General features: G+C 36.2%; 1 long non-coding RNA gene and 1 pseudogene across 1 annotated transcript; one reads left to right on the forward strand and one right to left on the reverse strand.

The window, feature by feature from the left end:
* Positions 1-6,941: 6,941 nt before the first annotated feature.
* Positions 6,942-8,899, reverse strand: Esd-ps4 (esterase D, pseudogene 4; annotated as a pseudogene).
* Positions 8,900-13,048: 4,149 nt separating this feature from the next.
* On the forward strand, positions 13,049-57,800 carry LOC134481752 (uncharacterized). The gene is made up of 3 exons (XR_010057520.1): positions 13,049-13,235; positions 45,023-45,112; positions 57,707-57,800. It is a non-coding gene; the product is annotated as an uncharacterized LOC134481752 (long non-coding RNA).
* The last annotated feature ends 14,289 nt before the right edge of the window (positions 57,801-72,089 follow it).

Genomic DNA, 72,089 nt, shown 5'->3' on the forward strand with positions numbered 1-72,089 from the left:
TATTGGTACAGAGACAGACAGATAGACCAATGGAATAGAATTGAAGACCCAGAAATGAACCCACACACCTATGGTCACTTGATTTTTGACAAAGGAGCCAAAACCATCAAATGGAAAAAAGATAGCATTTTCTGCAAATGGTGCTGGTTCAACTGGAGGGCAACATGTAGAAGAATGCAGATCGATCCATGCTTATCACCCTGTGCAAAGCTTAAGTCCAAGTGGATCAAGGACCTCCACATCAAACCAGACACACTCAAACTAATAGAAGAAAAACTAGGGAAGCATCTGGAACACATGGGCACTGGAAAAAATTTCCTGAACAAAACACCAATGGCTTATGCTCTAAGATCAAGAATCGACAAATGGGATCTCATAAAACTGCAAAGCTTCTGTAAGGCAAAGGACACTGTGGTTAGGACAAAACGGCAACCAACAGATTGGGAAAAGATCTTTACCAATCCTACAACAGATAGAGGCCTTATATCCAAAATATACAAAGAACTCAAGAAGTTAGACCGCAGGGAAACAAATAACCCTATTAAAAAATGGGGTTCAGAGCTAAACAAAGAATTCACAGCTGAGGAATGCCGAATGGCTGAGAAACACCTAAAGAAATGTTCAACATCTTTAGTCATAAGGGAAATGCAAATCAAAACAACCCTGAGATTTCACCTCACACCAGTGCGATTGGCTAAGATCAAAATCTCAGGTGACAGCAGATGCTGGCGAGGATGTGGAGAAAGAGGAACACTCCTCCATTGTTGGTGGGATTGCAGACTGGTAAAACCATTCTGGAAATCAGTCTGGAGGTTCCTCAGAAAATTGGACATTGAACTGCCTGAGGATCCAGCTATACCTCTCTTGGGCATATACCCAAAAGATGCCTCAACATATAAAAGAGACACGTGCTCCACTATGTTCATCGCAGCCTTATTTATAATAGCCAGAAAATGGAAAGAACCCAGATACCCTTCAACAGAGGAATGGATACAGAAAATGTGGTACATCTACACAATGGAATATTACTCAGCTATCAAAAACAACGAGTTTATGAAATTCGTAGGCAAATGGTTGGAACTGGAAAATATCATCCTGAGTGAGCTAACCCAATCACAGAAAGACATACATGGTATGCACTCATTGATAAGTGGCTATTAGCCCAAATGCTTGAATTACCCTAGATCCCTAGAACAAACGAAACGCAAGACGAATGATCAAAATGTGAATGCTTCACTCCTTCTTTAAATGAGGAAAAAGAATACCCTTGGCAGGGAAGGGAGAGGCAAAGATTAAAACAGAGACTGAAGGAACACCCATTCAGAGCCTGCCCCACATGTGGCCCATACATATACAGCCACCCAATTAGACAAGATGGATGAAGCAAAGAAGTGCAGACCGACAGGAGCCGGATGTAGATCGCTCCTGAGAGACACAGCCAGAATACCGTAAATATAGAGGCGAATGCCAGCAGCAAACCACTGAACTGAGAATAGGTCCCCTATTGAAGGAATCAGAGAAAGAACTGGAAGAGCTTGAAGGGGCTCGAGACCCCAAAAGTACAACAATGCCAAGCAACCAGAGCTTCCAGGGACTAAGCCACTACCTAAAGACTATACATGGACTGACCCTGGACTCTGACCCCATAGGTAGCAATGAATATCCTAGTAAGAGCACCAGTGGAAGGGGAAGCCCTGGGTCCTGCTAAGACTGAACCCCCAGTGAACTAGTCTATGGGGGGAGGGCGGCAATGGGGGGAGGGTTGGGAGGGGAACACCCATAAGGAAGGGGAGGGGGGAGGGGGATGTTTGTCTGGAAACCGGGAAAGGGAATAACACTCGAAATGTATATAAGAAATACTCAAGTTAATAAAAAAAATAAATAAATAATTCCATCAAATATTTATTTTTACTGTATGCATATAAGTGTTTTGCATGCATGTACATAATTGTCCTATTTGTATGCCTCATATCCACAGAAACCAGAAGAGGTCATTAATTTCCTTGCACTTGGACTAAAGGCAGATTATAAACATCTACGTGGGTGCTGGGAACTGAACGTGGGTTCTCTGCAAGAGCTAAAATTTCATTTTGCCTTACTTTTGTTGGCTCAAATTATATCCCTGCTCAGTCTATCAAGAAACTAAAAGAGAAGGTATTTGACACTGAGCATGATTTTATAGCTTATTCTATAAAAATAATATTGCAATTGTGGCAAAGATACTCAGTATCATGAGGCAAGAGGGACTGATGAATAGAGCCTCTTATTGTACATCCTATTGAGATGGCAAAGAATTCAGGAAAACAGCAGAAGCACAAAAAAGATGTATAAGGAAAGAAGAATACATCTTATCCCATGGTGTATTTGAGTACTATTGTGGAACATATTAATTCTTAAAATAGAATGACCAGGAGAAGAGCAAGAAAGGAGTTCAGGAGATTAAAGTTTCTGTGCACAGTAAATATGTCCATGTTGTCTTCTTGTACCTAGTTACCCTAATCAATGCTTTCAGCACGTCTATGAGGCATTTAAATGCCTTTACATTGTACAGGACAGTTAACAACATTGTTAGGAACAGACTGTCTGTAGGCAAGTGAGAAGAAGGCACATGATGAGATATTCTAGGCAAGTGGATTTGGTGACTTGGAAAAGAGGAGTAGATAAAACTATACAACTTTATTACATTTCAGAACCAACATTTTTTTAACATCTAGTTATACAAAATGACAGAGTACATGAAGACATATAGTTCTCACAATGTACAAAAACTTTTCTACCTCAATTAATATTGAGTGACCATAGTATATCAGACAAGAGAATCATAAAATAAAGAAACACACAAGTAGATTTAACAAAGGAGATTCATTTCAGAGGGTTCACAGTAAAGGAAGCATTACAAAACAAAATTTCCCTTTCATTTCCATATTGAAGGTATGAAAATGTGCTTGCTGCATTTAGAATAACTGCTGATATGGCTATATGAGTCAATACCTCCATATGGATTTCACAGGACAATTTGTATAATTTGACAGTGTAGGCTTTCTCAATACTGAAAATCTGGAACGAGTAGCAAGAAAGCATCAATCTTAGTGAGGTATGCCAATTCATTTCATATCTGTTTATATAAGGCTATTAGAAAAAGTAAAAAGCCATGCAGATGATATATTTCATATTTGCACTTGCTCTTTCATGATGAGTCCTTCTGATTTGAGGAAATGTTATGTCTAATATTTACATTTTCTGATGTAAGTAAAATTTAATTTTACCTTATTCTTTATATAGAATGCAACAATTAATGAACAATAAAAGGAATGAATACTAAAGGTAATTGTAACAATTTGATTTGGTGCAAAAAATTAAACTAAGCTTATTTAAATTCACCAACTCCCTTGCTAAATAAATGCTATATAAATTAAAGAACATCTACCAACAACAACCTGTGATGATATATATATATATATATATATGGATGTCATATTTTATGAAATATATTTTACAGTGTTTAGCAATGAATCAATTCAGTATAGAGGTAATAACAGTTCTTTAAGATTTGTCAAATGTTTTATTGTACAAATACATACTATAATCTAGTTCTATATCTCTATCTTCTAGCTATGTATTTATTAATCTTCACTAAATTATGAATAGATGAATGATAATCCCATTGTTAAAGATATTATTTACATGAAATTAGTATTTTTTAAAGTGTTTGACTTATAATTTTGCTTTGTTGTCACAGGTGAATATATTACAGAAAATCTGAAACACATAACCTTGGTTAAAAAATACATTATGACAGGATACTGGTGAAGACTATTTCTACAGACTGTGAACTGTGAGATTTTGATATTTATTTTAAAAAACTGTTTCTGATTGTGGAGTGACTCAGCTCATAAGACACATCTTTAGTCCCTCTTGCTGGAATACAAACAGGTTACACACCTTTAATCCCAAACATGAAGGTAAAGTTAGTTGGCAGAAAGAAGCATGCATGTTTAAAAGTGATGTCTAATTGACTGGCAGATTAAGTAATGAGGAGAGAAAATTTTGACAGAATATGATATACCTCACTTTCACTAGAAGAGAGAAGAAAGGGAAACTACTTAAGAGGCCAGTGAAAGAGAGGAGGAAAGAGGCAGTTTTAGCAGAACAGTTGTACAGAAACAGGATACAGAAAGAGAAAGAGAGCCAAACTCAGGGGACTACAGAACAAGACAAAGAATGAGAATGAGATAGAAAATTAGAAAATATCGCCAACAGTAACATTAGACCATGCAGAGCAATGCCAACAGTAGCATTAGTCCACACACAGCAATTCAGTCAGATGCCAAAAGAGAAGCAATATTGAACCAGTCAGCTTGGAAAGTTTTTGCCAGAGCAGCTGAGTCGATTGTACAGACAGAGTTCAGAAAGAGTTAGAAAGGTGAAGGGAGATTATTCACCACTAAGTCTCAGAAGATGAAAACATGCTATGCCTAGATTAGAGTGTATGCAGGCTAGAAGCTTCTAGGACTAGGCCAAAGTTAGCTGTCTAAGGCAGTAAGCCTCCAAGGCAACAGTTACATCAGACAGATAAAAATTACTTTTACAGGAAACAAAAGCTTCATATAGGTAAAATAAGTTTTAAGCTATCTTGATGATTTAAAACTAATTCATGAAAGTAGAATATAACAAAATTTAGTGCATGAAAATTGTATATGTGATTTAAAAAAATTATTGCAGTATAAAAAACTTTATATATAAAAGCTATCATTTCATAAAATGTAATACTAAGGAAATAGTAAATGTGTTGCCAATGTTCCTTTTGTATGGATAACTTAAGATTTCAACAGTTACATATCTATTTTATAAGTATTATCACATAGCATTTTTGCATAACAGCACTGCTGGTCTATCTTTATAGAACTCTGCATAGCATCCTCTGTACATCTATGTTTAGAGACCTTATGTTACCTGTATAGCATGCCTGACTGTGGGAAGAGATATTTTTATAATCTGCATCTTCTAACTTATGAATCTATGGCTTAGGCAGCATAAATAATTTCATTCATAAACTCTTCAAATGATGAAGATTTGAAGAAATATTTGATTCTATGGAAAGCAGTATTATTTTGTTTCTTATTCCTTTTCCACCTCTTCCTCTGAATCCTAATCCACTAAATTTTTAAACATTTTAAAAATTTTTAAAGCAGGGCTGGTACTTATATATCAAGCAAAAGAGTTTTGGTCTTGGACAAGAATGTACAAATATTGGAGGAGAAAAGTTATTCTCAACTGTAATTTACTAATATCATGAAATTTAAAAAAATCTCATGCATTACTTAAATCCAATAAATTGTTCCTAAGTCATGATTCTTTGTCCTTTACTAAGTGATCATGAAGTCTATAGATTTTGATCTTGTGTGTAAAAGTTAGTAGGTGTTTGCATTATGCAATCTTTGTGTGAAATAATGACAGAGCATGCTTGAATTCCTTCAGAAAATTGTATTATAATTTATAATCGACATCAAGACTTTTATGGTTGATAATATAATGCCAACAGTTTATGACTCAATTTCAAAGCTTGTGTCAGAGTATTGTTGAAGAAAAGGGAAATTATGTGAATCTCATTTTTACTAAAATTTTCAGTGATTTCATGTAAACAAAACAAAGGAGGGAATTTCTCCTTTCGATCCCCTTTTCCTTTTCTTTTAAAATGGGGGCATTTGTCTCCTACCACTTGAAAGTGTCCAGAACCTCAAAATATCCCACCATGACCAGTTCAGCTTGACAGCAGTCTATTCCAAAATTCTTTCTCCACTTCTCTCTTAATGCTGTGGACCAATGGCCTTTATTTTGCTTTGATTTGGGGGCAATTCTTAGGACAAACTTACAAAGAATTACTTTTTATTTGCTTAAGGTATAAACTTCCAAAGCACCTGTGTGTTTGTAGTAGAGGTAATCTTCTTCTAATGGAAAAAGAAAATTGAAAGTGGTCTTGCAATATACTAGTGCTGGAGAAGGGTAAATATTTTGTATAACCTACACCTTTAGTTTCTGATGCTCTTTGTTGGGTGGCACTCTTTCTCTTGTGGAAATCCAAATTATACTGCTAACACAAAGCAGTTTGTGTGGATTTGATCTTACCATCCTGTTAAATGGTCTGCCAGCTCTTTAGCAGAATGAAGTATAAACATACTTATAATTCTTTTGCTTTTCCTGTCTCCTAGTGCTGCAATAGCTAATGGTGTTATGTAAAAAAAAAAAAAAAAACAAAAGAACAAAACAAAGCAAAAAAAACCTTGCATACTTATTCCCACAGAAATAGAAATAATTAAAAAAACTTGTTCAAATGCCTTACAAAAAGAAAAAAAAAACTTCCCCTAAAATAATAGAAAATTCACCTAAATAAAAGTATAGTGAGCAAGGAAAGGGTTTTAGTGATTGTGCAATCTATTCAGGTAAACAACTGTTGTAAAACATAACTTGTAATTTGCTATGAGTGAGATAGTGAAGACTGAATTCCAAATGATTTTTAGGGGGAAAATTTTCCAGATACCGAAAATAATAAAATTTGTGAAAATCACTTGTAAACTATTCACACATTCATCTTGAAGGACATCACCAGTAAATTGCACTGGTCATGAAATGTGGTACCCACATTTCCTTTTCTACAGTGAACCCAAGTTTCTCTCCTGTGAGAGGTTGGACTGCTTTGCATGCTGTTTCTTAATATGTACCTCCAAAGAGGAAAGTGCAAGACACACAGATGCGTTCCTCAGTGAACACCTTTAAGGATTCCATGCATTACAATTACATCACATAATTGTCAAAAGCATTACAAAATATTTCCCACTGGTGGGAACAGTATCTAGGAAGTCTGTGAGATGTAATGGAATATCAACCATTACACATTCTAAAGCATTCGAAATATAGAGAACATAGAGATTATTTGCTTTTCATCCTTTTTTATTGGATGGGTTCAAAGAAAAAGTTGTCTTTTTTCCCTCCATCTTTATTAACTTGAGTACTTCTTGTTTGCATTTTTTTAAACCAGAAAGTTTGATATATTTATTCAGAAAAGTGATTCAACTGCAGGAGCATGATCTTTTCAAAGGAAATCGAATTCTTTTAGTCAGCAATCCTGTTGATTCCAACTTTTATCATCCTGATGAGATTCTCTTGTCTGAAGCTCTTCATGCATTCAGGTACTTGCTATGATGCCTGATGTGGTCGGTGATGAAGGTTGCGATGAAGTAGTAGCTATGATCATAAGCCTCTTGTAGCCTAAAAACAACAGGGATTTTCTTTTCTGTGCAGGCAGCTATGAAGCTGTCAGAGAGTAACTGCCCATCTGAGAGGAACTCGTCATCTTTCCCTTGGACCCGAGTAGGACTTCCCTAGACAGGTCGCATCATATGCCTTCCTTTTACTTTGATCTGGTCCCAAATATCGATTAAAAGCTTTTTTTGCCCCAAGGACAGAGCACAGGGTTGCAAATTGGAGCAAATGCGGACACAGATCTGTATTTTCCAGGAGTTTTCAAAGTGCAAATCAGAGCTCTGTGTCCTTCCATGGAGTGACCAAAAATAGACATCCTCTGTGGGTCCACTGGGAAATTGGCATTTATGAGTTGTGGAAGCTCCTTTGTTACGTAAGATTACATTCTGTAGTTAGTGTTCCAAGGATCCTCAGTGGTGTTCACGTAAACCCCGCATCAGTGCAGAAGTCCAAGCTGTCATCTTCTCCTTTAATGTTGCAGACACGGGGGCTGGTATCAGGAACAATGACCACAAGGCCATGCTCTGAGGCAGCTTGTTGATAGCCAGACTTTTATATGAAATTTTGTTCTGTGCAAGTTAAACCAGACAGCCAATAAAGTGCAGGGTACATTCCACTCTCAGCCTGGGGTGGTAGGTAGATAGAAAATTTCATTTTACAGTTCAGCTCAACACTGCTATGCTCGAAAACTTTCTGGAGCCCGCCAAAGCACCTGTTGCTGGAAATCTGTTTTAGCGCCATTCTTTTCCTTGGTGAGGTTCTGAACTCATTAGATCTTATTTGCATTTCAATTGTTATTCCCTTTCCTGGTTTCTGGGAGCCCAGGGTCAGTCTCTAAATGGGTGTTCCTTAAGGCTCTGTCCTAAACTTTTCCTCCCTAGTCCCTCCCGAGGGTACTCTTGTTCCCCTTTTAAAGAAGGAGTGAAGGTCATCCTTCTTGAGTTTCATGTGTTCTGTGCATCTAGGGTAATTCGAGCATTTGGGCTAATATCCACTTATCAATGAGTGCATACCATGCGTGTTTTTCTGTGATTGGGTTACCTCACTCAGGATGATATTTTCCAGTTCCATCCATTTGCCTATGAATGACATTTGTGTATGAATGATGAATGAAGAAGGTATGTTTAAGTGTGTATATGTGTATGAAATATAATAATTTAGATAAAAATAAAACATAAAGTTGTTTGGTTGGTGACTTAGTCCCTGGAAGCTCTGGGGGTTCTGGTTGATTGACATTGTTCTTCTTCCTAATAGGTTGCAAACCCTACAGCTACCTCAGTCCTTTCTCCTTAGTTCTTCATTAGGGACACTTACTCAGAACAATGGTTGGTATCCATCTCTGTATTTGTCAGGCTCTGGCAGAGGCTCTCAGGAAACAGCTATATCAGGCTCCTGTCAGCATGCATGTCTTGGCATTTCCAAAAGTGACTGGATTTGGATGTGACAGTTCTTGGATTGCTTGTCCTTTAGTCTCTGCTTTACATATTCTCTCCATATTTCCTCCTGTGAATATTTTGTTCTCTCTTCTAAGTACTGAAGCATCTACCCTTTGGACTTTCTTCTTCTTGAACTTCACTTGGTCTGTAAATTGTATCTTGGTTATTCTGAGCTTTGTGCCTAATATCCACTTATCAGTGAGTTCATACCATGTGTGTTCTTTTGTGACTTCACTTATGATGATACTTTCTAATTCCATCCTTTTGCCTAAGAAGTCTATTTTTAATAGCTGAGTAGTTTTCCATTGTGTAAATGAACCACATTTTCTGTATCTATTCTTCTGTTTAAGGACATCTGGGTTTTTTCCAGCTTGTGGCTATTATAAATAAGGCTATGAACATAGTGGAACGTGTGTCCTGGTTATATTTTGGAGAATCTTTTGGGTATATGTGCAGGAGTGATATAGCTGGGTCCTCAGGTAGTACAATGTACAGTTTTCTGAGGAACTGCCAGACTGATTTCCAGAGTGGTTGTACCAGCTTGATATCCTATCAACAATGGAGGAATGTTCCTCTTTCTCCACATCCTCACCAACACCTGTTGTCAACTGAGGTTTTTATCTTAACTATTCTGACTGGTGTGAGATGGAATCTCAGGATTGTTTTGATTTGCATTACTCTGATAATTAAGGATATTGAACATTTCTTTAGGTGCTTCACTGCCATTCGATATTCCTCAGAGACCCATGGCTCCAGCTGCATATGTAGCAGAGGATAGTTTTGTGAGGCATCAGTTGCACTATAGGGCCTTGGACCTCTGAAGGCTTGATGCCCCAGTGTAGGGGAATGCTATGGTTGGGAAGCTGGAGAGAGGGAGTGACTGGGTAGTGGAGCACCCTTATGGAGACCTTGTGTTGTAGGGATGGGTAGGGAGTTTCTGGAAGGGAAATCTGGAAGGGGCATAAAATTTGAAATGAAGATAAAGAAAATATCCAATAAATATGGGGAAAATTAAATCTAATTGTAATTTCTTATGTGAGAGACAGCTAATAAAATTCATACTGATTTTTTGATTCAAAAAGATAAAAATTTCTAGCCAAACTAAAAGTAAGTTATTGTTGAGAGACATTCAATTCTGGTTTCTCTGCTAACACCAACAGTAGCAATAGTGATAAGCACAGTGCTGAGGGTGTCTCTGTAATGCAAATTCATCTAGAGGAAGAGGAGTAGAGTCATCATTAGTTTGTTTCATAGTTCAGCTCCTTTTAATATCAAAGAAGTGTAATGAGAGCAACTGTACTGTTTCAGGACTTCACAATGAGATTGATTGATCTTCAATTGCCCCGTTCTTTGTTGCCTAAAATCCCAGATCTATGCAGAAATATGCATTTTTTCATGATCTAAATGGCCAGATGACTGTGCTGCCCTTTAGTTTATATTTTAAAAATTATAGAAATTCTGTTAGTTTTTATCTGCTTATTTCAGGTGAAAGTGTAATCCATGTTATAATAATCTATTGTTCTTATAACACAATAATCAATTATTTCATCCACTAAGGGAATTGATCTGTGAAATACATCCCTTTATACCCTGCAAAGTCTACTTTTAAATTTTCTGTTCAAGCTAAGTGGTTATCATATTATATCAAATATGCTGATAGTTATTTTCATCAAGTACCTAGTAGTTCCTTTGAGATATGGGATATTTTAGAGGCTAAAAGTTTCCCTGAGTTGTGCACAAATTCACATAGTTTACTCTTTTTATTCTATTTGTTTCATAAGTGGACAAACTCTATCTTCGGACTGAGGTCCTGAAACATAACGTGGGGAATTGTAACAGACGTGGCAGAAACAAAATATTCTAAAAACAAATTGGCATTTCACAATCTATCAGTCTTTGGAAAAACAGACTCTCAAATAAATGGGAATTTCCCCAAGTATCTCATACTGAGAGATACTGATGCCAGAGAGGAATATTCTCCCCCAAAAGAGATCTTATAGATCTAAAAACTTGCCAGACTCACTTGCAGGATGATACTGAAGTCCAGACAAGAATGGATGAGTGGTGGGGGAGGCAAATCTCTTAGGGATGCTTCTGAGGTTAATTAGACGATTGTGACTCTTGTTCATTTATTTTTTATTTTATTTTATTTATTTATTTGGTTTAGGTTGATTTTTTTTTTCTTTTTTCTTTTTGGAGCTGGGGACCGAACCCAGGGTCTTGCGCTTGCTAGGCAAGCGGTCTACCACTGAGCTAAATCCCCAACCCCAGTTTAGGTTGATTTTTAAAGAATTATCTTTTTCATAAAACTTAATATTTTATTGATTATGTATTTATTATTTCACATAATGTATTCCGATCACACTTATTTCCAGTCTTCTCTGATACACTCAAACCATTGTGACCCACTTCCTGGAGAAAAGAATCAATTTCCATATTTAGAGTTTGCTTGGATATATGACAAAAACGTTTTTTCTGATTTACACAGACACACACACACACACACACACACACACACACAGAGAGAGAGAGAGAGAGAGAGAGAGAGAGAGAGAGAGAGAGAGAGAAGAAAACGAGAATAAGAAAAATAAGAAAAAAATCACCTTTGCTTTATCTCGTTACTGGAAAATAAGCTGAAATAATTTCCATGATTACAGTTCAGCATTTTCCTTTATGCTTTTTTCATATTGCTCCTAGCATTACAAAAGTATATCACTCATCCAAGCATGTTTGCATCATATCTTATAAATAAATGCAGACAATTCTGAACCACTAATGATATCATTTCATTTTTATTTTAAATTTTATTTTCCTTGGATATTTTATGTATTTACATTTCAAATGTTATCCCCTTGCCCCCTTTCCCATAGCCCCTCTCTCCTCTCCCTGCTTCTATGAGAATGCTCCCACTCCCACACACCTACAACTACTTCAATGCCCTGGTATCCCCCTACTTTGGGAAAATGAGCCTTCACAGGACAAAGGGCTTTTTCTCCTATTGATGCTGCACAATGCCATCCTCTGCTACAAATGTGGCTGGACTCATGGGTCCCTCCAGGTGTACTCATTGGTTGGTAGCTTAGTCCCTGGGAGCTCTAGTGGGGTCTTGTTGGTTGATATTGTTCTTCCTATGGTGTTGCAAACCCTGTCAGTGAAGAACTGAAGAAAAGGTCACCCAGAGACTGCCCCACCAGGGAATCCATCCTACATGCAGCCACCAAACCCAGTCACTATCTCTGATGCCAAGAAGTGCATGCTGACAGGAGCCTCATATGTAAGTCTTCTGAGAGACTCTGCCAGAGCCCTACTGATACAGATGAGGATGTTTGCAGCTAACCATTGGACTGAACAAGGGGACTCCAGTGGAGGAATTAGAGAAAATCCGTTTCTTAAAGACACAACCTATTGAAATATTTCCATGGCCATTATTTAGTTCTTATTAATTTGTAAGTTTTTATTTAATTCTTATAAATATTGTCTTGCATTATTTTCAGGTTAATAAATATTTTTAAAAGTTCACATTTTTTCAAACATTCATTAAAATCACCTGTTTTTAAATGTTTTAAACAAGTAAATAACGGTATAGACCTTTTCCAAATGCCATAGACATACTATTGAATAACTCGGTAGGCCAAAATTCTGCATCATATATTCCAACAATATTGATGTAATCACATCAGAAATAGCCATTTTAATTCCACTGCATATAGTGAATGAAACTATCACATATTCTAATGGCAGTTCACTATGGCAAACAAAAGATGGATTTTTTCTATGCCTTCCCTACACATAACCAAGAGGTACACATATAAACATACAGATAACTAAATAAAGAAAAATGCTTATGACTATGCAATAACAAAAAATCAATTAATAAAAATTATGAATTAATTAATTAATAACAGTATTAAACCATTAATTTAAAAAACAATTGAATGTGGTTTACTTGATGTGATTTCAAGTCGAATTTTCAAAATTATCTAAATACTGTGATTATCACATTAGAATTGCAGCATACAATATACTATACATTGCAAACTTGATCACAGGCTCCAAATCCATTGGTAAAACTCTCTTATTTGTTTTTTTTCCTAACAGCGTTTCATCTGCCATACTTCAGTGAAAGGTTATTGTCAAAATTCTACAAGAGTTTCTGTTTTAGTTTAAACTTTCACTCCTCCAGCTCCCCTTTGCACAAGCAAACTCCTCTCCTCCTTCTTCCCTATCCATCTCTTTGTTCTCACTGGCTTGCCCACTTTTAAATTGCATTGTTTTGTCACTTGCTTCTGTGACAATGGGTCTTTGGTAAATATTCTATTTTTAGAAACAAGACTGTACTGTCAGGGTTCCTAGTGACAAAGGGAAAGCAAATGAGCCTAAGCAAGTTTAGGCTCGATTAGATCCACAGGGAAAAATCAATGGCATGGAAAAGAACAAAGTTACCCAGGAAGGAAGTTGTATCAGCCAACTTACATACAAAGGAGAACAAAAGGACAAATCTGTGGGTTAGAAGTCTGCCTTAATGTCAACAGAGGAAAGGTAAAGAGCAAAATAAGAGCAATTAGCTGGATAATTGAAGCAAAACCAAACAAGTTTGAACCAATTAAATAGTTACTTCACTTGGAAATAATTAACTCGATTTGTCTGATAAATTTTTTGTTTTGTTAATGCCTTGTAAAGATGAGAGAGTAGTAACTTTATCTTCTTTAGGGCACGAAAACATTTTCTGTACTTCAGATATGAGTAAGGATCATTGGGAATTTTTCTCAACTTATGACACTCTCTTTGTATGGCCACCTTTTCCTTGGCTTGATTATCTCTCATATCTGGCTGTCTCCTATATTTTACTTATTTTTCTCTATCTTCTCTTGTATTAAAGCAAGTTAGGACCTGTAAGTTCTGAGATTATCAACATACATCTGCAAAACTGTGTTCAAGCTTATTATTAAATTGCTTCCTCTTCCGCACTTCATGCTGTGCCCAGTATTAGAGAAAACAGTAGTTTATTGTTTCTCAGAATTGCGTGCAATGAGCAGAACTCAAATTGGTATAGTAATATAACACTACTGGTCATTACTCTAAGTTTTCATTAGAATAAGGAAAACCTCCAATAATTCAAATAACTTATCTTAGGTCAAATGATTACACAGAAATTTAAATTGGAATTTATGTGTTGATGAGTCTGGACTCTACAAATCTGTCATAATTTGCTTACATTATTTGGTGAAGATTTTATATTTAATCTGCAACATGATTAAAAATAGTACTTTATTTGGTATCAGATAATGAAAATACATTTATTTCTTGTCACCACCAGGTTTTTAAACATCTTTAATATTCTTAATATTCAAATGTTTCTATTTATAAGATGAAAATATATCCTCTAATGCATTTTAGTTTTTCTCAGGAATAATCAATTCTAAAAGACAAATTTTCTAATGAAATTACCTCCCTGCTCAAAACTTCCTAAGGTCTCACTGTGGTTTATATTCACATTGCTAAAATGCTCGAAATAATGTTCACTTTTCTCTGTGAACAGATTTTAATTATCTACATTATTTTTATCAATTTCTAAGGTTAAACTGTATACTCATATGACTTCTGAGTTTATAAAATTCTACATGGAGCAGTTCATTCTCATAGTGGGTCTTGCCTTTTTCTTTCATCTTTGGATATAAAACCTACTTTATAATTGTATTGTAGTTGCTGCTTAGTGAACAATTATTTAGGGGTTACTGTGTGTGTGTCTCTGTGTGTGTGTGTGTGTGTGTGTGTGTGTGTGCATCTGTTTGTCTGTCTGTGTGCTTGAGTACATGTATGTGTTATATAGGTGAAGTATATCTGCATATATGTACGGTAGAGTGGTTCAGTACATGACCATGCACTTGAAGAGACCAGAGGAAATCACCTGTCTAGCCCTATAATTTTCTGTACCTTGCTCTTCTGAAATAGGATTTGTTACTCTATTGCAATCTAGACTAACTGTGAGTAAGGCCTATCAGTCCTCTTGTCTTTTCCCTTACTCCCACAGACATGGTGTTATAGATGATAAACTCACTTTTCTACATGGCTTCTGGAGATGTGAACATTTATCTTCATTACTTCAGAGCAAGAGCTTGTATCTACTGACTTATCTCCCCAATCTCTTATATTCTTCTCTTGCAGGGAAATACTACCTAAACTGATACACTTGATTACTGTAAGCTTATTTCTCACATAGTTATGTAAAAATAGCAGAAATTACAATGTTATATTTTGCTTCATATTACATTACCTTATTTACTTCCTCATGAGAAGAAAAGCTTAAAAATATAAAATCAAGTCTTTAAAATATAGTAAACAAATATTCATTTTTAGAAGACTTACTAAAATCTTGTATACCATTTAAATTAGGAAGATTAATACTAGAGGCAGCGTGTGAAATTTAATTATTGCTTTTCATCGTGTAAAAGAAATATAGAAAATTTGACTTTACTATAGCTGGGCATAGTTTATAAATCATAGACTCAAAAGAGATGCATTTACTCAGCCATTTCAATGCTGAGGTCAACACAGAGACTGCCCTTTCAGTTAATGTCAGATGGAGGATAACGAATAGATGTTCGTCCACCCCAAGTTACATAACATCAAAGTAAAGTCAGCCAGGAACAGCAGAAGCCTACAAGCTAATTAAAGTACTACTTTCTAAAAATGGAAGTCAGTACAGAGGGCAAAATTGTCAAGAGCATAACTATGAAGGATATCTTTGCAGCTGGGAACCAGAGAGCAAGGAAAAGAAACCTCTCTCACATGCTGTTACAAGATACTGCATACCTAGACAATCTTGTCAAATATGAGGCCCAGGTTCATGAAGTTAGGAAGTGTTCGCTCTCAAGTAAGCATTCAAGTTCATGATAAAGTGCACCTATTCACTGAAGTTGCTCGTGTCCCTATGGTGTGCTAATACTTCTAGAAATACAGTCAGACTGTATAAACAATTTACGATGTCAGCAATCCTCTACAGTGTGTTCTGAATATGTGTTCACATTTTAATTTCCTACACTAAATAGCTTGTCATTCTATGATTGCATAAATCTTCCAATATTGCAAGGTTACATAAAATAATAGCATTAATTTTTGGATGTAAGGTATATATATATATAATTTCATACACAGTAGAAGAACATTAATTAAATGAGAATTAATGTTTACTCCATATTCAATAAGTACAGTCTCTATATTGTATTTAGGAAGAAGGAGATGTAATAAAGTCTCTCCTTCTTCTTAGGATATAAACCAGATAACTTAGTGTCTAAATAAATCTCTCCCACTAATTGCCCACAGATGTAGAATCAGTGCAGGAGATTTCACTCATGTATATTTAATGGTCCATAATACAGTAAATTTTATATATCTATATGACTTGTTCATGATGCCTAAATATTTAGTCAAATATTACTTGTGATGAATGATTGACAGACATTTTGGTTGGGATTAATATTTAAATTGCTGAACTCTTAGTAAAGGATAATTAGTGAATAAGCTTCATTGATTTGAAGGAATTATAACAGGAACTTAACACTTTATCCCTGGGCTCTACTCTCTCTTTTTCCTCAGTCTGCAGATTTTCTAATAAAATTCTCCAAATTGCTTCTGAAACAGAACCCTAACATATTTTTTAACATCCCTCCTGACTACCTCTCTATTTATTAGATCATCATAACAGCTAAGGTTTTAAGCTAGGAAATACTCTTGAAACTCATGGAAGGCTGAGGCAGGAGGATTATTGTGAGACATAAAGGTTAGCATGAAGTAATTACTGAGTAGCAGAATAACAGGTGAAAAAGTAAAACAGTGCAGAGGGAGAGTCTACCACAATGACATAACTGTTAGTCTGTGGGAATTAGTGCTTTCCAACAAAGATATTTAAATATTGGCAATATTTAAAATACAGAAGAGTATCCTTTCTGATTATGCAGAAGGAAAGGTTAAGTATGAAAGGATAAGTAGTAGAGAATACAGGAATCCACTGACTAACAGATAGAAACCAAACAGACTCCAAAGAACCAAATAACACTATTTAAAATGGGGTGCAGAGCTAAACAAAGAATTCTCAACTGAGGAATATCAAATTGCCAAGAACACCTAAAGAAAATTTCAACATCCTTAGTCATTAGGGAAATGAAAATCAAAAGGACACTGAGGTTCTACCTCACACCAGTCAGAATGGCTAAGAACAAAAACTCAGATGACAGCAGATGTTGGCGAGAATATGGAAAAAAAGGAACACCTCCCCATTGTTAGTGGGATTGCAAACTGGTACATCCACTCTGGAAATTAGTCTGAAGGTTCCTCCGAAAATTTGACATAGGGTTATCTAAGGGAATATACCCAAAACATGTTCCAACATATTACAAGGACATATGCTCTACTACGTTCATACCATCCTTATTTATAATAGCCAGAATCTGGAAAGAACTCTGATGTCCTTCAACATAGGAATGGATACAAAAAACCTAGTACATTTAAACAATGGAGTACTACTCAGCTATCAAAAGCAATGAGTTCATGAAATTCTTTTATAAATGAATGGAACTAGAAAATATCCTGAGTGAAGTAACCTAGTCACAAAAGACCACTCAAGATATGCACTCACTTATAAATGTATATTAGCCCAAAATCTCAGAATACCCAAGATACAATTCACAGACGATATGAAGCTCAAGTAGAAGGAAGACCAAAATGTGGATGCTTCAGTCCTTCTTAGGAAGGGAACAAAATAGTCATAGGAGGTAGAAGGTGAGAGGGACTTGGGAGGAAGAACAGAGGGGGAGGGGAAATGGGGGCAGGACCATATATGGGAGGAGACTGGGATGATATAGAGAGGGTGAGGAAAATTAACAGACATGTGTAGCAATGGGGAATGGGGAACTGGGGGTAGACACTAGAATGTACCAGATGTCCGGAAAGCAAGAGGCTCTCAGGACACATTGGGATTGACATTAGCTTAAGTGCCCAACAAAGGGGAGTGAGAACCTGTACAGACCATATCCAGAGATTAGGCAAGGCCCTCATTGGGGGATAGGGTCACTCATTCTTCTCCAAAATTTTAACTCAGAATTGCTCATGTTTAAAGGAAATACAAAGATAAGGTCTGGAGCAAAGACCAAAGGAAAGGTCATCCAGAGAGTGCCCCAGTTGGGGATCCATCTCACATACAGACAACAAACCCAAAGACTATTGCTGAGGCCAAGAAGTGAGTCCAATATAGCTGTCTCCTGAGAGGCTCTGTCAGAGCCTAACAAATACATAGGCAGATGCTCACAGCTAATCATTGGACTGAGAACGGGAAACTTAATGTAGGAAATTAGGTGAAGGACTGAAGGAGCTGAAGGGACTTGCAACCCCACAGGAAGAACAATAATATCAACCAACCAGAGCTCCCAGGGAATAAACCACCAATGAAAGGGTACACATGAATGGCTCCAGATGCATGAATGCATCCATCAGAAGATGGCCTTATCTGAAATTAATAGGAGGAGAGGCTCTGGTCCTTTGAAGGCTCAATGCCAGAGTATTGGGAAATGCCAGCATGATGAGGTGGCAGTAGGTGGGTAGGAGAGCATCCTCATAGAAGCAGGAGGAGGGGGGATTGAATAGAGGGTTTGAGGAAAAGAAACCAGGAATGGGGACATTTGAAATGTAAATAAATAAATGAAATATCCAATAAAATAAGTAAATAAGTAAACAAATTAAATTAAAATTTAAAAAGATCTTAATTGATATTTGTTTTAATAAAGATTTGAAACTATATCGTTTGGAATGAATTTTTCTTTACATGAATCTGAGGAAACTCATGCAAGTATAGTTGGTAATTAAGTTTGGTAGTCTTTCCTGAGTTACCTTCTGTAACTGTATAAGCTGTAAGCAAGTACAACAGGATCTTCATGAAGGAAAAATAAATGAATTAACCACTGGGACCAGACCTACTGAAAAATATAAATCATATCACCTGCTAACCTTCCCAAATACCAGAGAGAGTCCCAATTACAGAACAAATTCATGAAGCTCCATTCAAACCCTGTATGTACATATATTATCTTGGGTAATGGGAAAATATAAGAAAGTACAACACCAAATATTTTTACATAGAGGGATTAAAGAGAAAATAAAAGGACTAACCATATGATAAAATTGCCCTAAAATTGACTGCTGGAATTACAGTGTTATTTTTCTATATGTTGTATGTATCCTAGGCAGATAAAAAAAAGTCTACTCACCTCATAAGAGGAACAAAGACCACCTGAAAATATAATGCTACTTAAGTCTAGCTTGCTGAAAAACTGTGTCCAATTAAAGTTATTTACAGAAACTTAGACAACTTATAAACAACTATAGCAAAACTTAAACACTTGCACATTTTTCGAGTGGGTGGAGGCTCATGAGATTTTAAGAGTTAGCAACTGTTAGCTGACTATAAATCCCTGGAATGATCAAGCCTGATGATATTCTACACGTTTCACAAAACAATATTAGCATTCCTAGTCTTACGTAGGTCTTTTGAAGATATACACAGATGTCAACAAGTATAGAAGGCAATGGGGGCTTCATGACCAAAAGAAAGCTGTGAACAGACAATATCTAGACGTTTAAAGCATATAAAAAGTATTTAAAGCTACACTTGTACTTCAATACAGCATGCATTCAATTAAATGGATATGCTCATATGAAGCTACATATGTTCAGAAGCATATACATTTGTATAACAACCAGCAATCTTCATCCTGATGACTTTAAGCTTCTTTGAGAAACATATCATACACCTGTCTGAATGACTCATAAAACAAACACTTATTTTGAGATGTCTTGAATGCAATCAGATGTCTCCTTTCATGATCCAGTTACCTTTCAAATACCATCTATTTCTATCACTCCACTGAACAAATGCATGTTAAGAGAACACACTTACTTATTCAAAAGTTCCTTGATATTTATAGTCACCTAATGTATGTTCATTTTCCATTTGCCTCAAAAAAACAGTGAAAGATCGAAGTGCATATTACTTTGGGTTCTGATAACTTAAGATACCATTCATATTTCAACATTCTGATGACTTAGATGACTTTTAATATTTGAATATAAATTCAGAATACATAGAAAGTAGTAAGATGAGCAAACAACTTCCGCACAATCATTATTATATTTCTCAAAGTAATTTATATCATTTCAATTTATTCTAAAGATGTTCTAAATTACAAGCAAATCTTGCTATAGTCAGGCTTCAGCATCTTTTTTTTTTTCCTCAACAGAGATAAGCGACTCCTGGTTTCTAATTCTGGTAGCAACTGGAGTCAGCTTGGAGTTCAGCAGCTCATTAGAGTGCTGTGCAACTGTGAGAAAATTCCTTCCTTGTTCCTCGAGGCTAAGTTCAAGTATATTTCCTCCCTTGTCAATATTGGGCATAATAGGTGGTTCAGAATGTACGACTCTGGAATGCAACTAGGTGGCATTTCATTTCATTAGCGATGGAACCCATCACAATTATGCCTGAAAGAGACACATTTTCAGCTCCTCCATTAGCCTGAAACAAATCTCAGCAATTTTTGTTTGTATGTATGTGAATATTGAGAATTTCATGAAAATGGTAGGACAGAACTCGGAATGGCTTCTGAGTTCATTCTTTGTGAGAAACAAGATTCAAGTTTCAATATATGGTAGAGTGTGCAATCAGATGCCAGTTTCCCAAGACAAATTCAACATCTAGTGATTCTTACGAAAAATGAAAATGTTCCATAATCAACTATTTGCCATTGTTCCACATGAAATTAATCTCACTCAGAATTAACAGGATATGAGAAAATGTTCTATCACCTATGTGCTCTAGATTGACTCAGTGAGTAAAGAAAATCTCTTTATTAAAATATAATTATATTTTTATGTGTTCTTTTGTTATATTAGTATGTCATGGCACAGTATTCCAGTGATTTAAACAGATATACATTGATTGGAAAATACAACTTTTATTATAAACCATATTATTCTTCCTATTACTGCATTGTTTTATTATTTAAGTCCAAATAACAATTTCATTTCTTAATCAACAAGTGGTTGCTTTTCACATGCAGAACCTACATTTGCATTAAAAACATGGCATTCATTTTATTTGAAATGAAATGAACCTAATGGGGCATTTTAATACATAATAATTTTATATGTATTAACACATGGGAATTATAAAAAATATTAAAAATATTATTTGATTTTTTAATTCTATGGTCATATGTTGTAAGATATAAAACAATATTGTAAAATGATTACAATCCTATTCTATCAAGTACTTCATATATAGAAATAAAATAAGATAGAAACATTGTAAAATTGTTGGGAAAATTAGACCAAAAAAGGGTGATATTTCACATTGCAAGTAAAAATTGTTTTTTGTAAAGGCAGTTTATTTTGTGCAATTGTTTCTAAAATGGCATAGAAAGAAGGGAAACGATCTCCAAATTTACAGGTAATTACACACAAAAAGTAAATCCTAATGAAAACAGTGAAAATAGAAGGTGAAAAGTTAGGAGACAAAAAAGTGATGGAACTCTTGTTTGATGAGATCTCAAAACATTCTATAAATGTATTCCTTATAAGACAATCACTTTTGCTTTATGAGCACATATAGTTTGTAATACTGTCAAGAAAAGGTATTTCATGCTAATATGAATCAAACTTAGTTATCTTAGTATGGGAAACAAATAGTTTAATTTTCTTTTTGGTCAGTTAATCAAAGGTCAGTTCAGATTCAAGTTATCTACTTCAGGATCCCTGTGACTTCTGCCCTCTGTCTGTCTGTCATGTGAATCTGAATCTGTGTGGAACTGAGGAAGGCTGTGTTTTGAATCTGTCTAAACGGTATCTGCCTGTTCCTGTGTGTAACTGTGTCTTCCTTGTGTTCTGTGTATATGTGTCTATAAATGTGTATCTGTTTATGCATGTGTGTGTGTATGTTCCATAATTTTGTAGTTTACATTTAAAAACTGTCACAGCAGATGCAAAAGCATTTTATGCTGGTCAAAAATTCTTTATGAATAATAATGAACATGCACATTTTGCCAAGTATCAGAAGCAAAAAGGATACAAAGAGAAATGCAGAATTAAAGAGAAAAAATATGTTTAGAATATAGCAGAAGGTCTTAATATCACATTTTTAATAATAGAAAAAAGTTCAGAATACAGCTAAATAATAGAGGCCTGAGCAACCATTTAGACCAATTGGATTCAATATATAAACAGAATACTCAATTCCAAAATAATAGGATACACAATTTGCACATAAAGCAATTTCCAGGATGGATCATATGTTAGTTCAGAGTATTACTCGATATATTATTAAGAAATGAAAATTTCTTTATTGGTTACAATGAAATAAAACTAGAAAACAGAGAAAAGGAACCTAGAAGAAAAAATATGGAGAAACTAAACACTCCTAAGAAAAGAGATAAAAGAAAAAGGGAAAGAGTTTTCTATCAAATTAAAGTGAAAATTTGACATAAGAAAATGTATAGGATGTGTTGAAAGCTTTTGCCAAAATGAAAATTTGTTATTATAAAAATGACATCTTAATGAAGTAGAAAAAGAACAGTAGATTTACCCTGAAGGAAGCAGAGGGAAACCACACCAACTAGGGGATATATAAGTACACATTAGCACAAAACAGAGCAGATCAATGAACCCAGTAATTAGCTAATCAAGAAAATCAACAAATTGTCAAAGTTTTAGCTAAATTGACTCAAAAGAGAAGAATCAAGTTAATAAATGCCAAAATGAGGCTATAAATATGAGGATTATTACAGACTACTATATACAAGTATATGCTACCACATTAGATTATCCAGTTGAAATGGGGAAATTCTGACACATATGCAAATACCAAAAATGAATTCTGTGGAAACAGAAGGTAAGAAGACAGTTTTTGGCAGTCATCAGTACGAAGTCAGTAGATTAGAAATCTTGGGAGGCATAAAAATAAAATGGAATGTAAGCATTAAAATGAATGCTAATTTTCTCACAGTTGTGGAGGCAAGAATGATTTTCATGGTGTGATACATCCCTGTCTTGCTGCCTTCTGGTTTGGTCTTTCTTTGGTGTCCACTGGTATCTAGTCCACTATTTATAAGAACTCAAATTATACTGGATTAATTTTCGTCCTTCAAAACTCATTTAGCTTTATCGTCTTAAAGAAACACAGGGAACAAGTCATACTGGACATCAGGGATTCCACAGAAGAACTAAAGGAGTCACAAGTATTCACACATAATGCAAAAATAGTAGTACTCAAGAAGAACAGAAGACAAGGTGACAATATGAGATAATTTTATTAAACATCAAAACAATGTGAAATAACTTTTAATCTTATTTCTCAGTTTCTTGTTTAATAGTGAATAAGACTGGTGGAGATTTTTTTTGGCTTTGTTTTGTTTTCCTATGAGACCAGCACTAACCAAATACTCAGGCCAAAGAAAGTGTTTGAGCCTTTCATTTCTTTTATTTCACATCTATAAATGACTTCAAATGTTTCCATATTGAAACATTCATTAATTCATTTTAAGCATGAGAAATATCACTTTATATTCATGTAACTTACTTTGTATCCAGATGTTCTGAAATATGATATAATAAGTGATACACTATAAACAAGTTGGGTTTTTCTACAACAAAGAATAATGCCTGAGATGGTTCACAAAGGAAAGAGTTTTCAGAAGGCTGGAAGGCTACAATGTTACACTCAGGGTAATATTGTGGTTGTTTTATTTAAGGATACAAACTTTTACCCTTTGGGCATTTCCCCACATGTTAGGAAGTAAGGCAGAAAAGGACATTTTTCCCTGTTCTATTCTTCAATATGGACACTTTATTCTTTAATTAAATGCGTTCTAAAGGTCCTGTGTCATAACTTCAGTAAGTTTAAGATTAGGATTTTAAAAATATGGATTTTAGAATGACATATACTGCCAGGGCATAACAATAACCCAATTAAACTGTTAAATTCAATGTACAAAGTAGACTAATATAAATTAAGTACTAAATGGCTCATATTTTAGCTTACCATTGTTAATCGATTTTTAGTCATAACAAAATGCAATCTTTTCTCCAAAACGTCTAAAATAGAAAATATTTTACAAATGAAGGTCCAAATTTAGAAACAACATATATGAATTCTATAGATATCTACCTAGTCAGAAAAGTTATATTCATGTCTGACAGAATTTTGACAGTGTAATCATGAAGGTGACCATTTCAAGTAAATTCAAGTATGAAACAAATTGTAAAATAAATCAAAACATAAATATTTTGGCCATATTGTGCACCACTGAATATCACCTAAATAGCCAGTTTTCTCCTTGCTGCTTTATTTTACCTTTGAGTATTTGCCTAATCCAGTAGTTCTATCTAACAATATTATTTCAACATTCTGGCAACTACTGAAAATACTACCACAGCACTCAGGTTCTTCACAACCTGAAGTTGTGATTGTGAGTTAAAATAAATAATTCTGGGTAGTAGTTTGTGAAGAAATTGACAAGGTAGAATAGAATATTGTATCTACAGAAAAATGTTATGACAGACTTTATTTTTAGTTTTTTTTAGGTTTCTTTTGTTCTTTTAACAAACGTCTTTGTGTTACTCTGCGTGATCAACTAGAGGAAGAGAAAAAGACAGGTAGAATGTTAATGAAGGAAACAGGAACATTTTAGAATGAATCACCGTCCTTAGTAAACTAAAAGTTTATTAATAAAAACTTTCTGCCTTAGATTTTCTTTTATAGCTGTTTTTGCATCTTGTAGAAATGTGAGTAGCCAGCTTGTCTGAAAGAGGACTGTGGCATGGAGATATAAGAAACAAGTTTCAGCTAGGAATCACCAAAGAATAAGACTTAAAAAGGCAGGCGTAGAAGAGCAGATGCTATTTTAAGGGAACTTTGGAACCACATGTTTATTTTGGAATGACAATTACGAAACCACAGTATCTGTTTTGTCAAAAGATTAATCTGGAAATCGTGATAAATCAATGTCTTGCTTTTCTGTCAGTCACCTGTCAATCTGAATTATGTAATCCTTTTTCAGTCACCCGATTCAGACTGGATGTGTTAAGTTGAGAAGTGATCTAAGACTTAAAAATGTATTCTCTCATTATGTAATTCTACAGAAATCAAAATATTATAAATTAACAAAGAGGGATTACTTGCTTTGACAAATTTTTAAGTGTGCTGTACTCTAGAATAGTTTTGGCTTATGGGAAAGTAGAATTACTTCTCAAAATCAACATTGTATAATACTATGGTTTGTTTTTGATAAGTAACAAAATATTTTGTATATAAATAATTGCCAATATTTCACTTTGATTTTATAATCTGTTATTCTTTTCTGTTGTGGACTTCCTTTTACAGTGTCAGGTTATAATGCCTCACCACTCAACAATACTGTGGGCTCATTTGATGCACATGATACTTTGAAGAGTGCAACAAAAGTAATTTTGTATGGTCCCCTTATACTGGAATTTACCAGAGGCTCGTTTTCTTATGTTTAAAAACAAGGATTTGGAGAGCTACTATAAGGGAAGATTATTGTATTTTATTTTTTCTAAAGCATCAGTATAGCATCACTGTGAACGATGGCTTTCCTCACCTGATTGAGTTAATATACAAGTTTCCCCTTGGCCTTTCTTTTCCTTTTGTAAAGAAGGGATCAAGTTGAAAAACAACTGGCAAAATTAATGAGATTGGATTCTTCTCAAGTGATGTTTATTCATTCTGTTAATTCATTTAAATATTCAATATCAGCATCTACATATGATATTTTTAAATTTCAAAGAATAAAGAAAAATTATTTATCTCTACATGGTCCTGCCTTTCCTTTTGTTTTAGTTTTTTTAGTTTTATACAGTAGGGTCATTCATTTGATGTCTTCAATCCTCTTTCTCCCCACCCCCGTGTGTGTATGTGTGATTTTGTGTGTGTGTGTGTGTGGGTGTGTGTGTGTGTGTGTTATGTGTCATATATCCCACTGTGTGAAGGCCAAAGTAGTGTACAAGTGTTGTGTCTATCAAACCATAAGGAACTTGGGGATCAAACTCTAGTCTTCAGAATCCTTAGCAAGTACAGAAATGTAGCCAGTCCCATGCTTGTTAATTTTTTAAATCTAACATTTATTTGTATCGCACCATTGTTTGTATACTCAGTGAAATTTACCTGAAAAAAAAATCCTGTACTTTTCCTTTATGAGTATTTATCAATTGCAGATGGATTCCAGATTAGGGATGGAATTTTGTGTTTCCTCGGCCTGTCAGCATTGAGAATCCATCTACCTTAGATTGTGTACATGCTGCCACAGTTCTTGTGAGTTCATATATGCATTGGTCATGCTGTGTTTAAAAGTCCTTGTTTCCTTAGTGTATTCCATTCCCTCTAGTTCATACAATCTTTCCCTTCTTCTTCCTACAGGGTTTCCTGATTCCTGAGGAAAGAGACTTGATAGAGACATTCCATTTAGGATTGAATGTTCCAAAGTCTCTCACTCTCAGCATATTTTCTAGCTGTGTGTCTCTGTATTCATTCCCATCTACTGCAGGAGGAATCTTCTCTGAGGGTGGCTGATATCATTGTTTTTTATTTATTCTGATATCAGTATAGGAGAAGCCCATTAGGAGTCATTTTATCCATGCATTCCTTTAGCAGAACAAAAGTATTTAATTTTTCCCTTGGTAGTTGGCTATCTAGATTCATGTTCTTGGCCATGCAAAAAGTGTTGGTTATGGGGTCTGTGGTGTTTTGAATTTGTTTGGCTCATGGGAAGTGGTGCTATTTGGAATTGTGGCCTTGTTAGAGGAAGTGCATCATTGTAGGAGTAGGCTTTGAAGGCCTTTCATTGAGGAAAAGTCAGGTTAGTCTTTTTCTGTCTGCCTTCAGATTTTGAAGTAGAACTCTTGGCTCCTTGTCCAGCACTCTGTCTGGACACCATGCTTCTTGTTTTAATGAAAATGGACTCAGCCTCTGAAGCTATAAGTCAGCCCCAATTAAGTGTTGACCCTTACATGAGTTGTTTCATAGTGTCTCTTCACAGCAATGAAAACTTAATACAGAATCCTTCTTATGTAGTAGGCCTTAAATCAGATTAGATAATGAATGGTTACTACCACAAGTTTGGGTCAGTATTTCACAAGTCTATCTTGCATGCAGGTCATCATTATAGACATAAGGATTTGGAGCTGGGTTGGGGCTACCTCTCTTCTTTAGTAACATTCAGAGTATTTCCAGAATCATGATCATTAGGGTTAAAGGATCTGGGAAGACACCAGCTCAACTTCTGTGTGTTCAGTGGCTTATATAAGTGTTCTCTTCACTAGTATACTGGGCCTTACTGTCAATTTGTAGAGAGGCATTTATAGATTTGTTAATTGCCTAGGTTGTTTGTATGTTCCCATGGTTCACTTGAGCAAAGAACTCCATTTGATATAACCCATTTCCAATACTGTAATCTTTATTTAGTGACAAAATGTATAATTAAGGCTTTATATTCCCTGTTACTTTGGAATTTAATTTAGATCACCTTTATATGTGTATATATTTTAGGAAATATCTACTGTGTTGTTTCCATACAACCCCTCAAATCACTCTTAATTTAACTATTCTGCCTCTATTCCCTTCCTACCATCTTCTTCACTCCCTACTCTAGTCTGACTTTCCATTTCCAGTCACCACTGGCCAGTTAATCCATGACTCTCAAGTCTATGTCTACATTGTAATATGATTTAGTCCTTCCTCTTAATCCCAGACTCTATACCTAAGCAATGTGGTTATACCCTTTATAGCCTGTTTCTTGAAGATTGCACAGCCTATCTCCGTGTCTGAAAAGTCAACAGCACATTTGAATTTTTGGATCTGGATTACATCATTCAGGATTACTTCTTTTGTAGATCCACTCATTTAACTCCTCCTTTCATGGCTTTCTTTATTTGTAACAGCTGAGTGTTTGGGGTTGAAGGTTCTATGCAGGAACCAGCTCAACCATTCTGTGTTTAATGAGTTGTATAAATATGGTCTTCAGCATTAGAACTTGTTAGTTGAGGGAAGAAAATCTATTGCCTTGAAAGAAGACAGGATTTTTCAGGGTTTTCCACAGGACTCTTTTGGCAAACAACACAATTGAATATAACATAGTTCTGGTATTAAAAGTTTCATTTGATGACAAAAGATGACCTACTAGTATTCCCCTTTTCTCGTTATTTAAGGACTTCATTAAATCGCCTTCATATATATTTATGAAGTTTCCTCTGCACTAGGTTTCTATACCACTCCTAAAACGTACCCTCAATTGAAGCTCTCTCTCCTCATAAGCCCTTGATCAATCACATTATCCCTCTACTTTTTCACCTGATCCACCCTTTTCCAACTCCTCTGTCACAGACCAACCGTAAAATATATTGTATTTTTCCTTCCCAGGGAGATCTATATCACCGCTTAGTAGCTTTCTCTATTCCTAACCTCTCTGGGTATATGTATTGTAGGTTGATTACCATTTATTCAGTGACTGATATCTACATAGAAGCAAATATATATTTTCCTTTTTCTTGATCTGTGTTATCTTAATTAAGATAAATGTTTTTCTAATTCTATCTATTTTACAGCAAATTTTATTATGGCATTTCTTAACAGCAAAGTAACACTGCATTGTATAAATGTAACATATTTTCTTTATCCATTCTTTATTTAATGGACATCTAGGCAGTTTCCAATTTGGCTATCATGAATAAAGTATCCACAAACATCTTTGTATTAGGATATAAAAATCTTTGGGTATATGCCCAAGAATGCTATAGCTCGATATTGAGGAACATTTGTTTCCAGTTTTCTGAAGAAGAACTATACTAATTAAACAAGGAGAGGTAAATGTTTGTACTCTCACCAGCATTTGAGGAGGGTCTCCTTTATTCTACATTTTTGCTAGTATGATTTGACATTTGATTGATTGATCTCTGCCATTCTGACAGATGTCAGATGAAGTCTCAATGTAGCTTTATTTATATTTCCCTGATGAGTACAGGTGTTAAGCATTTTCATTTGAGTGCTTCTCACCATTTGTGCTTCATCTTTTGAAAACTTTGTTTAGATTGGAACTCCATTATTTATTGGATTATTTGTTTTCTTTATTGCTAGTCTTTTGAGTTCCTTATTTAATATATCAGTTCTGTAATAAATAGGTAATTAGTAAAAATATTTTCCCAAAAAAATATTTTCCCATGCCATAGGTTGCCATTTTGTCTGACTCATAATGTCCTTTGCAGTCATGGGTGGAAACATGCAGCAGCTTAATGTCAGTCGCAGGAAAACACTTTCTGGCCACCAAGAGCAACTCTTAGCTGGATTCATAGATGCTATGACTTATGAACAGGAAAGAGAGTTTATAGGACATATGATGAAAGTAACTGAAAGCTACTTAGATTGTAACAGAAGTATTGCTTCATGAGAATTTCATGACAAAAACTTCTCTGAGATATGGATCTATTAACTTAGTTAAATATAGAGAGTGTGTATGAAACTGGAAAGGAATAAAACATGCAATAAATGATGCTGAATTGAAAAGATTAACACATTTAAAAAAGAAGAATGATTCACCAACAGAATGAATCTTCTTCAGAAGTGCTACCTCTTTTTTAAATTCAATTTTTGTTTATTGAAGAATTTCTTATTATATTCAGTTACGTATTTTGTCACTTAGAATATAATCATATCCCCTTTGAGTTGTTTTAGTGAACTCATGACATAGTTTTTAATTCTCATCAAGAGATTTTATTGAATACCATGATTGTGGATATAGTACTTTTTTGATGAGATATTTTTATCTTGCTATTCTATGTTGTCCTTGTTTCTGCTTTAGTTTGGGCAGTTAGATTGAGTTTGTGGTTGTTTTATTATTCTTAATGTAGCATTGTATTTAATTACCTCAGACCTTTCTGTTTCAATTTTGATTTATTATTTTTATCATTGATAAAAATAGCATAAAACTGCATGATATTGGTACAGAGACAGACAGATAGACCAATGGAACAGAATTGAAGACCCAGAAATGAACCCACACAGCTATGGGCACTTGATTTTTGACAAAGGAACCAAAACTATCAAATGGAAAAAAGATAGCATTTTCAGCAAATGGTGCTGGTTCAACTGGAGGTCAACATGTAGAAGAATGTAGAAGATCGATCCATGCTTTTCATCCTGTACAAAGCTTAAGTCCAACTGGATCAAGGGCCTCCACATCAAACCAGATACACTCAAACTAATGGAAGAAAAACTAGGGAAGCATCTGGAACACATGGGCACTGGAAAAAATTTCCTGAACAAAACACCAATGGCTTATGCTCTAAGATCAAGAATCAACATATGGGATCTCATAAAACTGCAAAGCTTCTGTAAAGCAAAGCACACTGTGGTTAGGACAAAACGGCAACCAACAGATTGGGAAAAGATCTTTACCAATCCTACAACAGATAGAGGCCTTATGTCCAAAATATACAAAGTACTCAAGAAGTTAGACCGCAGGGAGACAAATAACCCTATTAAAAAATGGAGTTCAGAGCTAAACAAAGAATTCACAGCTGAGGAATGCCGAATGGCTGAGAAACACCTAAAGAAATGTTCAACATCTTTAGTTATAAGGGAAATGCAAATCAAAACAACCGTGAGATTTCACCTCACACCAGTGAGAATGCCTAAGATCAAAAACTCAGGTGACAGCAGATGCTGGCAAGGATGTGGAGAAAGAGGAACACTCCTCCATTGTTGGTGGGATTGCAGACTGGTACAACCATTCTGGAAATCAGTCTGGAGGTTCCTCAGAAAATTGGACATTGAACTGCCTGAGGATCCAGCTATACCTCTCTTGGGCATATACCCAAAAGATGCCCCAACATATAAAAAAGACACGTGCTCCACTATGTTCATTGCAGCCTTATTTATAATAGCCAGAAGCTGGAAAGAACCCAGATGCCCTTCAACAGAGGAATGGATACAGAAAATGTGGTACATCTACACAATGGAATATTACTCAGCTATCAAAAATAATGACTTTATGAAATTCGTAGGCAAATGGTTGGAACTGGAAAATATCATCCTGAGTGAGGTAACCCAATCACAGAAAAACACACATGGTATGCACTCATTGATAAGTGGCTATTAGCCCAAACGCTTGAATTACCCTAGATGCCTAGAACAAATGAAACTCAAGACGGATGATCAAAATGTGAATGCTTCACTCCTTCTTTAAAATGGGAAGAAGAATACCCTTGGCAGGGAATAGAGAGGCAAAGATTAAAACAGACACAGAAGGAACACCCATTCAGAGCCTGCCCCACATGTGGCCCATGCATATACAGCCATCCAATTAGACAAGATGGATGAAGCAAAGAACTGCAGGCTGACAGGAGCCAGATGTAGATCTCTCCCGAGAGAGACACAGCCAGAATACAGCAAATACAGAGGCGAATGCCAGCAGCAAACCACTGAACTGAGAAGGGACCCCGGTTGAAGGCATCAGAGAAAGAACTGGAAGAGATTGAAGGAGCTCGAGACCCCTTATGAACAACAATGCCAAGCACCCAGAGCTTCCAGGGACTAAGCCACTACCTAAAGACTATACATGGACTGACCCTGGACTCTGACCTCATAGGCAGCATTGAATACCCTAGTAAGAGCACCAGTGGAAGGGGAAGCCCTGGGTCCTGCTAAGACTGAACCCCCAGTGAACTAGATTGTTGGGGGGAGGGCCACAAGGGGGGAGGATAGGGAGGGGAACACGCATAAAGAAGGGGAGGGGGAGGGATTAGGGGGAGGTTTGACCAGAAACTGGGAAAGGGAATAACACTCGAAATGTAAATAAGAAATACTCAAGTTAAAAAATAAAATAAAAATAATAATAATAATTTAGCATCAGCCACACGGGATTCTTATAAGGAACTCTTTTAAAATCTCCTTATTCACAAAGAGCATTTAATAACTGGTAGCTCTTTTTACAAGGTTTTTCGAAACCTTGTTCCTTGTCTTTTCCTCTTCTGCCCTCCTTCATCTTTTTAATCCCCTTCTTCTCCTCCCTCCCACTCACTCCTCCCTCTCTTTTACCCCCTTGCCACTGTCTCTCTCTGTTCATGACATTGATTGTTTTAAATGTTGAGATTTCCAACATTTCCTCTGGCACCACGAGCAATTCCTCAGAGGAACGGGTAAGACTAACAGTGGGGAAATGCTGACACTTATTAAAATATGCCCGCGCTGCCTTGACTCGCAACTGATGAATTGTTTGTGTTACTTCTTTGAAGGACAGAAAATTACTAAGAAATAAATCCTTAACTATTTGGTCAAAAAATAGCACAATTCAAGAAAATTCATATAACTACATATTTTGTAATAGGAGCATTTAAAATAGAATCATAGAAGATTTCTTAATTTTTTATTTAATTAAAATATAGGGCTGGAGAGACGGCTCAGTGGTTAAGGCCATTGACTGCTCTTCCAGAGGTCCTGATTTCACTTCCCAGCAACTACATAGAGGCTCACAACCATCTGTAATAAGACCTGATGCCCTCTTCTGGTGTGTCTGAAGACAGATACAATGTACTTAAAAATAAATAAATCTTTGGGCTAGAGAATTGACTCAGTCATTAAAGGTTAGGCTCACAACAAAAAATTTAAAATATAATTAAAAGTTGAATATGGTGGTAAATTCTTCTACTCCTAACACTTGGGATATAGTGACCAGAGATATCTGTTAATTTCAAGCCAGCGAGGACTGCATAGTGAGAATCTGTCTCAACCAATTACACACAAATACACACACACACACACACACACAATATGTGTGTGTATGTGTGTATGTGTGTGGGAGAGAAAGATTGTGTGTGTATGTGTACATGTGTGTGCCTTTTAATTCAAGCCATTATTTCATTATTGACATTTGCAATAATCAATTGAAGTACAAATCGTAGCACAGTTACAGTGTTGTTTCCTTAAGGGCGTTTCATATTTAGATCTCCTTGCTTTATTCGTGTGCCTAGTAGAGAATCCTTCTGTAGCCTCCTTCATGCATCCACAGCTTTCCTGACTGAGCATCCTTCTCCCTGTGGACATTACCCTGGCTCAGCTTCCTCTTTTTATCTTTGCTCCATGACAAAGACTTTTCTATTTTCTGACACAGCTTGTGGAAGAAGGAGAGAGTTCAGCTAAGTCAGAAAACGGTCTCTACATGAACATAATTAGAGCTCAAATGTGCAGACTTAGCAGTAGATTAGGATGGTCAATTGTCTAAAGGAAGGAAGTAAGACTGAAAGTCAAAATGGGAGAGTAATGTTTTTACATTACTGTCTCAGGTAAATGGTTTTTTTGTTTGTTTGTTATGAGCTTTTACTAATAAAGTTGCTATTAAACTGTTGTGAAACACTAGTGGGTAGAAGAAAGACATAAGAAAAGTTTTTGTTAAATGAATAATAACTATAAAAATGTGCAGGCATAAGAGAGAACATAACACGGAGTTAATATGTGGTAATGTCCATGTATAATATGTACCTGTTGCTTGAAGCAACTATTTACTGTGCTTCAATGCTGAACTAATAAACCATGTAAAAATTCAAATGTATATATTTGACATACTAATATAGACAAAGCAAATAGGAAACAATGTAGAATAGTATTTCTTTTTTTTAATTTTTTTATTAGATATATTTCTTTACTTACATTTCAAATGTTATTCCCCTTCCCAATTTCCTGTCCATAAGCCCCCATTCCCTCTCCTCCCCCTCACGAGTATAATCCCTATACATCCCCTTATTGCCCCCCCATATTCCCCTGCACTGGGGGTCCAACCTTGGCAGGACCAAGGGCTTTCCCTTCCACTGGTGCCCCAACAACGCTATTCTCTAGTACATGTGCAATTGGAGCCCTGGGTCAGTCCATGTATAGTCTTTCAGGAGTGGTTTAGTCCTTGGAAGCTCTGGTTGGTTGGCATTGTTGTTTTTATGGGGTTGCAAGCTCCTTCAGCTCTTTCAATACTTCCTTGTATTTCCCCCAAGGGGGTCCTATTCTCAGTTCGGTGGTTTGTTGCTAGCATTGACTGCTGTATTGGACATGCTCTGGATGTATCTCTCAGGCGATATCTATATCCGGTCTCTTACAGCATGCATTTTTAGCTTCATCAATCTTAACTAGTTTTAGTGGCTGTATATATTTGGGCCACATGTGGATCAGGCTCTGAATGGCCATTCCTTGAGTTGCTGCTCTTCCATATCCACTCCAGAAAGAAAATAACCTTTGAGAATCATCATGTGACTGACATGATTAACAGACTGGATAAAGAAGATGCTGACATAATTCAGGAAGGATGTTATAGAAAGAGGTTTATCAATATGTTTTTTTTGAATGAAAATTATTTGCAATTATACCTTTTATTTTTTATTGGATATATTCTTTATTTACATTTGAAATGTTATTCCCTTTTCTGGTTTCCCCTCCAGAAACCCCCAATCCCATCCCCCAGAGCCCTGCCCCTTGAGGGTGATCCCTCACCTACCCACTTTCTCCCATCTCCAGGCACTGGCCTTTACCTTCACTGAGACTACTAACATTTAGAAGACCAAGGGCCTCTACTCCCATTGATGCCCTACAAGGCCCTTCCTCTACTACAAATGCAGCCTGAGCCATGGGTTGCTCAATGTGTACTCTGGTTGGTGGTTTAGTCCCTGGATGCTCTAGGGTGTTAACCCCTCAGTTACTTCAGTCTTTTCTCTAACTCCTCCATTGGGGACTCCACTCTAAGTCAAATGATTGGCTTCCAGCATCACCTCTCTATATGTCAGGCTCTGGCAGAGCTTCTCAGGTGACAGTTATATCAGCTTCTGTCAGCATGCACCTCTTGGCATCTCCAATAGTGACTAGGCTTGGTGACGGTATGTAGGATAGATCCCATGTGTGGCTGTCTCTGGATGGCCTGTCCTTTAGTCTCTGTTACACACTTTGTCTCCCGTGAGTATTTTGTTTCCCTTCCAAGAAGTACTGAAGCATCCACACTTTTGTTTTTCTTATTCTTGAGCTTCATGTGGTCTATGAATTGCATCTTGGGTATTCCAAGCATTTGGGCTAATATCCACTTATCAGTGAATACCTAGCATGTGTGTTCTTTTATGATTGGGTTACCCCACTCAGATTGATATTTTTTACTTCCATAAATTTGCCTAAGAATTTCATGAAATCATTGGCTTTTAAAAGCCAAGTAGTATTCCACTGTGTAACTATACCACATTTGTATATTCATTCTTCTCTTGAATGACATCTGTGTTTGTTCCAGCTTTTGACTATAATAAATATGAGGCTGCTATGAACATAGTAGAGCATATGTTTTTGTTGTGTGTTGGAAAACCTTTGGGTATATGCCCAGGAGTGGTACAACTCGGTCCTCAAGTAGTACTATGAGGAACTGCCAGACTGATTTCCAGAGTGGTTGTACCAGCTTGCAATTCCACCAAGAATGGAGGAGTATTCCTCTTTTCCACATCCTGGCCAGCAACTGCTGTTTTGGTCTTAGTCATTCTAACTGGTATGAGGTGGAATCTCAGGGTTGTTTTGATTTGTAGTTCCCTAATGACCAAGGATGTTGAACATTTCTTTAGGTATTTCTCAGCCATTCTATATTCTTCAGCTGACAATTATTTGTTTAGCTCTATAGCCCATTTTTAATAGGGTTATTTGATTCTCTGGAGTCTAACTTCTTGAATTTTTTGTATATATTAGACATTAGCCCTCTATTGCATGTAGGATTGGTAAAGATCTTTCCCCAAGATTGGTAAAGATCTGTTGGTTGCCTTTTTGTCCTATTGTCAGTGTATTTTGACTTATAGAAACTTTGTAACTTTATGAGGTCCCATTTGTCCATTCTGGATCCTAGAGAATAAGCCATTTGGTGTTTTGTCAAGAAAAAGGTTCCCCTATGCCCGTGTATTAGAACCACTTCCTTCACTTTCTCTTCTATTACTTACAGTGTGTCTGGTTTTATGTGGAGGTTCTTGATCCACTTGGACTTGAACTTTGTACAAGGCGGTAAGAATGGATAAATTTGTATTCTCCTACATACTGACAGCCACTTGACACAGTACCATTTGTTGAAAATGCTGATTTTTTCCACTGGATGGTTATAGCTCCCTTGTCAAAGAACATGTGTTCTTTGTGTTTAAAGTGTTCATAGGTATGTGGGTTCATTTCTGGGACTTCAATTCTATTCCACTGATCTGTCTGTCTCTTTTCTAGTACCATAAAGTTTTTATCACTATTGCTCTGTAATATAGCTTGAGGTGAGGTATGGTGATTCCCACAGAAGTTCTTTTATTGTTGACTATAGTTTTCACTACCATGAGTTTTTTGTTGTTCCAAATGAATTTGCAAATTACTCTTTCTAACTCTATGAAGAATTGAATTGGAATTTTGATGGTAGATTTCTTTCAGTAAGATGGCCATTTTTACTATATTAATCCTGCCAGTCCACAAGTATGGGAGGTCTTTCCATCTTCTGAGATCTTCTTCAATTTCTTTTTTCAGACACTTGAAGTTCTTGTCATACATATCTTTAACTTGCTTGTTTAGAGTCACACCAAGGTATTTTATATTATCTGTGACTATTATTTAGTTTCCCTAATTCCTTTCTCAGCCTGTTTATCCTTTGGGTAGAGGAAGGCTACTTATTTGTTTGAGTTAATTTTATATCTAGTCACTTTACTGAAGTTGTGAGTTTTAGAAGTTCTCTGGTGGAATTTTTGGGGTCATTTGAATATACTATCATATCATCTGCATGTAGTGATTTTTTGAGTTCTTCCTTTCCAAATTGTATCCCTTTGATCTCCTTCTGTTTTCTAATTCCTCTAGATAGGATTTCGAGTACTGTATTGAATAGACAGGCAGTACTGTATTGAATAGACTGTGGGCAGCCTTGTCTAGTCCCTGATTTTAGTGGGATTGCTTCAAGTTTCTCTCCATTTAGTTTGATGCTGGCTACTGGTTTGCTGTATATCGCTTTTACTATGTTTTGGTATGGGCCTTGAATTCCTGATCTTTCCAAGACTTTTTTCATGAATGGGTGTTGTACTAAGTCAAATGCTTTGCTCAGCATCTAATGAAATGATCATGTGGGTTTTTTCTTTGAGTTTGTTTATAAAGTGGATTACCTTGATGGATTTCCATATATTGAACCATCTCTGCATCCCTGGGAGAAGCCTACTTGATCATGGTTTATGATCATTTTGAGTGTTCTTGGACTCAGTTTGTAAAAAATTTAGTATTTTTGCAAAGATATTTGTAAGGGAAATTGGTCTGAAGTTCTCTTTCTTTGTTATATCTTTGTGTGGTTTAGGTTTAAGCATTATCATGGCTGAATAGGATGAATTGGGTAGTGCTTCTTCTGTTCCTAGTTTGTGGAATAGTTTTGAAGAATATTGGTATTAGGTCTTCTTTGAAGATCTGATAGAATTCTGCACTAAACCCATCTGGTCCTGTGCTTTTCTTTTGGTTAAGAGACTTTTAATGAGTTGTTCTATTCTTTTAGGTGTTATTGGACTTGTTTAGATGGTTTACCTGATCCTGTTAAAAGTTTCATACTTTGTATCTGCCTAGAAAATTGTTCATTTCCTCTAGATTTTGCAGTTTTGTTGAGTATGTACTTTTGTAGCACAATCTGATAATTTTTTTGAATATCCTCAGTTTCTGTTGTTATGTCTCCATTTTAATTTCTGATTTCATTGATTTGGATACTGTCTCTGTGCCCTCTGGTTAGTCTGGGTATCTTGTTAGTCTGGTTAGTCTGGTTTATCTATCTTGTTGATTTTTTCAAAGAGCCAGCTTTACCCAATGATAACTTGGCCAAGGAAGAAAGAAATTAAAGAATTTTTAGAATTTAATGAAAATGAAGGCACAACATACTGAAACTTATGGAATATAATTAAAGCAGTGCTAAGAGGAAAACTCGTAGCTCTTAGTGCCTGGGAGAAGAAACTGCAGAGAGGATACACTAGCAGGTTGATTGACCGCCTCAAAGCTGTAGAACAATTTTCTAAAGCACCACTGATAGAAAAATTTCCCATGTTTCTAAATGTTTCTCTTAGTTTTTAACATCATGATAAGTGAAAAAATAATATGGGGGTAAATTTTAACTATTCTGGAATGTCAGTGCAGAATACGAAACTACTTACATCAACCTACTACTATGTAACCTATATCTTCTTTGCCTTTTGCTTTATTCTGAGTTATTGAAAGAAGACAAATGGGACACATGGTGTGAGATAATAATGGCAAAAGTAAATTAATATCGAGCATAAAAGCTTAAACTGCAATAAAATGTATGTGTTTATTAAATTATATTTATTATTCATTTCTAAAATTAATGTTTAGTAGTAATGGCAATATGAGGATATTAGACTGAAAATAAATAAAGTTAAAAAATGAGATTTAGATAATACAAAAATATTAAAAATATTAAATTATTTTATAATTTTAATCCATAAACTAATTCATTGAATATAGGTTTTTAATATAAAACATTCTGAATATGACTTTCCCTTTTACTATTAATTTCAGATATTTCTAACTTTCTAACACACTGAAATTATATCTTTAGTTTTTTGTTTTTAATGGAAGACAATAGGGCATTTAAAAACAATATAAGATAAGAACAAGCTAATCAGAATAACACAAAACAATCAAACAGAAAAAAGGAGCCAAGAAAAAGCTCAAGAATGAAATATTCAGAGACATACACATTTGAACACAGAATTCCCCTAAACGCACAAAATTAGAGACCATAAGAGATAATCAGAAGACCTATCAAATAATAACTACTGATTTTTTTCTTTTAGGGAGGGTTGAAAGGTAGAGATGGGAACTTGACTTTGCTTTTCCTCTTAGCACTGATACTCAGACTTGCCAGTTTTTTATTTCTTTCAGTCCTTCTGTGTCTAGAAAACCATTAACCCCTTGACTTGTGAGGCTGAGACAAGAATTTCTGTGACCTTGAGGCCAGCTTGATCTCCATAGGGCATTCCAAAACAAGCAGGGCTGCATAGCAAGACAATTAAACTAATTAAACTATAATAAACAGTAAAAAGATAAAGAGTGATATTAATATATAAAACGTACAGTAACTGTAAAAATTAAGGTATGATTGCATACTTAAATACAAATCATATATCATATAAAATTTACTCTGCTAAGGATGCTAGGTAATATAAGATGTTACACAAAAGGGATATAATATATACTATTTTCTTCTGATAACTTAAAGGTGTTCTTATGATTTAAGGAAATAAAATAATAGATATTAGAAAATTAAACTTCTTATTATACTTCTTATGTCTGTAGATCTGTAGATTGTATCATAGGCATTCTCTACTTTTGGATAATATCCACTTTTCAGCAAGTACGTACCCATGCACGTCAATTGGGGTCTGAGTTAACTCACTCAGGATGCTATTTTCTAGTTCCATCCATTTGCCTAAAGAATTCATGACATACTCATTTTTAATAGCAGAATAGTATTCCATTGTGTAAATGAACTGCATTTTCTGTATCTATTCTTCCATAGAGGGCCATCTGGTTTTTTTCCAGCTTCTCACTATTACAAATAAGACTGCTATGAACATTGTGAAACACGTGCCCTTATGGTATGGTGGGAAATCGTTTGAGTATATTCCCAAGATTGATATAGCAGGGTTTTCAGGTAGAACTATTTCCAATTTTCTGATGAACCACCAGATTGATTTCCAGAGTGGGTGTACCAGAAATGGAGGTGTATTCCACTTTCTCCACATCCTTGCCGTCATGTGCTGTTCTATTGAATGTGTCTTTTGCCATACAGAAGCTTTTCAGTTTCATGAGGTCCCATTTATCAAGTGTTGATCTTAGAGCCCAGGTCATTTATATTCTGTTTAGGAAACTTCCCCCTGAACCAATGAGTTCAAAGCTCCTTTCCACTTTCTCTTTTATTACATTCAGCATATCTGTTTTTTATATTGAGGTCCTTGATCCACTTGGACTTTTGCTTTGTGCATGGTGATAAATATGAATCTATTAGTGAGGAGGTTTCAATCCCACTTAGAATGGAGAAGTAAATAATCACAAGAGGCAGAGGGAGAGATGGAATTGGATGAAACAGGGGAGTGAAAGGTTAAAGGGGAACAGGAGAAGATATGGAGATGGGGGCTAGTGGAAAAGAAGGAACCCAGAGGGCCAAGAGAATAAATGGAAATAAGCAGGCCTGAGAAGTGGGAGGTGGAGGAAACTAGAAATTGCAGAGACCCAGTAGGTGAGATAATCTCAGGATTCATTGAGGTTGACCTCAGGCAAAATGCCCAAAATTGGGAAAAAGGAATGCAAAGCGTCCATCCCCAGTAGATAGACAAGGCTTCAAGTGGAGGGACAGAGTTGCTAGCCTACAATAAAAATTCTGGACCTAGAATAGTTTCTTTTTAAAAGAACTTCAGGAACAAAAATGGACAAGTCAGTGAAGGAAAGGAGATCTAATAACTGGCTCAACTTGGATCCATCTCATGGAGGATCACCAACGCCTGACTGTTACTGATGCTATGATGTGCTTACAGATGGACCCTGGATTGGCTGTCCTCTGAGAGGTCCTACCAGCAACTGACCACAACAGAAGCAGATACTTACAGCCAACAATTGGACTGAAGTCAGCATTCCCAACTGTTGAATTAAGGGAAGGATTGAAGAAACTCAAATGGAGAGTGACCCATTAGGAAGACAAGCTGTCTCAATTAATCCACAGCCCAGGGAGCTCTCAGAGACTGAGCATATACATAGGCTGGTCTGAGGTCCCTGAAAAACATGTAGCAGTTATCTTCCTGGTCTGGCATCAAGGGAGATGTGCTTAATTAATTTTCAGAGGCCTCAGGGACTGGAAGGCCTGGTGTCAGAGGGGACCATCCTCTTGGATGCAAGGAGGAGGAATGAAATGAGGAACTGTGGGAGGGAGGAACAAAGGCAGGGTAGGCAACTACTGAAAAAAGAAAATTAAACTAGTTATTTTTTGTGTTATTTACCTCTTTCTAGTCTGGTGATGACACTGAAAATTTGATCACACCCACTGTTCTTTGAGTGTGAAAATAGTTGCTTTTAATGTCTTCTCTATAAGAAAGCAACATTAAGTTTTCTCTCAGTAGGATATTCTTTAAATTTTTTACTTATGATTTTGTCCACATTCCCATCCACATTATCCTTCTGTCTTAAAATTCTTCCTAAATACATTAAATATCCCAGAACTATAAATAACTCACCAATTGTCTTGTATTTTCCTAATTTGTAGTAAAAACTGTGACTGAATCTTCTGCTATGTTCACACTGCCCATCAGTTTCTGAATAAAAAAGATTCTGTCTACTGAAAGTATGAAAGGAAGGGGAAATGTCATGATGTTATGAGAATATTTTCTTTTAGAAAACATGAAGAATTACCTTCCCCATAATTCAACAATGTCTAGACATCCAGTGAAATTGTGAATAATTTAATGTTATAAAATCCAACTATGAATAATGATGATATGTGTAAACTGAATGTTATTTTTATATTTTCATGTAATTCAACAAATTCTTTCCAAATGTTACTTATGTCTACATTCTGCTATTTAATTCCTAAGTAAGAAAATAGTTATATTGATGTTGTATGAAGATAATTTTCTAACGATTGACAGAATCAATGGATGAATTACAATTTGTAGCTAATCACTTAAATGTAATTGCAAGGAAGTGCAAATTAGAAATTTCCCAAGAAATCAATGTAGGTGTTAAGTAAGAAATAATAATATATATGTTAATGAAACTAATAATGAACAAATTATAATAGAAACAATATTATTTAATAATAAAATTGAACATTACTTTAACAAAGTGTAATTTAAAATTTTACCATAAAGAAGTGGTGTTTAAATAAAACTAAGACTACATTATACCAGATCAAAATTATATTAATATATAACCTCTCATGAATTGCAATCTAGAATCTGGTATCCATTTGCTCTTCCTTTGAAAGTGGTCTAAGTTGTCCATCTAAACAACTGTCTGCTCTAACATGAACTTCACTGATAGTTTTTTTTTTTTTGTGGACTTTAATAAGATTATGTGATAAAGAGGTTTTATTAGGCAAATTAGTTGCAAATAGAAATCCCATGAGACAATTTCTGCCAATAGAAGCTGTCTTTTGTAGCTATAACAAAGGCACATATTTTAAAAGTATAGCTTAAAATATAAAAATACCTCAATATTTTTCAGCATAATGATCACATAGAAGCATTGGTAAGCACCCAGCATTCCTAGTACATTCTTTGAACTGTTGTATCTCTTCATTTCTTCTCTGATTCTCTACATTCCTTCTAATATTCTTGATCAAACTTTGACTTACATACCCCCATGTATACACAGGAACTCTCAATATGCAAACACTGACACACATGGGTTAATAAAATACAACACACTCAAAAATAATCATCCACATGTTTACATTAGACACTTCTTTGTACACTTATTCCAACCAATATATGTTTATGTGGCATAAGAATAGAGTATAAGGTATACATGTTAATGATTTGAAAATAAAGAGATGGAAAAAAAAGAAATATTTTTCTTTTACAAAAATAATTGTCTGAAGAAAAAAATCACTAAGTTATGAAGCTTCTGAAAGAGTTAACTGATTATAGACAATTCTATGAGTATAATAATTGTTTATCTTGATTACAGATTGTTTTCTTAGAGGAGGAAGTTTTCTTTTATACATTCATTTTCTTTATGTGTTCTTCAACCCATACTGCATGGGAAGTACAACAGTGTAGTTTTTCTGATGAAATAACAGAAACAAAATTATAATAAATTTTGCCAAGCTGAACTGTCCATCTTTGATGAGAACAGAAAGGAAATATTACCAAATTGTTGTTCCATGTTTAATGTCATACATATCAGCAAAACACCATTTTCTTAGCACATTTTAATGGATCTTTCTTTCAGCTTTGTAATTACTAAAAATCATTGTTTAATATTTCCCATTTGTTTAAAAACATTCATTTATTTCCTGTACTAGAATTTTTAAATGAAAACCACACAAAACTGGCTGGATTCTAGAGTCAAATTCTGGATTTGTCCTAAGAGCATTAAAATATTCAGATCAAAATAAAGCTGGTCTTTCTGGACAGGTTAACATTCTTTTTAAACCACCACAGTATCCAACTCATTAAAAGATTACTAATAAGACTTGCATGACATAGACCGAAAGAAATAAATTATTGATCCTATGTCCTTAGCAATTTTGTCTCTCTTCTTTTTGGTTACAGTCTACACAAGCTTTCTGGTTCTAGGCATAGGACTGTACTTGACTTTTCTAAATGTCAAGATTATTGATGACTCATTATGAGTATGCTGGCTAGTTTTATGTCCACTTGACACAAGCTAGAGTCATGGGGGCATATGTAACTTCAATTTAGAAAATACTCCTAGAAGACTGGCCTTTGGACAAGCCTTGGAACATTGTCTTTACTGATAATTGATATGGGAAGAATAAAAGAATGTACTGAGAAGCAATGCTTTATGGCCTCTAAATTAATTTCTCTTTTGAGTTGCTTCTCAACTCAATATATTGTACCAGCCTTCCTTTTTCAAAGTAATTATGGCCATTCAGTTTTATTACAATAACAGAAGAGCTAACAAATGCAGTGGTTCAGCGATTGCATAATTGTATGAAAATGTATGTTACTGTCTATATTCTAGTGTCCATGTATGTGTGTGTGTGTGTGTGTGTGTGTGTGTGTGTGTGTGTGTGTGTAGGTATATTCATAAAACCTATCTTTTAAAAGGTTTCTTAATATTTTGAAACATAACTATCTTATGTTTATTTCTATTATTTGTGGGCTTGTGGGAAGAGGGGCTTTGATGGACTTAAATCTAACATAAATTACCAAAAATATTTTTGAAAATATTTTCCAAGGCTCACTGTAATGACTTATTTGTGTAATCTTAGCATGAAGAAAGCTGAGGCTGTAGGATTACTGAAATTTGAAACTAAGTCTCACATAAATTCACACAATTCATAGTACAGAATTTGTAACCATATATATATATATGTATATATATATATATATACATATATATATATATAATTTGTAAAAATCATTTAGTTTTTTAATCAGTGACCCAGATCCATATATCCACATTTTTTAAGACATAAAAACTAATGGAATACTGAGAATTTCTATTTTAGAAAATTAGATGAAAAGCTTAAATGAACTAAACATTTAATATTGTAATCCTTAACTTATACCTATTTGATATGACCACTGAAGAAACTCATGTCATTTTAAAGAAATCATTGTTATCTTATGAAATCAATTCAAAGATGTTGAAGTAAATACCTTCTCCCATATACTGCCTGGATTCATTTCATAAAATCAATAAATATCTGAAAATTTTACCAAAGTTTATTTTCCTTGATAACTGAACTAAAAAATGAATTTGGAAGATTTATTTCAAATTAATCATTATGTTCAATAAAGAGAGATAGGCTCCTTTCTAATTTTCTAATTATGATTAAGATAAAGCCAATAGAAATATGAAAGCTAAAGAAATATGTATATAAAAACATAAAGAAAAGAGTATGTCAAGAAACATGAAGCAGACTAAGCATTAGTTTCTTACTAAGGTAGAAGGACATCCTAAAGGATATTTAAAAAAAACTTAAAACAGATATCCATGCACTACTCTTTCTACAAGTTCTTTTATTGCCCATTACTTTTCCCTAAGTATTTAATGCTATATGTAATTGGTTTAGACATAGCAGTCAGGTAAAACATATGTAAAAAAATGTAGAAATAATGTAATGATAATCCTTAAAAGAAATGTACATAAAATCCAATTTTAAATTATTTCAAAGATTGTCCATAGACTGACCATGGGCTCCAACTGCATAGGTAGCAATGAATAGCCTAGTAAGGACACCAGTGGAAGGGGAAGCCCTTGATCCTGCCAAGACTGAACCCCCAGTGAACAGGATTGTTGGGGGGGGGGAAGTAGGTAACGGGAAAGGATGGGGAGGGGAACACCCATATAGAAGGGAAGGGGAGGGGTTAGGGGGATGTTGGCCCTGAAACCAGGAAAGGGAAAAACACTTGAAATGAAAATAAGAAAGACCCAAGTTAATAAAGATGAAAAAAAAGATAAAAAACCATTTTGGGATATGAGAAAAAGATTTTCCTGTCTCCAACAAATTAAAGATTGTCTTTCCCAGGTAATGGCGGTGCAGATCTTCCTGGTTGCTGCCGCCGCAGAGAGCACGTAGGCAGCACCCCACGAGCAAACTTGAGCCTCGGGACCACAGGTAAGACCAACTTTTCTGATGCAAGTGACCTGCCTGGTGAACACCAGACATAGGCCCACAGGAACACCTGAAGGCCTGTAGATAGGAAAAACTACACGCACGAAAGCAGAACACTCTGTCCCCATAAATGGCTGAAAGAAAACAGGAAAACAGGTCTACAGCACTCCTGACACACAGGCTTATAGGACAGTCAAGCCACTGTCAGAAATAGCAGAACAAAGTAACACTAGAGATAATCTGATGGCGAGAGGCAAGCACAGGAACCCAAGCAACAGAAACCAAGACTACATGGCACCATGGGAGCCCAATTCTCCCACCAAATCAAACACGGAATATCGAAACACACTAGAAAAGCAAGATCTAGTTTCAAAATCATATTTGATCATGATGCTGTAGGACTTCAAGAAAGACGTGAAGAACTCCCTTAGAGAACAAGTAGAAGCCTACAGAGAGGAAGCACAAAAGTGCCTGAAAGAATTCCAGGAAAACACAATCAAACAGTTGAAGGAATTAAAAATGGAAATAGAAGCAATCAAGAAAGAACACATGGAAACAACCCTGGATATAGAAAACCAAAAGAAGAGACAAGGAGCTGTAGATACAAGCTTCACCAACAGAATACAAGAGATGGAAGAGAGAATCTCCGGAGCAGAAGATTCAATAGAAATCATTGACTCAACTGTCAAAGATAATGTAAAGCTGAAAAAGCTACTGGTCCAAAACATACAGGAAATCCAGGACTCAATGAGAAGATCAAACCTAAGGATAATAGGTATAGAAGAGAGTGAAGACTCCCAGATCAAAGGACCAGTAAATATCTTCAACAAAATCGTAGAAGAAAACTTCCCTAACCTAAAAAAAGAGATACCCACAGGCATACAAGAAGCCTACAGAACTCCAAATAGATTGGACCAGAAAAGAAACACATCCCGTCACATAATAGTCAAAACACCAAACGCACAAAATAAAGAAAGAATATTAAAAGCAGTAAGGGAAAAAGGTCAAGTAACATATAAAGGCAGACCTATGAGAATCACAACAGACTTTTTGCCAGAAACTATAAGGCCAGAAGATCCTGGACTGATGTCATACAGACCCTAAGAGAATACAAATGCCAGCCCAGGTTACTGTATCCTGCAAAACTCTCAATTAACATAGATGGAGAAACCAAGATATTCCATGAGAAAACCAAATATACACAATATCTTTCTACAAATCCAGCACTGCAGAGGATAATAAATATTAAAGCCCAACATAAAGAGGCAAGCTATACCCTAGAAGAAACAAGAAACTAATCGTCTTGACAACAAAACAAAGAGAAGAAAAGCACACAAACATAACCTCACATCCAAATATGAATATAACAGGAAGCAATAATCACTATTCCTTAATATCTCTCAACATCAATGGCCTCAGCTCCCCAATAAAAAGACATAGATTAACAAACTGGATACACAACGAGGACCCTGCATTCTGCTGCCTACTGGAAACACACCTCAGAGAAATAGATAGACACTACCTCAGAGTGAAAGGCTGGAAAAAACTTTCCAAGCAAATGGTCAGAAGAAGCAAGCTGGAGTAGCCATTCTAATATCAAATAAAATCAATTTTCAACTAAAATTCATCAAAAAAAGATAAGGAAGGACACTTCATATTCATCAAAGGAAAAATCCACCAAGATGAACTCTCAGTCCTAAATATCTATGCACCAAATACCAAGGCACCTACATATGTAAAAGAAACCTTACTAAAGCTCAAAACACACATTGCACCTCACACAATAATAGTGGGAGATTTCAACACCCCACTCTCATCAATGGACAGATCATGGAAACAGAAATTAAACAGAGATGTAGACAGACTATGAGAAGTCATGAGCCAAATGGACTTAACGGATATTTATAGAATATTCTACCCTAAAGCAAAAGGATATACCTTCTTCTCAGCTCCTCATGGTACTTTCTCCAAAATTGACCATATAATTGGTCAAAAAACGGGCCTCAACAGGTACAGAAAGATAGAAATAATCCCATGCATGCTATCGGACCACCACGGCCTAAAACTGGTCTTAAATAACAATCAAGGAAGAATGCCCACATATACTTGGAAATTGAACAATGCTCTACTCAATAATAACCTGGTCAAGGAAGAAATAAAGAAAGAAATTAAAAACTTTTTAGAATTTAATGAAAAAAACGGTACAACATACCCAAACTTTTGGGACACAATGAAAGCTGTGCTAAGAGGAAAACTCATAGCGCTGAGTGCCTGCAGAAAGAAACAGGAAAGAGCATATGTCAGCAGCTTGACAGCACACCTAAAAGCTCAGAACAAAAAGAAGCAAATACACCCAGGATGAGTAGAAGGCAGGAAATAATCAAACTCAGAGCTGAAATCAACCAAGTAGAAACAAAAAGGACCATAGAAAGAATCTTCTTCCCCTTTTAAAGAAGGAGTGAAGCATTCGCATTTTGGTCATCCTTCGTGAGTTTCATTTGTTCTTGGGTAATTATGGCATTTGGGCTAATAGTCACTTATCAATGAGTGCATACCATGTGTGTTTTTCTGTGATTGGGTTACCTCACTCAGGATGATATTTTCCAGTTCTGACCATTTGCTTACGAATTTCATAAGGTCATTGTTTTTGATAGCTGAGTAATATTCCATTGTGTAGATGTACCACATCTACAAAACAAAAAGGACCATAGAAAGAATCAACAGAACAAAAGTTGGTTCTTTGAGAAAATCAACAAGATAGATAAAACTGTAGCCAGACTAATGAAAGGACACAGAGAGTGTATCCAAATTAACAAAATCAGAAATGAAAAGGGAGACATAACTACAGATTCAGAGGAAATTCAAAAAATCATCAGATCTTACTATAAAAGCCTTTATTCAACAAAACTTGAAAATCTGCAGGAAATGGACAATTTCCTAGACAGATGCCAGGTACTGAAGTTAAATCAGGAACAGATAAACCAGTTAAACAAACCCATAACTCCTAAGGAAATAGAAGCAGTCATTAAAGGTCTCCCAACCAAAAAGAGCCCAGGTCCAGACGGGTTTAGTGCAGAATTCTACCAGACCTTCATAGAAGACCTCGTACCAATATTATCCAAACTATTCCACAAAATTGAAACAGATGGAGCACTACCGATCTCCTTCTATGAAGCCACAATTATTCTTATACCAAAACCACACAAAGACACAACAAAGAAAGAGAACTTTAGACCAATTTCCCTTATAATATCGACACAAAAATGCTCAATAAAATTCTGGCAAACCGAATCCAAGAGCACATCAAATCAATTATCCACCATGATCAAGTAGGCTTCATCCCAGGCATGCAGGGATGGTTTAATATAAGGAAAACCATCAGCATGATCCATTATATAAACAAACTGAAAGAACAGAACCACATGATCATTTCATTAGATGCTGAGAAAGCATTTGACTGAATTCAACACCCCTTCATGATAAAAGTCCTGGAAAGAATAGGAATTCAAGGCCCATACCTAAACATAGTAAAAGCCATATACAGCAAACCAGTTGCTAACATTAAACTAAATGGAGAGAAACTTGAAACAATCCCACTAAAATCAGGGACTAGACAAGGCTGTCCACTCTCTCCCTACTTATTCAATATAGCTCTTGAAATTCTAGCAAGAGCAATCAGACAACAAAAGGAGATCAAGGGGATACAGATCAGAAAAGAAGAAGTCAAAATATCACTATTTGCAGATGATATGATAGTATATTTAAGTGATCCCAAAAGTTCCACCAGAGAACTACTAAAGCTGATAGACAACTTCAGCAAAGTGGCTGGGTATAAAATTAACTCAAATAAATCAGTAGCCTTCCTCTACACAAAAGAAAAACAAGCCAAGAAAGAAATTAGGGAAACGACACCCTTCATAATAGACCCAAATAATATAAAGTACCTCGGTGTGACTTTAACCAAGCAAGTAAAAGATTTGTACAATAAGAACTTCAAGACTCTGAAGAAAGAAATTGAAGAAGTCCTCAGAAGATGGAAAGATCTCCCATGCTCATGGATTGGCAGGATTAATATAGTAAAAATGGCCATTTTACCAAAAGCAATCTAAAGATTCAATGCAATCCCCATCAAAATACCAATCCAATTCTTCAAAGAGTTAGAACAACTTGCAAATTCATCTGGAATAACAAAAAACACAGGATAGCTAAAATTATCCTCAACAATAAAAGGACTTCAGGGGGAATCACTATCCCTGAACTCAAGCAGTATTACAGAGCAATACTGATAAAAACTGCATGATATTGGTACAAAGACAGACAGATAGACCAATGGAACAGAATTGAAGACCCAGAAATGAACCCACACACCTATGGGCACTTGATTTTTGGCAAAGGAGCCAAAAACATCAAATGGAAAAAAGATAGCATTTTCTGCAAATGGTGCTGGTTCAACTGGAGGTCAACATGTAGAAGAGTGCAGATCGATCCATGCTTATCACCCTGTACAGAGCTTAAGTCCAAGTGGATCAAGGACCTCCACATCAAACCAGATACACTCAAACTAATAGAAGAAAATCTAGGGAAGCATCTGGAACACATGGGCACTGGAAAAAAATTCCTGAACAAAATACCAGTGGCTTCTGCTCTAAGATCAAGAATCGACAAATGGGATCTCATAAAACTGCAAAGCTTCTGTAAGGCATAGGACACTGTGGTTAGGACAAAACGGCAACCAACAGATTGGGAAAAGATCTTTACCAATCCTACAACTGATAGAGGCCTTATACCCAAAATTTACAAAGTACTCAAGAAGTTAGACCGCAGGGAGACAAATAACTATTAAAAAATGGGGTTCAGAGCTAAACAAAGAATTCACAGCTGAGGAATGCCGAATGGCTGAGAAACACCTAAAGAAATGTTCAACACCTTTAGTCATAAGGGAAATGCAAAGCAAAACAACCCTGAGATTTCACCTCACACCAGTGAGAATGCCTAAGTTCAAAAACTCAGGTGACAGCTGATGCTGGCGAGGATGCGGAGAAAGAGGAACACTCCTCCATTTTTGGTGGGATTGCAGACTGGTAAAACCATTCTGAAAATCAGTCTGGAGGTTCCTCAGAAAATTGGACATTGAACTGCCTGAGGATCCAGCTATACCTCTCTTGGGCATATACCCAAAAGATGCCCCAACATATAAAAAAGACATGTGCTCCACTATGTTCATCGCAGCCTTATTTATAATAGCCAGAAGCTGGAAAGAACCCAGATGCCCTTCAACATAGGAATGGATACAGAAAATGTGGTACATCTACACAATGGAATATTACTCAGCTATCAAAAACAATGACCTTATGAAATTCGTAAGCAAATGGTCAGAACTGGAAAATATCATCCTGAGTGAGGTAACCCAATCACAGAAAAACACACATGGTATGCACTCATTGATAAATGGCTATTAGCCCAAATGCTTGAATTACCCTAGAACAAATGAAACTCACGAAGGATGACCAAAATGCGAATGCTTCACTCCTTCTTTAAAAGGGGAAGAAGATTCTTTCTATGGTCCTTTTTGTTTTTACTTGGTTGATTTCAGCTCTGAGTTTGATTATTTCCTGTCTTCTACTCCTCCTGGATGTATTTGCTTCTTTTTGTTCTAGAGCTTTTAGGTGTGCTGTCAAGCTGCTGACATATGCTCTTTCCTGTTTTTTTCTGCAGGCACTCAGCGCTATGAGTTTTCCTCTTAGCACAGCTTTCATTGTGTCCCATAAGTTTGGGTATTTTGTACCTTCATTTTCATTAAATTCTAAAAAGTTTTTAGTTTCTTTCTTTATTTCTTCCTTGACCAGGTTATCTTTGAGTAGAGCATTGTTCAGTTTCCAAGTATATGCGGGCATTATTTCTTGATTGTTTTTGAAGACCAATTTTAGGCCGTGGTGGTCCGATCGCACGCATGGGATTATTTCTATCTTTTTGTACCTGTTGAGGCCCGTTTTTTGACCAATTATATGGTCAATTTTGGAGAAAGTAACATGAGGAGCTGAGAAGAAGGCATATCCTTTTGCTTTAGGATAGAATGTTCTATAAATATCCGTTAAGTCCATTTGGCTCATGACTTCTCATAGTCTGTCTACATCTCTGTTTAATTTCTGTTTCCATGATCTGTCCATTGATGAGAGTGGGGTGTTGAAATCTCCCACTATTATTGTGTGAGGTGCAATGTGTGTTTTGAGCTTTAGTAAGGTTTCTTTTACATATGTAGGTGCCCTGGTATTTGGGGCATAGATATTTAGGACTGAGAGTTCATCTTGGTGGATTTTTCCTTTGATGAATATGAAGTGTCCTTCCTTATCTTTTTTGGTGAATTTTAGTTGAAAATTGATTTTATTTGATATTAGAAACAGGAAAGAGCATATGTCAGCAGCTTGACAGCACACCTAAAAGCTCTAGAACAAAAAGAAGCAAATACACCCAGGAGTAGAAGGCAGGAAATAATCAAACTCAGAGCTGAAATCAACCAAGTAGAAACAAAAAGGACCATAGAAAGAATCAACAGAACCAAAAGTTGGTTCTTTGAGAAAATCAACAAGATAGATAAACCCTTAGCCAGACTAACGGGAGGACACAGAGAGTGTGTCCAAATTAACAAAATCAGAAATGAAAAGGGAGACATAACAACAGATTCAGAGGAAATTCAAAAAATCATCAGATCTTACTATAAAAACCTATATTCAACAAAACTTGAAAATCTTCAGGAAATGGACAATTTCCTAGACAGATACCAGGTACCGAAGTTAAATCAGGAACAGATAAACCAGTTAAACAACCCCATAACTCCTAAGGAAATAGAAGCAGTCATTAAAGGTCTCCCAACCAAAAAGAGCCCAGGTCCAGATGGCTTTAGTGCAGAATTCTATCAAACTTTCATAGAAGACCTCATACCAATATTATCCAAACTATTCCACAAAATTGACACAGATGGATCACTACCGAATACCTTCTACGAAGCCACAATTACTTTTATACCTAAACCACACAAAGACATAACAAAGAAAGAGAACTTCAGACCAATTTCCCTTATGAATATCTACCCAAAAATACTCAACAAAATTCTGGCAAACCGAATCCAAGAGCACATCAAAACAATCATCCACCATGACCAAGTAGGCTTCATCCCAGGCATGCAGGGATGGTTTAATATAAGGAAAACCATCAACGTGATCCATTATATAAACAAACTGAAAGAACAAAACCACATGATCATTTCATTAGACGCTGAGAAAGCATTTGACAAAATTCAACACCCCTTCATGATAAAAGTCCTGGAAAGAATAGGAATTCAAGGCCCATACCTAAACATAGTAAAAGCCATATACAGCAAACCAGTTGCTAACATTAAACTAAATGGAGAGAAACTTGAAGCAATCCCACTAAAATCAGGGACTAGACAAGGCTGCCCACTCTCTCACTACTTATTCAATATAGCTCTTGAAGTTCTAGCCAGAGCAATCAGACAACAAAAGGAGGTCAAGGGGATACAGATCGGAATAGAAGAAGTCAAAATATCACTATTTGCAGATGATATGATAGTATATTTAAGTGATCCCAAACGTTCCACCAGAGAACTACTAAAGCTGATAGACAACTTCAGCAAAGTGGCTGGGTATAAAATTAACTCAAATAAATCAGTAGCCTTCCTCTACACAAAAGAGAAACAAGCCGAGAAAGAAATTAGGGAAACGACACCCTTCACAATAGACCTAAATAATATAAAGTACCTCGGTGTGACTTTAACAAAGCAAGTAAAAGATCTGTACAATAAGATCTTCAAGACACTGAAGAAGGAAATTGAAGAAGACCTCAGAAGATGGAAAGATCTCCCATGCTCATGGATTGGCAGGATTAATATAGTAAAAATGGCCATTTTACCAAAAGCAATCTACAGATTCAATGCAATCCCCATCAAAATACCAATCCAATTCTTCAAAGAGTTAGACAGAACAATTTGCAAATTAATCTGGAATAACAAAAAACCCAGGATAGCTAAAGCTATCCTCAACAATAAAAGGACTTCAGGGGGAATCACTATCCCTGAACTCAAGCAGTATTACAGAGCAATAGTGATAAAAACTCCATGGTATTGGTACAGAGACAGACAGATAGACCAATGGAATAGAATTGAAGACCCAGAAATGAACCCACACACCTTTGGTCACTTGATTTTTGACAAAGGAGCCAAAACCATCCAATGGAAAAAAGATAGCATTTTCAGCAAATGGTGCTGGTTCAACTGGAGGTCAACATGTAGAAGAGTGCAGATCGATCCATGCTTATCACCCTGTACAAAGCTTAAGTCCAACTGGATCAAGGGCCTCCACATCAAACCAGATACACTCAAACTAATGGAAGAAAAACTAGGGAAGCATCTGGAACACATGGGCACTGGAAAATATTTCCTAAACAAAACACCAATGGCTTACGCTCTAAGATCAAGAATCGACAAATGGGATCTCATAAAACTGCAAAGCTTCTGTAAGGCAAAGGACACTGTGGTTAGGAGAAAACGGCAACCAACAGATTGGGAAAAGATCTTTACCAATCCTACAACAGATAGAGGCCTTATATCCAAAATATACAAAGAACTCAAGAAGTTAGACCGCAGGGAAACAAATAACCCTATTAAAAAATGGGGTTCAGAGCTAAACAAAGAATTCACAGCTGAGGAATGCCAAATGGCTGAGAAACACCTAAAGAAATGTTCAACATCTTTAGTCATAAGGGAAATTCAAATCAAAACAACCCTGAGATTTCACCTCACACCAGTGAGAATGGCTATGATCAAAAACTCAGGGCACAACAGATGCTGGCGAGGATGTGGAGAAAGAGGAACACTCCTCCATTGTTGGTGGGATTGCAAACTGGTACAACCATTCTGGAAATCAGTCTGGAGGATCCTCAGAAAATTGGACATTGAACTGCCTGAGGATCCAGCTATACCTCTCTTGGGCATATACCCAAAAGATGCCCCAGCATATAAAAAAGACACGTGCTCCACTATGTTCATTGCGGCCTTATTTATAATAGCCAGAAGCTGGAAAGAACCCAGATGCCCTTCAACAGAGGAATGGATACAGAAAATGTGGTACATCTACACAATGGAATATTACTCAGCTATCAAAAACAACGACTTTATGAAATCCGTAGGCAAATGGTTGGAACTGGAAAATATCATCCTGAGTGAGCTAACCCAATCACAGAAAGACATACATGGTATGCACTCATTGATAAATGGCTATTAGCCCAAATGCTTGAATTACCCTAGATACCTAGAACAAATGAAACTCAAGATGGATGATCAAAATGTGAATGCTTCACTCCTTCTTTAAAAGGGGAACAAGAATACCCTTGGCAGGGAAGAGAGAGGCAAAGATTAAAACAGAGAATGAAGGAACACCCATTCAGAGCCTGCCCCACATGTGGCCCATACATATACAGCCACCCAATTAGACAAGATGGATGAAGCAAAGAAGTGCAGACCGACAGGACCCGGATGTAGATCGCTCCTGAGAGACACAGCCAGAATACAGCAAATACAGAGGCGAATGCCAGCAGCAAACCACTGAACTGAGAAGAGGACTCCCGTTGAAGGAATCAGAGAAAGAACTGGAAGATCTTGAAGGGGCTCGAGACCCCATATGTACAACAATGCTAAGCATCCAGAGCTTCCAGGGACTAAGCCACTACCTAAAGACTATACATGGACTGACCCTGGACTTTGACCTCATAGGTAGCAATGAATATCCTAGTAAGAGCACCAGTGGAAGGAGAAGCCCTGGGTCCTGCTAAGACTGATCCCCCAGTGAACTAGACTGGTGGGGGGAGGGCGGCAATGGGGGGAGGGTTGGGAGGGGAACACCCATAAGGAAGGGGAGGGGGGAGGGGGATGTTTGCCCGGATACCGGGAAAGGGAATAACACTCGAAATGTATATAAGAAATACTCAAGTTAATAACAAAAAAGTATATACTAATTGTATGTCAGTATTCCAGTCAGAGGGATTAAAGGTGCATGCTAAGGTGTGTGATAAGGAACAATATCATAACTAGAAACAGTTTTTTTTTCAGTAAATAACACTTCATCATGTTCACAGTGTGATCAATATCCATCAACAACCATTGTTTTAAAATGACATCTAATTGAGGGGCAGAACAGGGAAAAGAGGCAGTCAATTGCGGTCAGTTTATTCAGTTCAGTGCAGGTCAGTGGTAGTAATTGGAGCCAGAGACTACAAAGAATCCAGAAGATTAGAACAAACTGCCAGAGTTAGTCAAGCAGAGCAATTAAGTGAGAAGCTGACAGAAGCAAGATTGAATCAGTCAGCTTAAAGAAGAGTTTGAGTAAAGAACAGCTGAGTTGAACCAGCCAGCCAGAGTTCAGAAAGAACTAGAAACGGTCAGTGTACTCAGCGGTTAGTCTCAGAAGCTGAAACATTCTAGGCCTAGAACATATGAATGATGGCTAGAAGCTTCTTGGACAAGACAGGGTGAGAGTTAGAGAAGATGAAAAAAATGTTCTGGGTTCTGCCCAAGCCATGTATTCTCACAACTTGTGTACTGCACTTGTTTCTTCCCTCCTTCTGAGGAAATAAAGGTTACTTTGGCATCAAGTCTAATCATCAAAAAAAAAAAAAAAAAAGGGGGGGGGGAGAAGAATACCCTTGGCAGGGAATAGAGAGGCAAAGATTAAAACAGACACAGAAGGAACACCCATTCAGAGCCTGCCCCACATGTGGCCCATGCATATACAGCTATCCAATTAGACAAGATGGATGAAGCAAAGAAGTGCAGGCCGGCAGGAGCCGGATGTAGATCTCTCCCGAGAGACACAGCTAGAATACAACAAACACAGAGGCGTATGCCAGCAGCAAACCACTGAATTGAGAATAGGACCCCCGTTGAAGGAATCAGAGAAAGAACTGGAAGAGCTTGAAGGGGCTTGAGACCCCATATGTACAACAATGCCAAGCACCCAGAGCTTCCAGGGACTAAGCCACTACCTAAAGATTATACATGGACTGACCCTGGACTCTGATCTCATAGGTAGCAATGAATATCCTAGTAAGAGCACCAGTGGAAGGGGAAGCCCTGGGTCCTGCTAAGACTGAACCCCCAGTGAACTAGATTGTTGGTGGTAGGGTGACAAGGGGGGAGGATCAGGAGGGGAACACCCATAAGGAAGGGGAGGGGGAGGGTTTAGGGGGAGGGGGAGGGTTTAGGGGGAGGTTTGCCCAGAAACCGGGAAAGGGAATAACACTCGAAATGTATATAGGAAATACTCAAGTTCATAAAAAAATAGTCATAATAAACTAAATTTTATTGAAAATTGACAAAAAAGATTGTCTTTCCCTCTTCAAACTTCCAATCTCGCCAATGACATCACAAAGTAGAACACAGAGAAACATCACTTATCAAAACAGCATTAGATAACATAAACTATCTTGGTGTAATGCTAGCCAAGCAACTGAAAGGCTTTATATGATAAAAATTCAAGACTTTAAAGAAAAAAATGAATACAGCTGAAGGAAAATCTCCCATGCTCATGTATCTGTAGGATTTACACAGTAAAAATGGATATCCTACTAAAAACCATCAACAAATTCAATGCAATCTCCATCAACATTTCTACACAATTCTAGACCTTGAAAGGACAATTCTCAAATCTGTGTGGAAAACAAAAATCCTTCTCACATTTGTCAACTTTAAGGTGTCCTACAGAGCTATAATAATAAAATCACGATGATTTGGGAATATAAACAGACACTGGAATCAAACCAAAAACTTAGCCATAAATTCACACGTCTACTGACAATTGATTTGATTTAAACAAAACAATAAGTACACAGTAAGACAGCATCTTCAACAAATGGTATTGGTCATACTGGATGTCTGTCTGCAGAGGAATGCACATTAATCCTTGTTTATCACCTTCATAAAACTCAATTCCAAGTAGATTGAAGACCTCAACATAAAATCAATTATACTAAACGTGGTAGAAAAGAACGTTGGGAAGGTATGGAATACCCTTTAATACATTGTCACAGAAGATGACTTCCTGAACAGAACATCATTAGTGCAGACACTAAGATCAGCATTTAATTCATGGGACCTTGTGAAACTGAAATGTCTTATGTAAGGTAAGTGTGACAATGTGGCAGCCTACAATAAGGGGAAGGTCTAAAATGAACTTATTCACCTGAGATAATTGTCATCTCAGAGGCTTGCTGCTGAATAAACTCACCTTTTCTAGCTCTTTCTGATTTCTGGCTGGCTGGTTCAATTCAGCTGCTTTTGCCCAGCCTCTTATCCAAACTGACTGATTCGAACGGACTCTCTCAGCTTCTCCCTCATGCTCTGCTGACTTGAAACTAATTCCAACAACCTCTTCTAATGCTCTGGCTCCTACTCATTCCCTAGCTTGTTCTATCTTCACCCATGTCTAGCTTGCTCTTTCTTCAACCTATGTAAAATTGTCCATGTAAAAACTGCCTCTGAACTAAGGAAGCTCACTGTCACAAACTTCACCTTTCTACCTTGCCTGTCAGCTCCTGTCTTAACTGAACCGACTGTCTGTATTCCACTCCCTGAACTCAACTGACTAAAGAGAACTGAGTCTTGAGCACTGGCATTAAAGGTATTTACCTTGATGTTTTCTATTCATTTTAATAGTTTTATAAACATAATATTGGAGGCTTACACATGTGTTTAATATCTCTAATATGGTTAGAATATTTACTTTCTAAGATTGTATATTTTCCTGACAATAAAATTGTTCAATTCCTAAAAATAAAAAAAAAGGTATTTACCTTGAAACTGTGATGTTTTCTCTTTTTATTTAATCTTTTTTTTACACTCCAGGTTTTATCCCCCTTCCAGTCCACTCTCCAACTGTTTCAAATCACATACCTCCTCCCTGCTCCCCTGTCTCCATGAGACCTCTAACACCCCTGGAGCCTCCAGTCTCTTAAGGGATAGGTCCATCTTCTCTGACAGAGTCCAGACCAGGCATTCATCTGCTGTATATGGGGTGGGGGCCTCATATCAGCTGGTGTATGCTGCCTGGTTGGTGGTGCAGTGTCTGAGAGATGTCAGGGGTCAGGTAAATAGGGACTGCTGGTTCTCCTACAGAGACTGTTTATTTCTCTTAAGCTAGTACTTATCCTCAGCTTCTTCCAGCTGTGGTTGTCTTTACAGCACCTTTCTCTGTAGCTAACACTGGCCTTGAACTCACAGATATGCTTACCTCTATCAACTGTTTCTGTATTGCAGCCAGAGTTGCAAAACTGCCAGATTAAAATTGCTCTACAAAAAGACTTTTACCAACTTCACATTCAACATTAAGACTGATATTCAAAATATGTAAAGAATTAGCTAAATACCAAAGAAAACTAAAAAAAAATATTGAAAATGGTGTATATAGATATATACAGAAAATTCTCAATAGAAAAGATTCTCAAATGGGTTAGGAACAATTAAAAAAATGTTCAACATCCTTAATTATCTCAGAAATGAAATCAAAACTATTTTGAAACATCATTTCACACCTGTAAGAATGCCTAAGCACAAGAACACATGTGTATGCTAATGCCGGAGAAGACATAGAGAAGGGAAACATAACTTCACTGTTAGTGATAAGGTGAACCTGTAAAGCTACTGTGGAAATAAATACGGCAATTCCTCAGAAAGCTAGGAATTATGCTACTTCAAGGCCCAGCTATCCCAACTCTTCAGCCTGTAACCAAAGGATGCTCCATCATACCACAAAACACATGCAGGACCATGTTCATTGCAACTTTTGCAACATAATAACCAGAACTGAATGCAACATAAGCACTCCTCAAAAGCTGAATGAGGGAAAAGAAAGGAAGGAAAGAAGGAAGGAAGGAAAGAAGGAAGAAAGAAAGAAAGAAAGAAAGAAAGAAAGAAAGAAAGAAACAAACAAACAAACAAACAAACAAATGTGTCATATTTATGAAATAGAATATTATTGATCTATGAGGGGGATATTACGTCAGGAACTTTGTAGGAACATGGATAGAACCAGAAAAAATATCCTGTGTGAAGCCAGACCAAAAAGATAAATCTGGTATATATTCAATTATAAAAGTATTAACCATTAATTATAATAAAGTTACAATCTGTAGACACAGAAAGCTTAAGTAAAGAAGAGGGGAATTGGTAGTACTGTGTTTCATTTGTAAGGTTGATGACCAAGATGGTCACACGGCTATCCCTTCTCAACTCAGGCTGTTACTAAAAGGGCTACTCTCAGCAAACTCTTAGAGGTAGGCACATTTCCAATGACAACATTCACACAACGCACTGTACATAGAGAGTTTGAGGTGGTGCCCTCATGGACCCATCACCTTTATAATCCAGTGTCTTTGGCATAGGAAAGTACTCATCAGGTTACCACAAGAGAATCATGGATACTAACCTTTGAATTACAATCCATCCTGCCTACAATATATACTAAGTCAATGATGGCAAGGAACTTGTGGGGATAACAAGCCAATGTCTAATTTGACTTTAACCTCCCCTTCTCCTTGAGAAGATACCCATATCTGATACAACTCGGTTAACCAAGAACCAGAGACTAGGTAGCCCAGAGACCTAAGACACAGCCAAACACTACTAGTCTAAACTACAAAAAGTGAAAAAAGTTAATAAAGTTATTTTTCAAGATATACTGTATTATTAGTTCCTTATCCAGTTTTTATAAGACAGGTTTTCTTGGTTATCAGATGAGCAGAAATGCAGAGATCCACAGCTAGATATTACAAGGAGAGAGACTTTAAATTGGAGGTCTCCTCCAAAACCCCCTCTCAGAGCTCATGGAATTGTTTCAAAGGGGAAGGAGAAAGAACATAAGACCCAGAGGGGATGCAGGACAGCAGGAAAACAAGGCCCTCTGAATCAACTAAGCCAGTCACAAGGCACACAGTTCACAGAGACTGAAGCAGCAAACACAGGGATTAGATGATTCTAAATTAGGTTCTGTCTGTATATATTAAAACTATTAGGTTAATATTTTATGGGACTTCTGACAATGAGAATGACACTATTTCTGACTCTTCTCCTCCTATTTGTTCTCATGTCCAACTTTGATATTATAGTTTTTGCTTCATCTTACTACACTTTATTTTGTTATGTTTTATTTTTATCTTTTAGAAGCCTCTATTCTCTCATTAGAAGTTCTTTTCTAATGAGATACAGAAATGGAGTGGAGCCCAAGGGAATAGCGGTAGTGAGGAACTTGGAGGAGAAGAGGGAAAGGAAAGTACAATTAGGATATATTGTATGATAAAAGAATATATTTTCATAAAAAAATCTATAAAATAGAATTTAATTCAATGTGATGTTAATATTAGTACTATCACGATCACCACTAAAAATTATCAACGAAAACCACAGATACAAGTAAATATTTTTCTAGTATATTTTTCCCTTCCAGTTCCACCCCCTGACATGCCCCTACATTGGCGGTCCAATCATGGCAGGACCAAGAGCTTCTTCTTCCATTGGTGCCTAACAGCCTTCTTCTGCCACATATGCAGCTGGAGCCCTGGGATAGTCCATGTGTAGTCTTTGGGTAGTGGTTTAGACCCTGGAAGTTCTGGTTGATTGGAATTGTCGTTATGGGGTTGCAAGCTCCTTTAGCTCTTTCAATCATTTCTCTAATTCCATTAGCTAGTACAACAAAAAGTAAGCAAACACCAACGTCCTCTCTTTTTTTTAATGTGCTTATTAAATGATTTGTGTTTGATCACCACTATATTCAAACAAATTCAAACAAACTTAGTTTTGATTCTAAATATTTTTTTAGATTTATTTTATTTTTTATATATGAATACACTAGAACTGTCTTCAGACACACCAGCAGAGGACATCCAGTCCCATTATAGATGGTTGTGAGCTACCATGGGGTTGCTGGGAATTGAACTCAGGACCTCTGTAAGAGCAGTTGGTGCTCTTAATTCTAGTTAGAACTTTGATGGATATGTTTAACAAATCTATATGTAAATATACTTCAGTGCCTATAAATATAATAATTTTTATACCTAAAACCTAATAAATTATATTGGTTAATTCATTCTATTACTGTGGTTGTTTGCATGAACAGGGCCCCCATAGGTTCACAGGGAGTGTTATTATGAGGTGTGACCTTGTTGGAGTAGGTGTCACCTTGTTGGAAGAAGCCTGTCATTGGGTTTGGGCTTTGAGGTTTCAGATGTTCAACCCAGGCCCAGTGTCACTAGCTTAGCTTTCTTCCTACAGTTCTGTATGTAGAACGATCAGCTCTGTAGCTCCATGCCTGCCTGTGTACCATCATGCTTCTGACTGTGCTTCCTGCCATTAAAATAATGGACTAAATGTCTGAACTGTAAGCAAGTCCGAATTAAATGTTTTCTTTTAAAATGGTTGCTGAGGTCATGGTAACTCTTCACAGCAATAAAACCTAAGAAAAGAACCTAGTAAAGCTTGGCTGTGTATGTAAATTTTCTTCTATCTTCAGTATTTTAAAGGAGAAAGTAACAAAGACAACAAGTAAGTAAAATTGTTGAAAAAAGGGGTTTTTTAGATACTTTTCCTATTTTCAGTAAACTTACTTTAACTATTTTAGTAGACAATAAATGTGATACAGCAAATAGAACAAAATAATGTACAGTCACTGTTGATTAAAAGCACATTGCTCTGACCTCTGGGTGTTTTCACACATTTTTTTCTGATCTTGGCTGTCCTTTTACATAGTCCATCAAAAATAAAACATCCCAAGACACCATTGCCCACTATGTTCTCATTTACCTGAAACATGGTTTATATTGAAAAATCAATTATGTGAACTGAGTTCCTTAGTGTGAGATGTTATCTTTAAAAAGCTGTCTGCTTCGTTCCTTCACTGGAAAGGTGCTTCAATATAACTTCGTCTCTGCTCGGGACTGACTGCTAGTTCTTTGACTTGCTTTGTCAGGAGTTTAGCTGCAGGATTACTTAGCTGTGAGTATTGTTGGAAGCCAGGTCAACCTGTGACTTATGTCTTAATAAAATGCTCTTGTTATTAGCTTACCTTGGCCCTGTGTGTTTGCTGCTGACTCAAGGGTACTTCTAATTAGAGTTCTTAACTCTTAGCTGTTGCAATACCTGAATATGTCTTGTAGGTATTGTTAAAACTCAGCTAATCAATAGGAAAGAAACTACATAGAATTACTTTACGTACGTCATGTAGAGTTCTGGAAGTTCCAGGTGATTTGCTCCTATTTTTTTTCTTTTTTCTTTTTTTCGGGGCTGGGGACCGAACCCAGGGCCTTCCTCTGCTTGCTAGGCAAGGGCTCTACCACTGAGCTAAATCCCCAGCCCCGCTCCTATTTTTTTTAACTGTTCATAACATTTTGTTAGATTGTCATCTTCTCTTAGATAACAAATACTGAATGTTTTTCTCAAAGCATAGTTCTGTATTATTTGGAAATGACAACCTCTCCTCATGGTATAATAGTCAATTCAGACATGCCTGGATCTGCTAAGTGAGATGTAGAGCAGGTCAGCATCCACATTTGAAGGAGATGGATGTGGTAAAACACAGTTCTGATGGTCCTTTATTTCGCTGACCTTGGAATGGGAATAAAAGGTGACTTTAAATTCAAAGCTAAGTAAGGAGAGTTTCACAGTTGCTTATTAAGCTGATATCTCAGGCTTGCATTTTTCCACTTTTTTTTTCCTGTCTAACCTTACCAGCCTCCAGAATCTATCACCACACTCAAAACGCCCTCTTCTTTGTCTGTTTCTAAACACTTCCCCAAGCATTTAGCTAGCTAACACAGCACATCTTTAAAATAGCCTGCACAGTCTTTCTGTTTCCCCTTGGAATGGTATTTGGCCCATGTTTACTAATGCTTTAAGTAGAGTGTATTCTCTTCGCAAGTGAAAGCATGTCTTCTCTCCTTGATGTAGCATTTTCCAAAAATTCTAAGTGCTTACCCAACATATTTGAAAGTGTTTTCAGTATCACATCCAGCTTCAGGTTATAGGTACTTATTCTTGTCAACATTTCTATTTTCCTTGTCTTACAGAGAAATAGATTAAGTAGGCAACTAATTGAAATTTACATTTCCAGCATCTTCTAGCTCCTCAGGAAGTTTTGATAGACTGAAAATTGAATCATGGTTTATGCTTTGCTGTAGCCTACATACATTATGGCAATATGATTAACAGCAGTGGCTTAGAGCTATTAAAACCGACTTCATGTCTTGTCTTACAATCTGACTAGCTCTACAATTTTCTCATAACACTTCTTTTAGTGTGTTACCTAATTTTATATTAGATGAAAAGTAAGTAGATATAAGGAGTTTGTATACCATGAACTTATTGTGAAAAAATATTTCCTAATATGTCCTAGTTCTAAGCTTAGTGACTGAACAGTTTGCTTTTTAATTGTAAGTTAATTAATATTTTCATAATATCAAACAATATTAATGTATTTTTCATAATGCTACTCAATATACCATAAAAAATCTCAGCAAAACATATACTCATGTGTATTTATATGACAATTTTGTCATCAATTATTTTCATTTGGTCAAATTAATAGTTATCACAATAAAGTATTTGTTCTTTGCATCTCCCACATTGAAACAATGATAAGCAATAGCTATCCTCTGTTAGTTTCTGCTTCTTTTTTTGGGAAAAACTAAACTTTATCTCATTTTGCAATCTTTTATCATTTTCAATAATAATAATTTTGCTCTAATATGTTGGCCCTGGACATATCTAGATATTTCCCTATAATACTAGAAACAGTGTCAGAAAAAGACAAGAATTAAAGTTGCATACCTCTTAATGTCAAAAGGTAGCTACTGAAATACATACGTTATTGGTTCATATTCATGAACATGTTTCCCAATATTTTTCTTTTTTATTGGATACATTTTATTTACATTCCAAATGTTATTCCACTTCCAGGTTTCTGGTTTCCCATCCATAACTTCCTTATCACATCCCCCTCCCTTTCTTCTGTAAGGGTGTTCCCCCTCCCCAACCACCCACCTTTCCCACACTGACATTCCCCTACTCTGGGGGCTCCAGCCTTGACAGGACAAAGGACTTCTCCTTCCATTGGTGCACAACAAGGCCGTCCTCTGCTACATATAAAGTTGGAGACATGGATCTGACCATGTGTACTCTTTGGATGGTGGTTCAGTCCCTGGGAGCTCTGGTTCATTAATATTGTTGTTCTTATGGAGTTGCAAGCCCCTTCAGCTCCTTCAATTCTTTCTCTAACTCCTTGAATCAGCACCCTGTTCTCAGTTCAATGGTTGCTGCAAGCTTTCACCTCTCTATTTGTCATGCTCTCATGTAGCCTCTCAGGACATTGCTATATCTGGCTCCTGTCAGCATGCACATTGGGCTTTATCAAGCCAAGTCTAGTTTTGTGGCTGTATATAAATGGGCTGAATCCCCAGGTGGGGCAGGATCTGGATGACTCTTCTTTCAGTCTCTGCTCCAAACTTTGTCTCCAAATCTCCTCCCATAAATATTTTTGTTCCCCCTTTTAAGAAGGAGTGAAGCATATGCACTTTGGTCATCCTTCTTGAGCTTCATGTGGTCTGTGGATTGTATCTTGGGTGATCTGAGCTTCTGAGCTAATATCCACTTATCAGTGAGTGCATACCTTGGGCGTTTCTTTGTGATTGGGTTACCTAACTCAGGATGAAATTTTGTAGTTCCATCCAATTGCCTATGAATCTCATGAAGTTATTGTTTTGATAGCAGAGTAGTACTCCATTGTGTAGATGTACCATATTTTCTATATCCATTCCTCTGTTGAAGGGCATCTTTCCAGCTTCTGGCTATTATAAATAAGGCTGCTATGAGCATAGTGCAACATGTGTCTTTGTTGTATGTTGGAGCATCATTTGATTATATGCTCAGGAGTGCTGTAACTGGATCCTCAGATAGTAAAATGTCCAATTTTCAGAAGAAGTCCTAAACTGATTTCCAGAGTGGTTGTACAAGCTGACAATTCCACGAAAAATAGAGAAGTGTTCCTCTTTCTCCACATCCTTACCAGCAGCTGTTGTCACCTGAGTTTTTAATCTTAGCCATTCTGACTGGTGTGAGGTGGAATCTCAGGGTTGTTTTGATTTGCATTTCCCGGATGACAAAAGATGTTGAACATTTCTTTAAGTAATTCTCAGACATTCAATATTACTCAACTGAGAATTCTTTGTTTAGCTCTGGACCCCATTTTAGTTGGGTTATTTGGATCTCTGGAGTCTAACTCCTTGAGTTCTTTGTATTTATTGGATATTATCCCTCTATTGGATATATGATTGGTAAAGATCTTCTCTGAATCTGTTGCTTACCATTTTGTCCTAATAACAGTGCCCTTTACCTTACAGAATCTATGTAGTTTTATAAGGTAATGTTTATTGATTCTTGATCTTAGAGCATAAGCCATTGGTCTATTTTTCAGGAAATTTTCCCCAGTGCCCACGTGTTTGAGACTCTTTCCCATTTTTTTTGTTAGTTTGAATGTATCTGTTTTGATGTGCAGGTCTTTGATCCACTTGGACTTAAGCTTTGTAGATGGCTATAAGAATGTGTCGATTTGCATTCTTCTACATGCTGACCTTAGGTTAAACCAGCATTATTTGTTGAAAATGCTATCTTTTCTCCAATGGATCATTTTTAGCTCCTTTGTGAAATATCAAGTGACAATAGGTATGTGGGTTCAATTCCGGGTCTTCAATTCTATTCCACTAATCTAGCTGCTTGTATCTGTACCAAAATCAAACAGTCTTTTTTAAAATCACTATTGCTATGTAATACTCCTTGAGAAGTTCTTTTATTATTGAGTATAGTTCTTGCTTTCCTGGGTTTTTTGTTATTTCAAATGAATTTGCAAATTGCTCTTTCTAAGTGTATGAAGAATTGCATTGAAATTTTGATGGGGATCATAGAGAATATGTAGATTGCTTTCAGCAAAATGGCCATTTTTACTATACTAATACTTCCAATCCATGACTATGGGAGATCTTTCCATCTTCTGAATTCTTCTTCAATTTCTTTCTTCAGAGATTCAAGGTTCTTTTTATACAGATCTTTGCTTGGTTAGAGTCACACCAAGGTATTTTATGTTATTTAGGACTATTGTAAAGGGTGTCATTTCATTAATTTCTTTCTCTGCCTGTTTATCTCTTGAGTAGGGGAAGGCTACTGAACTGTTTGAGTTAATTTTATACCCAGCCACTTTGCTGAAGTTGTTTATCAGGCTTAGTAGTTCTCTGGTGGAACTTTTGGGGTCACTTAAGTGCACTATCATATCATCTGAAAATAGTGATATTTTGACTTCCTTCTTTCCAGTTTGTATCCATTTGAACTCCTTTTGTTGTATGATTGCTCTGGCTAGGAATTTGAGTAATATAATGAATAAGTAGGGAGAGAGTGGCAGCCCTGATTTTAGTGGGATTGCTTCAAGTTTCTCTCCATTTAGTTTGATGTTGGCTACTGATTTGCTGTATAATGATTTTACTATGTTTAAGTATGGTCCTTGAATTCCTGATTTTTCCAAGTCTTTTAAGATGAAGGGGTGTTGAATTTTGTCAAATGCTTTCTCAGCATCTGTTGAGATGATCATGTGTTTTTTCCCCTTTGAGTTTGTTTACATAGTGAATTAAGTTGATGGATTTCAGTATATGGAACCCTCCCTTCCTCCCTGGGATGAAGACTACTTCACCATGATGAATAATCATTTTGATGTGTTCATGGAATCTGCAAGAATTTTATTGAGTATTTTTGGTTGATAGAAAAGAAACACAGAAAAACTTACATCTATACAACCCCATAACCCCTAAAGAAATAGTAGCAGTTATTAAAAGTCTCCAAACCAAAATAAAAATCCCAGGACCAGATGGGTTTAGTGCAGAATTTTATCAAACTTTATAGAAGACCTTCTACCAATCTTGTCCAAATTATTTCAAAAACTAAAAGCAGAAAGAACAGTATCCAATTCCTTCTCTGAAGCCACAATTATGCTTACACCTAAACCACACAAAGTTCCAATGTTTCTTGAGTGGATGTTCATTTCCATGGAATCAAAGCCTTTATTCAAAAGTCTTCCAGCTATAAAGCAATGATGTTCAACAGTAAACGAAGGAAAAATTGAAAAAAGTTTAGGAAATCTTGAGTGAACAGTCAAAGTGGGTGATTATTTGATTGTTATGTGCCTTTTTTTAAATAAAAATTCATTAAACATTATGTACTAATGATATTTTTAAGACCTTATATCATTCTAAATATTATTTACTTTACAAAAATTATATAATTTAAAAATTTTCCATAAATCTGAGCTGTTATTATTCCTTTTCTACATATAAGGGACCTGAGACCTGGTAGGGTTAAAAAAATTAATCCAGTTACAAAGCTTAGTAGGTGAGGTAGGTATATCTCCTGTCTCAGTTTGAGGGTTTTAACTACTTTTTGTTACAGAAAGAGTTGTTGGTGTTTCATGGTTGGCCTGATTGTGCCTGTAATTTGAAGAAGGTAGTTCTCTAAATTGTAGATAGCACAATATGTTAAATAATGATGGATTTAATGGTTGAATAAAATCCAGGGCATACAAAAGCTTTATTACTTAAACACCATAATTCTGATACCCCAGAAAAAAGAGCAACAATTAATTGCTGCTATCAGAAAGAATTTATCTTCTCTAGGCAATAATCCTGTGCTCCTAAGCAGGCAGAAAATAGTATTAGCAGGGAGTGTGGTTGTATGTGGTTCTCTTTGTGTGTGTGTGTGTGTGTGTGTGTGTGTTTGTGTGTGTGTGTGTGTGTGTGTGTGTGTGCGTGTGTGTGTGTGTGTGTGTGTGGTTGGGTTTGGGTTTGGGTTTATGCTTGTACGTGTGTGTAAAAATAACAATTATATAAGGACAGGTCATGAATTTGAATGGAAGTGGAGGGGGGCACAAGTAAGAGTAGGGTAGAAATGATGTAAACAGTGTACTGGTATTTGAAATTCTAATACCCAAACAAAGAAACTTCTTTTTTTGCAACAGATATACTACTATAGTGATCTACTTGGAGTCAATGCAAGGTTCAATGATGGGGAGACTCCCAAATATTTAAAATGTTCACAATGTAAGCCACACAGTTAAGGCTCAGGGGAAATTGCAGAAGGTGGCTGAAAAGCATAAGAACCTGTATGTGAGAATGTTTACTGTGATTTGGACAGTCTATGTATGAGAGGGAAGCTTCACCCATAAACCATCAACAATATGATTTCCTGAACAAAACCAGTGCAATGATAAAATCAAGTGGAATGCCAGGGTGAACAGGGGACATGCTCTCTCCCACAGATGAAGAGCTACAAACAATAGAAGTCAGTTGAAAGAGGGAGAAACAGTGCCTCCTAGGAATGAGCCTCTTCTTAGATTGTCTAGTTAAAACTAATTACATTGGACAAAAACACACAAAGTTAAATGGACTCAGCAGGTTACACACAAACACACACACACACACACACACACACACACACACACACACATGAAAATAGACAAAACATGAACCACACACATGATTTTAAAGCTACGAATCTCAGATGAAAATACAGTCGAATTTTCTTTTGGGACTTAATGAAGATATAATTAGTATAATATTTCCATATACATTCAAATTTCATTATTGAATTTTTATATGTGAGAGATATTCCATTGTGTATGCATATCTACCATGTACAAGTATGTAAAACACACACATATATATGTATATATATATATCACATATTTATTAGCTTATTACCAACTTGTAGGCATCTATAATGAGTCCACACATTACCATTTATTGCATCTTATTTTATATCTTAGTATCTAGTAGGAAACAAAGCAATGCTCTTATTTCTAAATATATTTATGTTGCCATAGCCAAATATCAATCTGATAAATTAAAATTACTGATATCTATACATATGTGTTAGTTTTCATTACATGTAACATTTCTTCCTGAAATATTTCCAGTGCTTAGTATTAGACAACAAATTTGTGAACTGGTTATCTTCCAAAAAAACTCTTACCTAGGAAAACTATTTCTTCACGTCTCACTAATCCTTGCTTGATTATAATTTGTTGTCTAGGATCAAGGGCCTGTGAGATTTACCCATTTAATTTTACAGGCTTTGAGTTTGAATTTTTAAACAGACACTGTCATTGTAAAATTATGTTTATAGTCAAGGAATATACAGTTAGTAACATCAGATTTTACTGATTCAAGATTCAGATAAAGTATAACACAAGATGTAAAAAAGGAAATGCAAAAATTTTAAATTTATATGATTTGCCTAACATTCTAGAATTCGGTTTAGTAAAATATATAGATCTTGCTCTGATAATTGTATATCAGTATCTGTAGCATTAAATTTATTCTATATTACTATACTTTGAAAAAATTTTAAATCATAATGTCTCACAAATATGCAGGCTGAAGGGATTTTGGACCATGATAAATATTTGTCAGGTTGCTATTTTTAAATGTAAAATACAATATTGCTGTCTATTTTTACTACTTCAGATGTAATAAAGTAATACAAAGTGAAAACATAGCATTATAAGAAAAATACTAAAATCAAATACAAATTGGAATGTAATCTAATGATTAAAATGTGTTACCTCATACTCCACTATGCTCATAACAGCCTTATCCATAATAGCCAGAAGCTGGAAAGAACCCAGATGCCCTTCAACAGAGGAATGGATACAGAAAATGTAGTACATCTACACAATGGAATTTTACTCAGCTATCAAAAACAATGACTTTATGAAATTCATAGGCAAATGGATGGAACTGGAAAATATCATCCTGAGTGAGGTAACCCAATCACAGAAAAACACACATGGTATGCACTCATTGATAAGTGGCTATTAGCCCAAATGCTCGAATTACCCTAGATTCACAGAAACTCATGAAGGATGACAAAATGCGAATGCTTCACTCCTTCTTTAAAAGGGGAACAAGAATTTGCTTGGGAAGGTATAGGGAGGCAAAGTTTAGAACAGAGACAGAAGGAACACCCATTCAGAGCCTGCCCCACATGTGGCCCATACATATACAGCTACCAAACTAGATAAGATGGATGAAGCAAAGAAGTGCAGGCTGACAGGAACCGGATGTAGATCTCTCCTGAGAGACACAGCCAGAATACAGCAAATACATAGGCGAATGCCATCATTAAACCACTGAACTGAGAACGGGATCTCCGTTGAAGGAATCTTAGAAAGGACTGGAAGAGCTTGAAGGGGCTTGAGACGCCATATGAAGAACAATGCCAAGCAACCAGAGCTTCCAGGGACTAAGCCTCTACCCAAAGACTATACATGGACTGACCCTGGACTCTGACCTCATAGGTAGCAATGAATATCCTAGTAAGAGCACCAGTGGAAGGGAAAGCCCTGGGTCCTGCTAAGACTGAACCCCCAGTGAATATGGTTGTTGGGGGGAGGGCGGTAACAGGGGGAGGATGGGGAAGGGAACATCCATAAAGAAGGGGAGGGGGAGGAGTTAGGGGGATGTTGGAATGGAAACCGGGAAAGGGAATAACAATCGAAATGTAAATAAGAAATACCAAAGTTAAAAAATATGAAAATAAAATAAAATAAAATGTGTTACCTGCTTGGAATGCAGCTGGGTAATTAGAAACCCAATCTATTTGTTTCTTTTTGTTCTAGAGCTTTTAGGTGTGCTGCCAAGATGCTGGTGTATTCTCTCTCCAGTTTCTCTTTGGAGGCACTCACACCTATGAGTTTTTCTCTTAGTACTGCTTTCATTGTCTCCCATAAGTTTGGGTATGTTATGACTTCATTTTCATTAAATTCTGAAAAATCTTTAATTTTTTTCTACCTTGAACAAGTTATTGAAAGAGCATAGTTTAACTTCCATGTGTATGTGGGCTTTCTGTCATTTTTGTTATTTAAGATCAGTCTTAGTCTGTGGTGATCTGATAGGATGCATGAGCTTATTTCAATCTTCTTGTATCTGTTGAGACTGTTCTGTGACCAACTGCATGATCAGTTTTTGAGATGGCACCATGAGGTGCTCAGAAGAAGGTATATTGTTTGTTAGGATGAAATGTTCTATAGATCTCTGTTAATTCCACTTGTTTCATAACTTCAGTCAGATTCTTTATGTCTCTGTTTAGTTTCTGTTTCCATGATCTGTCTATTTCTGAGACTGGGATGTTGAAATCTCCCACTATTATAGTGTGAGGTGTAATGTGTGCTTTGAGCTTTAGTAAGGTTTCTTTTATGAATGTAGGTTTCCTTGCTTTTGGAGCATAGATATTCAGGATTAAAAATTTACCTAGGTGAATTTTTCTTTTGATGACTATGAAGTGTCCTTCCTTATCTTTATTGATAACTTTGGTTTGAAAATCAATATTCAATTTTATTCAGTTTTATCTGATATTCATTGACTACTCCAGCATGTTTCCTGGGACCATTTGTTTGGAAATTTTTTTCCCAGCCTTTTATTCTGAGGTGGTATCTGTCTTTGTCACTGAGATCTGTTTCCTGTATGCTTTAAAATGCTGGGTCCTTTTTACATATCCATTCTGTTAATCTATGGCTTTTATTCCTGAATTGAGACCATTGATATTGAGACATATTTAGGGACCAATGATTTTTATTTCCTGGCTTTTTTGTTGTTTTTGCTGTTGTTGTTGTTAGAGGTGGAATTGTGTTTGTGTGGCTATCTTTTGTGTTTGTTGCAACAGATTACTTTCTTGCTTTTTCTAGGTTGTTGTTTCCCTCCTTATGTTTGAGTTTCCTCCTATTATTCAGTGTAGGTCAGGATTTGTGGAATGACATTGTGTAAATTTGGTTTTGTAATGGAATATCTTTGGACCAGCAACCAACATATTGAGAAAAGATCTTTACCAGTCCTAGAT

The sequence above is a fragment of the Rattus norvegicus genome, chromosome 14, assembly GCF_036323735.1.
Source record: "Rattus norvegicus strain BN/NHsdMcwi chromosome 14, GRCr8, whole genome shotgun sequence".
Lineage (NCBI taxonomy): Eukaryota > Metazoa > Chordata > Mammalia > Rodentia > Muridae > Rattus > Rattus norvegicus.